Below are 52,423 nucleotides of genomic sequence, written 5' to 3'. Positions count from 1 at the left end.
CCACATAACTGAACCGCAGTGTAATAATTCAAAAGAGACCCCCCCACAGAAGACGATAGGATCTTGTAAAACTCCGGGGAGTAGCCGTCCGGACCAGGGGCCGTGCAAGGCTTCAGTGTTTTGATCGCCTGTAACACTTCCTGAAGCTGTAAAGGAGCACCCAGCCGGGAAATCTGAGCCGCCGACAATTTGGGCATCCCTGCATCCTCCAAATAATCCTGCACATCCGGTCCAGCATATGGACCCGGGGAAGCATAAAAGTTTGCAAAGTAATTCCTAAAACAGGCGGAAATGTCTGCCGCCGATGTTAACACTTTCCCCGAACTCTCTTTTATCATAGCAATATATCGGGATCCCTTCCAACTCTTGGCTATCGATGCTAACAATTTCCCCGCTTTGTTACCATGTTTATAAAATTGATATTTACGAAAAAATAATAATTTCTTTGTCCGCTCATGGATAAGGGAGTTCAGTTCAGCCAGAGCTGCGGTATACTCCTCTCTGACCGCCACTGTGGCGTCACGCAACAACTCCCGCTTCAAAAGTGTGGACTGCCGTTCGAGCTGCACTATACGTTGTGCAATTCTCCGGGTCCTAGAAGCCACATAGGCAATCACTTCCCCACGTAACACCGCTTTCGCAGCCTCCCAAAATAATATAGGTTGAGCCATATGTTGAGCATTATTAGAACAATAATCCTCCCATCTGTCGGACAGAAATTCCTGAAAATGAGAGTCATTATGTAGGTACGAAGGAAATCTCCATCCCATCCCGGTATTCATAGGACCCCCCACCGCCACGTCCAACCAAATCATATGGTGATCAGAGATCTCAAGGGGGCCAATTGTAGCCTCCGAGACCCGAGCAAACATGCTCTCCGAAATTAAAGTATAGTCGATTCTGGAAAAAGATCCATGGGCTCTGGATTGATGAGTATAATCTCTGTCGGTGGGGTGAAGTAACCTCCAAGGGTCCACCAACCCCAGAGCACGACACAGATAGGGGACTCCCTTCGTCTGTCGCACAGTCGTCGGTCCTATCCCCCCCGAACGATCCACCCCAGGGTCCAGTACTTGATTCAGGTCTCCCACCAGTATCAGAGGGTCACCCGAATTCTGCAAACATATGTTAACCAAATTTTGGAAATAAGAATGTGGATACCCATTGGGGCCATACCCCACCAATAATCTGAAGGATCCCCCCGGTCCGAGTACCTTCACTAATAAGTATCGACCAGTGGGATCCCGTCTCAGGACCTGGACAGTACAGGGTAAGCCCTTTCTAATCAATATGGCCACCCCTGCCCTCTTCCCCGTGCTGGATGCATAGTATACGTCCCCCACCCAACCCCTCCTCAGTTTTTGATGTTCTATATCTGTGAGTCTAGTTTCCTGTAAACAAGCGATGTCCGCGGAATGATGTTTCAACTGTGATAATATTTTTGTACGCTTGGCAGGTGATGTGATACCCGATACATTCCAGGAAATTATACGGAACTGTCTATCACCCATGGCTTACCCCACTCTTCATGATGTAGAAAAGATACCAGCCAGTAAAGGGAGGTCCCAGGGTGCCCAGCCTCACCCCTAGACCATGCAAGCACACTCCAGTCACACAATGTACAAGAGCCCAAACAATACCTGAACCAAAGTTAGAAAAATAAAATAAACATAATGTGCCCCCAAAATACCACTGCTGCCACCCAGAAACATCCCCCCCCCCTAATTCCCCAACTTTCCCAACTGCCCCCATCATGTGGGAGAAAACGGGTCACAAAAGACGCCCCCTCCAGGGCCACCCCTACTAGCAAACAGATACATAGCAAACGTAATGGAAACCAGGGTTTCCTCACATAGTGAAACCAGCAGCCATAACAGTGAAGGTGCAGAAACAGCCCAGTAACATGAACTCAGATATCCGGGTCAAGCCTGTCCTGGAGTGGAGGTTTCCAACTTTTTAATAAAGTCAGTGGCTGCTTCAGGTGATTGAAAGGACTGCCAGACTCCATTACTGTAGATACGCAACAGAGCCGGATAGTTGAATTGAAATCTCAGGTGAAGGTCAGAGAGTTGTGTACAAAGTGGATAGAAAGGCCGCCTCCGTTCTTGCAGTGCCTGAGAAAAGTCCTGGCTGATGCGAATTAGGTTTCCATCATATTTCAAAGCATCCCTTTTCTTACGATAGAGTTGTAACAGTTCCACTTTGTGCCTGAAATTGAGGAGCTTCAGGATGACCACACGTGGTCGTGTCTCCCGATCATGGCGGCGGCCCAGGCGATGAGCACGTTCAATGTGCATAGGCCCCAACGAGGGCGGGAGCGGTAATTCATCTCGCAGCCAGGTCTCCAGGACCCCCAATAAATCGCGGTCGGAGACCGTCTCGGGCATACCCAGCAAGCGCAGGTTCGAGCGTCTGGAGCGATTCTCCAAATCGTCCAGTTTCTCTGCCTGCGCCCGAACCTGCGCCCGCAACTCACTAAGCTCTGCTCCCCGAGACGTGGATGTATCCTCCAACTCGGAGACTCGTTGTTCCACCTCGGTCGTGCGTGTCGTCGCCGCCGCCAGCAGAGTTTCAATATTTAACATTCGCTCCGTAAGAATTTCCAGCTTGGGACCTAGTACCTGGGCCAGCGCCTCCCTTATGTCACTCAGGGCGGTCTCAGTTAGGTTCGAGACCGCCGCCGCGGGACTTGCCGCCATTTTCCTCTCCCCCGGCCTCACTCGGTCTCGATCTTTACGGGCAGATTTCGGGTGCATGAACTCCTTCGATCTGGTTAGATATCTGTCCATGCACCCAGAGCGATCTAATACCCTGTGAAATCGCCACAAATTCAGTAGCAGAGTAGGCAATTATTGATCGGTGTATAGGGCAGCCCCGGAGCTAGCAAGGAAGCGTCCTCACAGGCTCATGGCATCACGTGACCTCCGATCCCATCCACGTTTAAGGATTTAACATTCAATTGCACCATATAACAAAACAGTTACAAGCAGGAAAAGCAATAATGAAACCATAACAGAGAGTGGTAGAGGCCGTCCCAGCCATTGCCTCCACCAGCTCACAATATGTAGTGGCACTGCGCCCTGAAGCAAAAGAAAACCCAGCAGTCGGAAACACATACGTCCACACACACTCCTCATACACACCCCCCTCATACACACCCCCCGCGAACCCCCAGATACACCATCATGCAAACCCCCAGACACGCTCCCCTACCCCACCCTCCCTGAACCCTCCCGATCCCGAAATCCAGCACAGAAAACCATGCAATACCCTAAAGATGTGATAAGAACAAACGAACAACTCCGGGCCATGCCCGAGCAATTACAAAACAGTAGAAAGTGCACTGATAACAAGTTCCATACTGTGGTGTTCAGGGCCTCTAGAGGAGAAAGCAGCACCCCGTCGGCACCACACCGCACCGGATAGCATGAAAGAGCACCCCACCTCCAATGTTCAAGAACGATGAGCGGGAGGATGCGAAGTGCCAAGGGTACCTGCTGTGCCAGCATCCCAATAGCGCACAGATCTCATGGCACCCACTGCAATGCAACCGGCAGCATCGCAGGACTCAATGCCCGGCCCTCCCAATAAATAGGATAGAAAGGGGCTTCCGAGTCCCTGCCATGCAACTAGCAGGACCCTCAAGGAAAACTATCTGAGACTTCAGGCACCAGGTCAATAGTCAACTGCAAAGCCAAGTGCCCCCACATGCAGCGGTACTCCAACCGAGCCTCAAGCAGTAGAAACAGTGGAGACCTTCACCTGAGGGGGAGACACGTGAAACAGGCATAAACTGTGGAGGACAAAGTCCAAAGAAAAGAAACAGCTTCACGTTTCCTGCGGGTCTTCAGACTCAAGCTACACTGCAGGCAACACACACGGAGTCCAAGGGGCACCAAATGCATCAAGAATCAGGCAGTCCCCGGTTCCGCGCGCAGGGGCGCCGGCAGGTCCTGAATAAAGCGCTCCAAATCACGTGGTGTCTCAAAATAATGAATCTTGTTAAATGAAACATGAGCTCTGGCAGGATATAACAAGGACACCCTGATGTTTCACGGTAAAGGGTGTTACAATGGGGTGCCATGGCCCAGCGACGTGAAGACACTTGGGGAGAAAAGTCTTGGAAGACTAAGATCTTATGCCCCTCATAGTCTAAGCCAGACCCCCGCCGAAAACAAGCAAGGACACGCTCCTTCATAGCAAAGTTTAGAAATCGGGCAAGGACTGGCCGGGGCCGCTGATCTCCTTCTCTCCTGCTTCCCACGCGGTGCGCGCGCTCAATCAGCACCCGCTCCCCTGAGTCACTGAGCTCCAGAATTCCCGGGAGCCATGACTCCAGTCAGGCCCGCAGATCAACATCCCGGATAGAACCGGGTAACCCTATAAACCGTAAATTATTCCGTCGGGTCCAGTTTTCATGGTCGTCCAAGCGGTCTAAGCAGGCTGTCTTAGCGGTCTCCAGGACCCGTAGGCACTCCTCAAAGTTAGCGGCGCGATCTTCCTGTTGAGCCACTCGGTTCTCAACCCTCTGCAATCTGTCCGCATGAGTCTCCAGCGTCTCCCGGAAATCTTCCATGAAGGTTTGGATCTTTGCTAGTTTGTCCTCCATGACAAGGGTGAGGGATTTGGTGAGCTCTTGAATGGCCGCTTCTTGGATGGTAAACATGGGTACCTCGTGGCTCTCCGCCATCTTGAGATCATTCGGCCTCACCTTCCCTCGGGTATCACACTGCGATCTCGCGGTCATACCAGGCACAAAAACCTTCCAGAAAGACACTCCGCGCGTACCCAACAACCCCGGGAGATCTCCGGAATAGGAAGCAGAGGGTCCCGATAGTGCTTAGTAATTGAATTCAAGGAAGCATGGCCCGGAGCTGTGCAGAGTCAGTTACGCGGTATCACGTGACCCCCCCAATATTTTCTTATTAATAATAATTTTATTCTTGTTTACTGCCAAAGCCATAATAGTTTGAGGCGGCTTACACTAAGAAGTACTGGACAATCAGTGAAAAAAATACAATACAAATCATCAGAAATACATACTGTACAAAATAAAAATTTAAAACAGTGAATCATTAGGTTACAGAAAGATGAAACAACTGTGTTTTTACTAATTTTCTTAAAATAAAATAAGATGGAGCACACATAATAATATTACCCAGCCAGTCATTCATTTTTCCGGCCCGAAATGCAAGAGTTCTGTCCTGAAATCTTTTAAAATGACAACAAGCGTTTACTGTTGGGTAAGCAAACATATGGATTCTGCATGTAGGCCTGTTAAAACGGTCTAGAAAAAAGTGAGAGACCGGCAGCCTCTTTTACAAAGTCGCGCTAGCAGCTGCACTGCGCTAATGGCCCCGAAGCCCATAGAGATTTAAAGGGCTTCAGGGCTGTTGCTATGCGGCTTTGTAAAAGAGGCCACAGGTATGCAGGAGCCATACCAAATATTGATTTAAAACAGATACAGGAAAATTTAAAGAAAACTCTTGCCTCCATCGGTAACCAATGTAGTTTTTGATAACAGGGAGTAACATGTTCCCATTTTTTTCAAACCAAAAATCAGCCGAATTGCTGAATTTTGAATAACTCGAAGTCTTTTCAAGGTTTTCTTGTATGTTTCCAAATAAATAATATTGCAATAGTCACGCATACTTAAGATGGAAGACTGAACTAGCAGACAAAATTATACTACCTCCAAATTTTTTTTAATGGTTCGAAGTTTCCATAAGACCGAGAAACATTTTCTGACTAACAAATCCATATGTTCTTCTAAGGTCCAATGTCACTCCCAAACTTTTTATGGAATAGTCTATAGGAAAATCCTAACCATTCAAAAATATTGACGTATGTTTAAGTTTGTCATTAGGGCTCGCCAGAAAGAATTCAGTTTTTTTTTCAGGATTAAGTTTCAATTAGAGAATGACACGGTGAAAAAATCTGTCCCCGTCACTGCACTGTCCCCGGCCCACCATCCTCTGCACCGCCCCGTCACCGCCATCCCTTTCACCGCCACTGCCATCCCATTCACTGCCCCGTCACCGTCCCCGCAGCATCCATATAAGCCTCAGTACTGCGAAACACCATGAAGACAGAAGAGAGTTCTGCCACTACTACTACTGCACTGAGAATCTGTTTCAGTGCCTCTGCCCTGTAGTAAAAACCAAACATAAAATAATAAATCAATTAACTTGTCCTCCCTTTCAATGACGTGTCCCCCATGTTCACCTATAGCTCGAATCAGGTCAATTGTGCACACTAAAAATGCAGGAGGATCTGGAACGTGAGCGCAGGCAGGCAGTGATACAAAAACAGCAGACACCCGACCGACTGCAGTGTTCCACCATCTCCCTCCCTCCATCTCACCTTAGATGTAGAGTATGCCGGCTTTCTTTTTCGCCCAGCCGTATGTGCGGGTGCTCATTTGTTCAATATTCTCCTCTGACGCAACCGGAAACAGGAATTTGCAAGAGAGGAGAAGATTGATCAACGTGAGCGTGGCTTGGCAAAAAAGAAAGCCGGCATACTCTACATCAGTGGTTTTCAACCTTTTTACACCCGTGGACTGGCAGAAATAAAATAATTATTTTGTGGACCGGCAAACTACTAGGACTAAAATTTTAAAACCCTGTTTCCGCCCCATCTCTGCAAGCTCAGTCACCTCAGTAACTATAGAAAAATAGACAAATATAATGCAAAATATAGACAGCAGATATAAATTCTCAAAACTGACCTACATTTTGATCACTAAATTGAAAATAAAATCATTTTCCTACCTTTGCTGTCTGGTGATTGATTTCATGAGTCTCTGGTTGCATTTCCTTCTGTCTGTATATCCTTTCTTTCATTTCTTTCTTTCTGCACTCAGGCCCAAGAATTGTCCCTTTCTATTCCCTACCTCTTTCCTTCCTATGTCCTTAGTGCCCCCGGTGCCTCCTTCCCATGTCTTTAGTGCCCCCGGTGCCTCCTTCCCATGTCCTTAGTGCCCTTTCCTGTCTTTAGTGCCCCCAGTGCCACCTTCCCATGTCCCTCTCACTGCCTCCCACTTTGTCCCACCCCCACCCCCGAAGCCTGCCTGCCTGTGCCTGTCTACCTTTCTCCCTCCCTAGCCAAAGCCAGCCTGCTGCCTCCCTGCCGCTCAAAAAAAAAAGCCTCCGTCCTTTTCCCCTTCTCTTACCGCCATGCTGCAGCTGCTAAAACCGGAAGTCTTCTTTCCGACTCAATTCTGAAGTCGGAGAGGACGTTCTGGGCCAGCCAGGCAGCGATTGGCTGGCCCAGAACGTCCTCTCCGACGTCAGAATTGACGTCGGATAGACTTCCTGTCGGCTTTAGTAGCTGCAGCATGGCGGTAGGAGCAGGAGAAAAGGAGAGGCTTTTTTTTTTCTTCGCGCGGACCGGCAGAAATTCAACCGGCGGTGCTCTTCCAATTCAAAGGTGAGGTGGAGGGAGGGAGATGGCGGGGACTGCGCGATCTTGATTGTCTCACTGCGGGGACAAGTCCATTCACCGCTCCACGGGGCGGTGAATGGCCTTGTCCCCGTCCCGCAGAGGCCACTATTTTTTGTTCTCCGTTTCGGCGGGTTACCCGCGGCTAAACGCAGCTAGCCGCGGGTAACCGCCACCGTGTCATTCTCTAGTTTCAATTTAAATTCAGTCATCCACAATTCAATCTGGTTTAAAATAAAGAATAAATGATTTTTTATCTCAGGAGTCAGGTTAACAACACATAATGGTTTACCACAAAATTAAACTACACAAAGCACACTGTATGCTTCTCAACATTCATTCCTACCAGAACACAGATAACCCCTATGCAAATACAGGACCAAAAAATAAAAGTACTAATATATACAAACCAAACCCTAAGATTCAAGACTCTGCTTGCAGTACAACCCCCAGAGAAATAGAAATAGTGCAAAATATAGACACGATTCAATCACTAAATTGAAAATAAAATAATTTCCCCTACCTTTGTTGCCTGGTGATTTGGGTTTTCAAACCATCTTTCCCAGTCTCTGGCTGCACTTCCTTCTGTCTGTGCTCTTAACTGTGTATCCAGGGCCACCTTATCCATTTGCTGTTTTTCTCTCCTTCACTTTCTGCCATACATCCATCTTTTAGAAATCACAGGGATAATACTATGTCTGCATGCCTGTGTAGAAGTTATCCATTCCACATTTTCTCTCTGTGTCTGCCCTGTACTTCACTGGGCTCCCTAGCTCTACCTACAGTTTAATACCCAAGCACTGACAGTCACCAAATAAATGTGAAGTGAAGACACCCGAGATATGGAAGCAAAGAAAGCAGTGTTCTGCTCAAATATAACATGAAAATATCAATGGCAAACAGCCAACAAATGCCAGAAAGAAGCTCTGAAACTAATCATGCAGAAAAAGGCAACATATATACAGAATTCCCCCCAGCCCACAAAGGCTGACAGGTATCCAAGAAAGAATTTGGAGAAGCATAAACAGACTAAGACAGTAAGCAGGCACAGGAAGAACTGGGCGGGAATCTAGAATAGCTCACCTATCTACTGAAAAAGAGCTTACATAATCTCCTTTTCCAGTGCAATAGGCGAGACATTCTAGACCAGGGGTGGACAAAAGGTCGATCACAATCGACCAGTAGATCACAAGGCCAACGCGAGTCGACCGCGGAGCCCAATAGACTCATGTTGCCTTTGCGTTCTCCCTGCTTCCTGAACGCCACAAAAGCCAGGCCTGCTCCTGGCCCACAAGCCTCCCCCCCACCGATGTCAATTCTGATATCAGAGAGGAAGCTCCAGGCTGGCCCATAACTTCCTCTCCAACACGGGAGGATAGGCTTGTGGGTCCGGCATGAGCCTGGCTTTTGTGGTGTCAGGGAAGCAGGGAAAATTTGGCGGCGGTGGCTTGGGGGGCAGGGAGAGAGAAAGACAGAAATGTTGGGCAGGGAGATAGAAAGGGTGGGCAGGGAGAAAAAAAGAAAGGGTGGGCAGGGAGAGAGAAAGACAGAAAGAAAGGAGGGGTAGGGAAAGAGAAAGAAAGGAGGGGCAGGGAGAGAGAAAGAAAGGAGGGGCAGAAAGAAAGGAAGGGCAGGGAGAGAAAGACAGAAAGAAAGGAAGGGCAGGGAAAGAGAAAGAAAGGATGAGCAGGGAGAGAGAAAGACAGAAAGAAAGGAGGGGCTGGGAAAGAGAAAGAAAGGAGGGGCAGGGAGAGAGAAAGACAGAAAGAAAGGGGGTAGTGAGAGAAAGAAAGACAGAAAGAAGGGGGCAGGGAGAGATAGAAAGAGAAAGAAAGAAAAGGGGAGAGCAGGGAGAGAGAGACAGAAAGGGGGCAGGGAGAGAGAAAGAAAGACAGAAAGAAGCGGGGCTGGGAGAGAGATAGAGAAAGAAAGGGGGGAGCAGGGAGAGAGAGGAAGAAAAAGTTGGACTCATGGAGGGACAGAAAGAGATGTTGGTTGGGGAATGGAATGAGGTTTGGAGGATAGGAAGCATGCAGGAGGAAGAAAGAAAGAAAAAGAAATAAATATTGGATGCACAGTCAGAGGAAATGCAACCAGAGACTCAAGAAATCACCAAAGGTAGGAAAAATGATTTTATTTTCAATTTAGTGATTAAAATGTTTCCATTTTGAGAATTTATGTCTGCAGTCTAAATTTTGCACTATGGCCCCTTTTATTAAACTGCAATAGCGGATTTTAGCGCAGGAAGCCTATGAGTATCAGGTGCAGCGCAGGGCATTCAGCACAGCTCCCTATACTAAAAAGCAGTTTCGCAGTTTAGTAAAAGGGGAGGAGGTATAGTTGACTTTTTTATAGTTGTTACTGAGGTGACATTGCATATTTTAAAGTCATCTGCCTGGAAGCCAAGATGGCCGCGAGTGGCTGAATTTCGGAAGCGTTCATCAGAAGCTCGGTGAAATCGAATTTACCTTTAGTTTCTGCTTGGCTGAGTGACTGTTCTTCATGCTGAAAAGGAGGGGGAGAAGTGCTGCAGGAGCCTCGTGGCGCTCTGGAAATCCCCCGACTATCACTATCGAGCAAATGCTGAATCGGCTTCAGAGGGAGACAACGGCATCAGGGAGTCGCCCGTTGGAACCGGCGACACAGAGTGATGTCGCTAGAGGGATCCCTGGGCTGGAGGTTACGCTCAGCCCTAATGCAAGAGATACTCCTCCCCAGCCACAGCGCACCAGCTCACCACGGGAACCAGACTTGTCCGGAGAGATAGGGTCTGCTATCCGGGAGGCTCTTTCATCGGTGAGTCTGGAGACAGATATCCCCCCAGGACTTTTTGAGTCTAGGGAGAGATACAGAAGCGCTGGGAACACCGGAGAAGAGAGAGGAAAAACAAGACAAACAAACTACATCTTTGGAAGGTGAGAATGGTTCCTTTATGGTAAAAAAAACCCACTGAAATTACTATGGAGTCTCTATGGGACTTAGTAATAAAACTGGGGAATACTTTGACTCCACAAATTAAAGAAATGGGAAAGACAATTTACAAACAAGAACAAGAACTAAATAAAATACAAGCAGATATGACTAACTAAAACAAAGTTGGAAAAAAATGAACTTGAAATAACGGAGGTTAAACAAGTGCAAGAAACAGTGGTTAAAGATTGTGTGAATATTAGGCGGAAACTGGAAATGATTGAAAATGGCCAGCGAGCCAATAATTTAAGGTTCCTAAATTTCCCTAGGGTCTTATCTATGACACCTAGAGAAATGTTAAAGAAATACTTTTTGGAAGTCTTTTCAGTTTCTGAGGAATTAATTCCGCCCTTTTCCCAAGTATATTATTTGCCTGTCAGAAAAATGGAACAGCAACTGGGTAATCAAGATCAGCAGGAACCACAAATGGATATATCCACTTTATTGGAATCTTCTACAAAGGACTTGGTTACACCAGCAACACTGTTAGTTACTGTTGCTTTAGCACCAGATAAGAACTGGATTATGAAAATGTTCTTTAAAAATAGAACTAAAGAGTTCCTAGGACAAAAAGTACAGATTTTTCCAGATGTCACCAAAGAGACTCAAAAACGGAGAAGGCAGTTCCTATTGTTAAAACCAGGAGTGATTTCAGTGGGGGGAAAGTTTTTTCTTAGATTTCCCTGCAAATGCATTGTTCTTCATGGTGTAGATAAATATGTTTTCTTTGATCCAATGCACCTAACAAATTTTGTGGCTTTGAAACGTCTTGAGAAAGAAAGAACTGGAATAATAACTGACTCATGATTAGGAAACTCCCTCCGATTTCAGCCACCTTGATTTGCTTATTATTGTTATTTTCTTTTTAATTTATAAGTCACTCTATTTTGAAAATCTTGGATTCAAAAATTGGGGACTACAGATTGCTTAAGAGTTATATGTATTCTTCTTATTATTGTACTTTGGATACAATCTTACTGTACAAGATATAATGCTTGATAATTTTTTGTGTAAAATGATAAATAAATTAAAAAAAAAAAAGTCATCTGCCTTGACCTCTATGAAAAAAAAAGCCGAATATAAATGATAATTAACATTTTCTCTGCGTACGGTATGCTTTGTTTTTTTTTAATTTTATTGTTGGTAGATCATTTTGACTTGGTCATTTAAAAGTAGCTCGCAAGCCAAAAAAGTGTGGGCACCCCTGTTCTGGAATACCCCTTTGCCAGTCAGGTTTTCAGAATATTCATAATGAATATCCATGAAAGAAATTTGCATATAATGGAAGACCCAAAGGCAAAGTCCTGTCTCGCCGCCATATCCACTCTGTAGACCTTGGTAGACATGTGAAGAGAGGACCACGTTGCTACCGTGCAGAGCTCCTCAGGGGGAGACAGCTCTAGCTTTGGCCCACAAAGAAGCCATACTTCCAGTAGAATGTGCCTTGACAGAAATGGGAGACTGTTTCCCGGAAAGAATGTTTGTTAAAGAAATCACTCTACGGATCCATTGGCCAACATCCAAAGATCACTCAGATCAGGAGCAGACAGAGCTAGAACAGCGGCGGACTGAGAGAAATAAGTGCCCTTAAAGGCAATGCTGTTTAGAGACAGAACAGCTGCGGACAGGGACTGCGCAGGAAATAACACCTGCAGCAAAACTCATTCCACAGACATGCCATAAAGTCTGAGGTCTCAGACTCCTGAAGTGTAAAGTCACCCAGAAATGACTGAAAAATTTGTTCTTGAGGCTGCAGAGGGTCTGCAGCCTTTCACACTGAAACAGCAGCCTTGCCGGGAAAACCAAATAGGCCATCCTGCCAGGCTAGCTGAGCGTATAATTACCTGCTTAATTAGGGGAGAGCTTTGCGCTGCTGCTACTCCCAGCTGTACCATGTGGTGCAAAAACACTCCAAATGCACCCAATTTGTGCAATCCTGGAATTAATTCACATTAGAAGAGCACAAGGACTCCATTACAACAAGTTCTGAGACAAAACCTGCAGTTTTGGAGAAGCAGGGAGCTTTTGAAAAGAAGATAGCTAAAAATCCAAGATGGCCACCACTAAGAAATTTGCGCCAAAATCACAATATTTTTCACAGATAGAAAAGTTTAAAAACTGTAATTTTAGGATTTTTCAGGTGGGGAAATACAAGGGAGTATGCAGAAACCCTCAAAACATGGATTTTTAAACCTCCCCAATTCACCTCATAGGCTGTGACAACCTGTGTACTCACTGTGACCTGTGCTGGGAAAGTGCTATAGCCTGCCTCAGCTCTCTTACAGTAGCTGGATCAGTGTTTTGGTGCCCTTGTTGGGAATGCCTCTTTGAAGGTGATCTTTGGGCTCCCAGTTAGGCCATGTGCCCGACTGCAACTTTACCCCTGCGGACAGATGGACGTGCTCAGGGATGGGCGTAGGTGAAAAGATGGAGCCAGCAACCTGTGAAACCGAACTCTGTGTGATCTCAATGTAGGCAGAGCTGAAGAATTGCTCCAAGCTCCAAAAATCCTGAAGAGAGGACAAAAAAAATACATCGAATAAAATTGGGAACAAAGAACACAACACTCCTGGAGGCACATGTGCAGAAGAAAAAACTGTAAGTGGAGCTAGGGAGTCAGTGAAGTACAGGAGACACACAGAAAGAAAATCCAGAGTGGATTTCTTCTGCACAGGCATGCAGTCATAGAAATATAACCCAACTGTCTAGAATAATAATAATAATAATAACTTTATTTTTGTATACCGCAAGTACCACAAGCAGTTCAGAGCAGTTTACAGAGGAAGAGAATGTACACAGACAGCGATGTTACAGAAAATATTTTCTAATTACATTGGCAAGTCGAGAGAGGTTAGGTATATCCAGAAGTATATCAGGAATACAAGTATTTCAGAGGTACGACAAGAAGGGAAGAAGTCAGAGAAATTTATCAAAGAGATAGATTTTAATTGATTTCCTAAAGGATTGGTAGGAAGATGTATTTGAAATGAGGGTGGTTAGGCATTTATTCCATTTGCCTGCTTGGAATGACAGTGTTCTATCGAGGAATCTCTTGTAGATACAGCCCTTCAGGGAGGGGAAGGTAAATAGATAGGCATTGCATGTGCGAGTGGTGCTTGGGAATACAAAGTGGTGTGACATGTAGATTGTGTATAAGCCCGTTATGGTTTTGAAGCAAAGGCAGGCAAACTTGAAGATGACCCTTGCCTCCATTGGCAACCAGTGAAGTTTTCTGTAGAACGGGCTTACATGATCTGACTTTTTGAGGCCATAAATGAGGCAGATGGCAGTATTCTGGATGATTCTCAGGCATTTCATGGTCTTCTTAAAGGATCCCAGGTATATGATATTGCAGTAATCTAAGGTGCTTAAGACTAGAGACTGAACCAGCAAGCGAAAGAAGAGGAAGTCGAAATAGTGTTTGATGGTACGGAGTTTCCAGAGGGTCCTAAAGCATTTTTTAACCTGAGCATTGGTGTGGTCTTCAAAAGTCAGGCATCGGTCCAGGATGACACCAAGGATTTTGATGGAAGGATTGATTGGGTAAATTAGCCCGTTTAATTTCAGAGAGATATTCGTTAGCTTGTGGTTAGGGCTTGCCAGGAAGAGCTTGTTTTTTTCAGGGTTCAATTTTAGTTTGAATTGTGAGGTCCATTGCTCAACCCTAGTGAGAACAGATGAGGTGAATTGTTCAGTTTCTTGTGTCAGTGAGGTTATGGGGATAATTGTATTGTCATCTGCATATATGAATGATTTCAGTTTTAAGTCAGATAACATGTGTCCCAATGATGCCATGTAGATGTTGAATAGAGAAGGAGAGAGAGGGGAGCCCTGTGGAACTCCGCTGGGATTGCACCAAGATTGGGAGAAGGTTCCGTCGCTATGGACCTGTTAGGTGCGGTTTTTAAAAAAACTGTGAACCAGGTTAGTACCTGTCCAGAAATGCCAATAGAATCGAGGCATCTGAGCAGAATGTCATGGTTGACTAGGTCAAAGGCACTGCTTAAGTCAAACTGGAGAATTAATGTGCTTTGTCCAAGAGAGAACAGGTGGAAGAGGTGATCGGTCAGTGACACTATGACGGTTTCCGTACTGTAGTTTGTGCAAAATCCTGACTGAGAGTAGTGTAGAATGTTGAACTTCTCTAAATATTTCATGAGATCAAGATTAATTAGACCTTCCATTAGTTTAAGGAAAAGAGGTATGTTGGCGATGGATCTGTAATTGGAAACCGAAGAGACTGATTCCTTGGAGTTTTTGAAAATAGGAGTCACAAGAATGTGGCTGAGTTCCGACGGGAAGTAGCCAGTGGACAGGCAAAGAGAGACCCAGGTAAAGAGTTCAGGTTTGAATGGGAAGGGGGCTGTTTTCATGATAATCAGAGGACAGTTGTCTAGTAGGCAGTTGGATTTTGCATATTTAGAGTAAACTCCACTGGCTCCCAATACTCACCAGGGTTCATTTTAAATGCTCCTGCCTAGCTTTTAAAATCCTACACAGCATCCTCCCTCCTCTAATCCCTTTATCTTGGAACTCCCCGAGTCCCGACAATACCAGGCCCACCCAAAAACTTTCCTTCCCCTCACTAAAAGGTATCCTCTATGCGGGAAAATCTCTCTTCTTCAGAATTGCAGGGCTTTGGAAAAACCTTACTACCCCACTGCAAACTCAGGTCTCCTTCCAACTATTCCGTAAGCACCTGAAAACCAGTCTTTTCACAAAAATGTAACGCTCTCCTCCCCCCCTATTCTCAATCCACCAAACTCAATGTGCTATTCTCTTCCTTTATTAAGCTCTTGTAAACCGTGCCGAGCTCTATATTCATGGAGAGGATGCAGTATATAAACTTAAGGTTTAGTTTAGTTTAGAGCTTGAGGAATTGGTTCCAGTCTGGGTTTTCAAAATGATTCCAGATCATGTCAGCAGTTGAGTCTGCATTTCCTAGAGCAAGTAGATTGATTGATAGGTCTGTTCTAGTATCTACAAGAGACGTTTTCAAGTTACGAATTTTTGTGGCGAAGTGGTCGGCAAGGTTTGCTGTAGGGGTGGGAATTCTTTGTGAGAGCGTTTATGAAGGTTAATATCAAATAAGGAATTGACTATTCTGAAGAGTTCTTTGCTATTCAGCGAAGGAGAATGTCATACCTATTGCACTGGAAATGGTATTTAAATTAGAAGACCCTTTTTTTTTTTTTTAATATGTAGATCAAATTGTTTATTAAAGCAAATAAAACCCCAACTCACTATTCATAGGCAGAAGACTGGTTAACAAAAACAATGAAAATTTTAAAAAATACAAATAAATCATTTTGTTTCTTTATCTTCGTTTCTGGAATATGTTGCCACGTCCCATTCCACGACCTCTTCCTCTTGCGGCCACTTGAGCTTTAAGGATAGTGGCTTTGCCTCGCCCAGCCCCAGAGCCCTGGTTTTTGTTCTTCATGCTCTTTAACATTGGTGCATTTTTCAACATGTCCGGTAAAATAAGAAAGCGTATTTTGCTGCCTCTGATGTACACCTGCTCCAGTTGTGCCACTCGACCGTCTCTGTATGTCACCGTAATGTTAGACATCTGGCAGTTCATGTTATCTTCAGCTTCAATAAGCTTGCCCCGATACACCTCCCCTGTATTGGTCTCACATGTTACAATATGACCTTCTGCCTCATGCAGAACTTTGATAGGCACTCCAATAGACATAGCTGTAAGTGTGCAGACAAGTTTCTAAACCTTCTTCCCGCGTATCCACTAACTCGAGCCGCCTTTCCCTCTCGCTCGTGTTTCCGGCGCGTGCCTCCAGCTCACCGTCCCAAAGACGTCCTCCCTATCCCCTTCTAATGTCTGGACTGAACCTGGGGACTCCCAACTTCCTCTATGCCACAGTTCTTCAACCGCCGGTCCGCAGAACAGTGCCAGTCCGCAGAAAATTCCTGCCGGTCCACACAGGACCGGCGAGATGGACGCCGTTAAATTTCCTGCCCCAGTGGTGTTCGCAGAAATCTTCTGTTCTTCCCAGCCTCGGCCGATCAAGACAGGCTGCCGACGTCAGCCATTCCCTCTGTGAGACTCGCCTATGCGGAAACAGGAAGTTGAAACAAAATAGGCGGGACTCAGAGAGGGAAGGTCCCGACGTTGGCAGCCTGTCTTGATCGCTGCCTCTGCCGAGTCGCTGAAGAGGGCCGCGGGGAAAGTGCAGGCAGAAAGGAGATGATCAGCGTGCGCGGGGAGGTCAGCGTGTCGATTGGGGCCATCAGCAGCGTTTGTGCTGAGAGTCTGCCCACGTGCAGGATGCGGCGGGTAGGGGCCTCCGGTTCGTCTTGGGCGGCAGGGCCTGCGGTGCAAAGCTGTTTTTGCCGGCTTGGGGGGGGGGGTCGCGAATGTGCAGGGTACAGCAGGAGTAAGATCATGGGGAGCCTTCAACAGTGGCTGTCTCCTCTCCTAGCAGCTCTGTACTTACCAGGGCAGTGATTCACTTTGGCAACTTCCCCTTTCCTCAGAGGCGGCAACGGACCCAAGGCTGCCTAAGTAAATCACTGCTGCAGGCAAGTACTGAGAGCTGCTGGAAGGAGAGGAAGCCACTGTTGGAGGCTGGGAAGCTGCTGGATAAAGGGAGAGCTGCTACTGGACCTGGAGGGAGGTAGAAGGAGAGATACTACTGGGAGGGGAGGAGGGAAAGGGATAGGAAGAGAGTTAATGTTGGATAGGGGGAAGGAGGGAAGGGAGAAGGGAAAAAGGAAAGAAACAGCTGGCAGGGAGATTACAGTAGGGGAAGGGGGTCAGGGTGGAATGGAGAGATCAGATGAGGGAAAGGGGAGAGACAGAGGAATGAGAAAGTAGAGAGAGATTGATGCTGGAAAGGGGGTCAGCAGAGAAATGAGAGAGGGATAAAGATGCTAGATCTGGTGTAGGAGAGATAAAAATGAAGAAAGCAGTGAAGCTGGAATGAATGATGTAAAAAGGAGAGAGGAGGCACAGGCTGGATGGAAAGGGGAGAGGGGGATGGAAAGAAGTCAGATACATATGGAAGGGGGAGAGGCCAGACAGTGGATGGAACGGGCAGACGCTGGAAGGAAGAATGGAAAGAAGATGAAAGCAGAGACCACAAAAGGTAAAAAAAAATCATTTTATTTCTATTTTGTCATTACAATATATCAGATTTGAAATATATATCCTGCTAGAGACATAACTGGGGACTGCAAAGCCAAACACTATTCCTATCATGTGTGACTGCAGTATTCTGTTAGCATGATATTTCTGTGTAGCATTCTGTAATAATTTGGCTTGTTCAGTTTTCTTGATAGTAGAGGGGATATATGTGAAGGGGAGGGGAGACAGGGGTTTTGTTGGTCCTTGCTCTGAATATTTATATTTATAAAATGACAATTGTACAGAATATTGTTTCTTTTTATACTTTAATAAAATACGCTCAATATAAAATCATAACTGAGGCTTGTGCAGATGGGATCAGATGGTTTGTGGGGACCGAGCTTGCGGAAATGGGGCGAAAATGTGTTTTTTTATTTCGGTCTTAGAAGTTTGCCGGTCCACAAAATAATTATTTTATTTCTGCCGGTCCACGGGTGTAAAAAGGTTGAAGAACACTGCTCTATGCCAACAAAAATAGTACTGGACACCAACTGAAGGGCCAGTAAAAGGAAGAAAACACAATTTTCCAAACTAATATACACAGCTGTCACCCTGTTTTAGGCGAGAAACCAACAAAGTTAAGGTAAACCCTGAACATTTGTCCCCTGGAATAAACCCCAAATCACAGAGTGCATACTTTATCAGGATGGTAATACATTTCATCTGGCAAGGCCTATTCGCTAGTTCAAATCTTGTTTTCTCTGAATTGGAACACATCCATTACTCCAAAGATGTTTAGGTAGGTGGCAGCTTGTTGGCAGCCATTACAGATGTGGAGGAAGGTGGTAGCTTTGTTTCTAGAGTGAAGCTTTTATTACACGTGGTACATATATATGTACATGTGTGAATCACTTGGTGTCTTTTTAGATACGAGCCCAGTGAATCTTTTATTACACTCAGTACATGTATATGGTTGTCCCCTGTGTGAGTCACTTGGTGACTTTTTAAATGTGAAAGCTGAGTGAAACTTTTATTACACTCAGTACATGTATATGGTTTGTCTCCTGTGTGGATCATTTTGTGACTTTTTAGATTTGAAAGGTCATTGAAGCTTTTATTACACTCAGTACATGTATATGGTTTGTGCCCTGTGTGAATCACTTGGTGTCTTTTTAGATTTGAGCCCAGTGAATCTTTAATTACACTCAGTACATGTATATGGTTGTGTCCTGTGTGGGTCACTTGGTGACTTTTTAAATGTGAAAGCTGAGTAAAACTTTTATTACATTCAGTACATGTATATGGTTTGTCTCCTGTGTGGATCAATTTGTGACTTTTTAGATTTGAAAGGTCATTGAAACTTTTATTACACTCAGTACATGTATATGGTTTGTATTCCGTGTGGATCTTTTTGTGTCTATTTAGATGTGAAAGCTGAGCGAAGCTTTTCTTACACTCAGTACATGCATAAGGTTTGTGCCCTGTGTGGGTCACTTGGTGATTTTTTAAATGTAAAAGCAGAGTAAAGCTTTTATTACACTCAGTACATGTAAATGGGTTGTTCCCTTTGTGAATCACTTGGTGTTTTTTTAGATAGGAAAGCCGAGTGAATGTTTTATTACACTTAGTACATCTATATGGTTTGTCTCCTGTGTGGATCATTTTGTGAACTTTTAGATTTGAAAGGTCATTGAAGCTTTTATTACACTCAGTACATGTATATGGTTTGTATCCCGTGTGGATCATTTTGTGTCTATTTAGATGTGAAAGCTGAGTGAAGCTTTTCTTACACTCAGTACATGTATATGGTTTGTACCCTGTGTGGGTCACTTGGTGACTTTTTAATTGTGAAAGCTGAGTGAAACTTTTATTACACTCAGTACATGTATATGGTTTGTCTCCTGTGTGGATCATTTTGTGACTTTTTAGATTTGAAAGGTCACTGAAGCTTTTATTACACTCAGTACATGGATATGGTCTGTTTTCCATGTGGATCTTTTTGTGTCTATTTAGATGTGAAAGCTGAGTGAAGCTTTTATTACACTCAGTACATGTAAATGGTTTGTGCCCTGTGTGGATCATTCTGTGTCTGTTTAGAGTTGAAAGCTGAGTGAATCTTTTATTACACTCAATACATGTATACGGTTTGTGCCCTGTGTGGATCACTTGGTGACTTTTTAAATGTGAAAGCCAAGTGAAGCTTTTATTACACTTAGCACATGTATATGGATTGTTCTCTGTGTGGATCATTTTGTGTCTGTTTAGCTCTGAAAGCAGAACGAAGCTTCTCTTACACTCAGTACATGTATATGGTTTGTGCCCTGTGTGGGTCATTTTGTGTCTTTTTAGAGCTGAAAGACAAGAAAACCTTTTCTTACACTCAGTACATTTATATCGTCTGTACCCTGTGTGGATCATTTGGTGGTTATTGAGAGCTGAAAGCCGAGTGAAGCTTTTATTGCACTCAGTACATGCATGTGGTTTGTACCCTGAATGGATTATTTTGTGTCTTTTAAGATTTGAAAGCTGAGTTAAGTTTTTATTACACTCAGTAGAGGTAGAAGGTTTCACATTTGTATGATCTCTTATGTGCAGTTGAAGTTCTTTCCTCTTACCATGGTGGAATTTAGAAGTCACTTTATCACTGTTTTTAATTTGGAAGGGTCCCTCTGCTAGATGTCTCTGGTCCTCAGGGATGTAACTCAGATCCCTGTCATTTCTCTCACACTTCCTGACTCCTTCCCTTGAGACCGCTGTAGAGTCTCTCTGGTTCTTTGATTCCTGCTTATAATTATTTGTATTAATCTTCTCAGTTCCCTGGGAAATATTCTCACAGACATTTTCTGACTGTGTTTGGATTTGTTCCATTTCAACTGGATCTTCTTCTTCATTCTTTTCTCTCTTCCATTCATGCTGGATCTGATGATCTGCTGGATAAAAACAGAAAGTATTTCTCATGAGTTAGAAAACAGCAGTGGCTTCTAAGATAGAACTTATCTTTAATGAGAGGAACGCTAGGAATTTCCATGTGTGGCTTGAGAATTGGTCAGTTTCCTATTTGCAAAGCATTTTTTCAAGCATTTATCTCTAGACAGTGCCAGTTTGTGAGCTGGTCCTTGAAAATGGCATCGTGTAGAGTTAAGGGAGTCAATTCTCTCAAGGGCGCCAAAAGTCTGAATGATCTGACCGTAATCTATAGGTTTTGCGCGTAGGTATAGGAATCGCCTGTAGCCAACTCGTGCCCTCCCTATTTGCACACCATCCCCTCGTACTTACATGCAATAGCTAGCTCTTAGGTGCTATTCTCTAAGATAATGCCCAAATGCATTTATGAGCACTGCTGCCATGTCACCTCTGTTGTGGCACATAACTGCTGTTTTAGTTTTAGCATGAAAGTTACATACCAAAGGGGGACTTAACATTTGGGAAGAGCTCTGAAGAATGAGAATATATTATAATCTGTGCTTATTGGGGAATTTCTTCTACAATCATGAACTAATGACCCCTGATCCAGAGTCCTGTTGAAACATGGTCACTGTTGGGTCATTTTTGTCTCTACTTTGACTTACAGATGGGAAAACAGCCTGTGGATGGAGTGTGGACACAAATGACTATTCTATATGGTTCAGGAAAAGCACACCTTAAATCTAAATCAAGATACAAAATAAAAGGACGCACCACCCAGAAATCGAACTCAACCCCTCATACGTGGCGAGGATGCACAAAGAACCACATTTTCTATGTGGACAAAAAGATCTCAATATAAACGCTCGCTCGGTTAAATGAGCTAGTCATAAAAATCTCCATGTTACAAAACACACTCAGGTGACGCTTTTAACTTATACAAACATGTCAGTTATATTAAATGCTAAACCAACACTTGTCTTTGAGTAATCTGGACAATGAATATCAATCAGAGTCAATACTAAGGAACGTTGAGGCAATGTTTAAATGGCAGCACTTTAAAAGGTGAAAAAAAATGTTGATTCTTTTACATAACCTGAACCTGTTTCCTCACAGACTCAGGGATTGTAACAAATGCTCTCCTTGCTATAGGTCACATATTATTCAGCAAAGGTTAGCCAAACTACCAGAAGCCTCCTCTTCTGAACAGTCTCTCTCCCAATTCCACAATTTCCCAGGGCTCCCATCAATCTATAACTAGAGAAGTTTCTTGTGGACGCCTCTTCCACAGGAACCTCTCTGAATGATTCTACTTTGTGGCATATAAACGCCTGACTCCGGAGGTTTGACTTGTTAAGCTGGCTTAATACTGAGCTATAGAACCCAGTGCATTCAGTGTAGTCCGCTCAGTCTTGGGATAGCGGCCTCTGCTGTCTGGAGGCAGAATGGTAGCATTAGTGAAAGAGAATCCCTTACTCTTTCACACCAAGCTACTCTGGGTTCACACTGTCCAACATGCTAGCCCTAACTCGCTATCTCTACCATCCTCAAAGTACACAAATCATCTAAAGTACTAGGTGTCAAACTAGATCCTACACTTTCGTATACGCCACCAATCTCCAAACTCTGGAAGAAGACACTCTACAGCATGAAACGACAGATTAATCAGACCTTTGTGTGACGAATGTCATTTTGCTCTTATGGTAAAAATGCTCATTTTATCCCAGTTTGACTACTGCAACTCCTTGTATACGAATCTGCTAGAGAATGACACGGGGACAGGATCCCATGACAAACTGCAGTAAGTCCGCCAGAACGGGAAAAATTGTTGCCTGTTTACCACAGGAACAGGAGCAAGGTCTTTTACCACGTTTCCAAGTTTATTCATCACTTGATATACCTAAATTGTTTACAATAGTATAATATGCTTAAAAGAGAAAAAACAAAAACATACAATATCATTAAAAAGAAAAAAAAAATTTTTTAGAAGGGGGACATGTAACGACAGAGACTGACTGGAACAGAGGGGAGGAGGTGGAGAGGAAAGGGAAAAGAAAGGGGGGAGAGAGCACTGTAGGGAGCGGCAAACAAAATAATTGCACCAAGATCAGACTCAGGCACAGTGATAGCGTTAGCAGCAGAGGCAAAACCCCCACAGAACAGCATCTCCTCCCCAGCTCCCCTCGTGTCTACATTATTTGAACCAGTCAGCTGCCATACGTTGAAAATCTTCCAGGGAGCGTTCCGAAGCCTTCCTTCTGACGATGAGCCCCTCCTTGATGTAACATCCGGTTTCACAAAATGGAAAGTTACATCAAGGAGGGACTCGTCGGAAGAAGGAAGGTCTTGGGAACAGGGTTCTGAAAAGTTTTCATCGTGGTGCAGTTTTACCTGAAGGAACCAGTTGCCCTTCAATTCAGCTCCAGCTGTAGAGCCAGCAAACATCCCCCCACCCTCTGATACAGCGATAGTGACAGCGGCAACCCCCCTCCATCATGGGGTGTAAGTAACATCAAGGAGGGGCTCGAAAGCAGAAGGAAGGTCTCAGAACAGGCCTCTGAAGATTTTTCATTGTGGTGCAGCTGGCTCCTTCAGGTAACATCGGCACAAGGGAAGATAGGGAGGAAATGTTAACCTGGGGGGGGGGGGGTTGCCACTGCTATCATGTACCTGTGGTGGTGGGGGGGTTGTTGGAATCATGGGAGGGTGCTGGCAGGCTCCGGAGCTGGAGCTGAAGTGAAGGGCGGTTGGCTCCTTTAGGTAAAACTGCGCCATGATGGATGGATCTGGGCTGGGGGAAGAGAAATTTGGGACCCATGGGGGGGATGAGGCTGGAAGAAAGTTACAGATAAACAGAAAGGAACCTGGATCTTTCCTCTCCTCCGCCTCTCCAGAGCTAAGACTGTGTGGCCCATAGGTTAAGCCTTCATCTACAAAGGGATAGCATCCCCAACAGTTCCCCTACAGAAGGTGTTTACCCCAGTCCCTCTTATTACTGCACTCACCTGAGCAGCTGCTTTTCCCAGATTCTCTTTCCTCTGAATCAGGCTCACCCCTGATGTACGGCTCTTCCCCTCGTTTGATGTAGGATATAATTTTAGGAGTGAAGGTCGGAGAATCTGTTGCTAGAGTAAGAAAATTGCATTAAGTTTATTAAAAATTTTATACCTCAGAAAAGTAACATAAGCCTACAGTTACCAGACATCTGTGAAAACCCAGACATGTCTTCTTTTTTGAGGATGTCCAGGATGGTTTTTTGAAGATGAGGGAGTCTGGTGTCACTCCTGACTTCCCCTCCTCTTCCCTGGGCTAGCCGTTGTAATCTTATCTTTGGGCAGCTGGCAGTAGCAGCAAGGTGAGCTTGCTACTGCTGATCTGCCCCAGAAGCCATCTCTGTACAAGTCCCGCCTATGCGAGAACATGAAGTAGCTTCAGAAAGGCGGCTTCTGAGGCAGGTGGGCAGCAACAAGCTCTCTTTGTTGCTGCTGCCGGCTGCCCGAAGATACGATTACAGCAGCCGGCCCAGGAAAGAAGGAGAGTCAGGAATGACAGACACCCTCATCTTAAAAAAAACCCAAAAAACTATCTTGGACAGTTCTCAAAAAAGTTGGGAGTTAGACAGCAGAGAGGGCAGGGGGCTGGGGAAATGGAATAGAGCAGGGATCTCAAAGTCCCTCCTTGAGGGCCGCAATCCAGATGGGTTTTCAGGATTTCCCCAATGAATATGCATTGAAAGCAGTGCATGCACATAGATCTCTTGCATATTCATTGGGGAAATCCTAAAAACTCAACTGGATTGCGGCTCCCAAGGAGGCACTCTGAGACCCCTGGAATAGAGGGACTCCTGAGAAACAGCATGAATGAAGAGAGGGAGGGAGGGAAATGGGCTGGAGAAACAGCATGAAGGGAGGGAGGGCTGGAGAAGCATTATGGAAAGGAGGTAGTGCTAGACAAAGGAGCATGGAGTAGGGTAGTGCTGGATGTGAGGGGAGAGACAGAAATAGGAGGAGAGGAGGTTGGAAATAGAGCGAAAGAGGAGGAGGGTTGGAAGAAGGGACAGAAAGAAAGAAGCGCTAAAAAGGTACAGAGGATGGCAAGAGGGACCAAGGAAATGGGTGGAGTGTGGGTGGAGTCACGTGTCCTCTTTTTTGTCTTCATAAACCCTCCTTACTCATCTTTATAGTCAAATTCTGACTCTAAATAATGAATTATCACCCTCATTTCAATATATGCAAACTTCTTCATCCCTGGAATAAGGTAAAACAATCACACTGAGCATGCTCAGACTGATGGGAGCTTGGAAAAAGGGCAGGAAGCCAAAATCATTTTCCCACATCCCTCTCCAGAGAAAACTTTCCAGCAAAGAATTTCAGAGATTCTTTCTTTACAGTCTCAATTAGATTTGATCGTATAGCACCAGAGCACTTTGGATTTATTTGGCACCAGCACTGATACTGCTTTACTTTTAAATTTTATCCAGTTTGTTTTTAACGTTATTTTAAAGTATACCTACTTAATCTTTTATTTTCCAGGTGTAGCCTCGTTCCGATCCGCTGCCGCGTAGCAGTGGCGTCACTGACTGCCCCTCCTCTTCAGCCCGGTACATGCTGTATTTAAAGCAGCTTCTTGCGGCGCAAGAGCATGAGATTTGATCGTACAGCACTAGAGCACTTTGGATTTATTTGGCACCAGCACTGATACTGCCTTAGACTTACTTTTAAATTTTATCCAGTTTGTTTTTAACGTTATTTTAAAGTATACCTACTTAATCTTTTATTTTCCAGGTGTAGCCTTGTTCCGATCCGCTGCCGCATAGCGGTGGCGTCACTGACTGCCCCTCATCTTCAGCCCGGTACATGCTGTATTTAAAGCAGCTTCTTGCGGCGTGCACCAAAGGAGCGCGCTTAAGGAGCATGCCATGCTCCTTAGTTCGCTCCTTTGTGCGCGACCTAAATGGGTACTTAAAAAGACCTTTTCATTAGGTTTTGAGAGTAAGTCTTCTTTGATATTTTCCCTATTATTAACCTGTTTCTTTACAATGAGTCAGCCAATACAAACGGCTGAAAGACAGGCTATAGGGGCAAATATTCCTGTTCACTGGAGCCACCGACCTGCCAACTCACACAGGTATGTTTCAGAGCAATTTAAAAATCAATATAATATTCAAACTTCTTCCCTAACTATGACTATTATTTACACAATCATCTTAGAATTAGTCTTATAAACGCAAGATCTTTAAAAAGTAAAAGTTATATAATTAAAGACTTAATTACCCGAAAGTCGATTGATCTATTATGTTTCACAGAGACCTGGCTGTTAGACGGTGATTAAGCATATCTTAACTATGCCTGCCCACCAAACTTTACTTATCAATTTAATCATCATTCAGGAAAGAAGGGTGGGGGCATCGCAGTTATCTATAAGCAGCAAATGGCCAAAGAATTTGAAAAAAATCACCACCCAGGTCACCTATTGAATATCTTCAATTTAAAACCACAGCTAATCCACAGCTCGACATTCTCCTCTTATACATGCCACCTCCTGTTACCAGAGATTTGGTTACACATTTACAGTCCTTACTTATGGATTTTAGTATAACATCACAAAACGTAATAATACTAGGCAACGTCAACATTCACTTCGATAACACAGGAAATCCCTTTACATCTGACTTGATTACCTTGGTATCCAATATCGACCTAATTTCAAGTCTCCCAACCAACACATATTGCAGGACATACTATAGATCTAGTTTTTGTCGCTAATCACCTTAGTTCAGTCTTTTCATCTCCAATAATTGAGCCTGTCCCATGGTCAGATCATAGTCTAATCACTTTTAACTATGAACACACTCATACTATCAATGACCTTCAGGGAGATAAAAAAATTTACAGCTATCGTGATTATAGTAAGCTAGACGAACCTAAATTGATCGCAACAATTGACCTATCCATAGAAGACTTTAAAAAATTATCAAGCAGTGAGCAAATAAATCAGTGGGAGAATCTTTGCGAGACATTACGCAATAAACTCGTTCCAAAAGTAACAAAAACAATGTCAATAAAAAAACCCTTGGTATACGCCAGAACTATCGTTTATCAAAAAACAAATGCATTCCTTGGAAAAAAAATGGCACAAAGTAAAAACATCTGCCAATCAAGTCAGATATCTAAGTCAAGCACAGAATTATAAAAACAAAAGCAATGAGACAAAAAAAAAATACTATACTTTACGCATTAGAACAGCAAACAATTCTGCTACATTATTTTCCATTCTAAAATCCTTAACTACGTTTAAAACACGGTCAGCACAGGGTACAGCTAGCACCCTGACCGCTCAAGAGCTAGCTAATCATTTTGTAGAGAAGATCCAAGGGTTAAGGAAAACTTTCGGAACCAACCCAGACCCAGATATGGATTATTCAACTTCAGATTCCTGCATTCCAATGTCAAAGTGTTCTCATTTCACACTACCCTCAAAACTAGACCTGAAAAGTTTATTTACCTCATTAAATACAAAGGGGAATAAAGAAGACTTACTCCCTCCACTTATTATGAAAAAATTTTTCAACATCTTTGGCAAATACATTCACCAATTAATCTGTTCTTCAATTATCCATCCAATTCCCAAAGATGTAAAAGGAAATCGGAATGATCCCAACAATTTTAGGCCAATAGCAAATATCCCATTCTTAGCAAAAATGACAGAAAAAAATAGTTTTTAATCAAGTCTCAGAATTCATAGAGAAAACTGGAGCATTACATCCTCATCAAACAGGATTCCGTCAATTTTATTCAACCGAGCACTCTTTAATAGGCCTGACATCTTCTGTATTATATTTTTGGGATCAGCATCAATCAGTCCTCCTTATATCTTTAGACTTATCAGCTTTCGACACCATTGATCATCATCTTCTCTTACGCAGACTAAAATCTACAGGAATATCAGAAGTAGTTCTCCAGTGGTTTCAATCTTATTTTCACAAACGCTCATCCAAGGTTACATTCAATAATTCTTCGGCAAAGATAACTTCTACAAATTTTGGGATTTCGCAAGGCTCAATCCTATCTCCGTTACTATTTAACATATTCTTGGCACCATTACTAACACTCTGTCAGTCAATTGGGTTTATCCCATTTGCATACGCAGATGACGTTCAATTGCTATACCCTATAGACGCCAACGTTAACGGAGATATTACAGTTATCAATGAAAAACTTTCTAAAATATCAAAATGGTTGCACGATAACAAATTGGCCCTTAACGCATTCAAAACAGAAGCCATGCTGTTTCCGTGTAGGGAGGGTCAGAAATTAGGAGCCAATATAATCATAAACACAACCAAACTCAAAGTAGTTACTAAGGTAAAAATTATTGGGGCCATACTGGACCAAAAGCTCAGCTACCATGACCAAATTAGTTCATTGGTAAGAACATGTTTCTATAGGTAAGATTAATTAGATCTCTTTCTGCATTCCTCGATAAACCTTCACTAAATATTTTAATACATTCTCTGGTCATCTCTAAAATCGATTTTTGTAATGCCCTATACAAAGGAATTACCTTAAAAGAAACGATTACAAATTCTCCAAAACACCGCAATAAAAATTATTATGAACAGGAAAAAATTCGATCACGTAACCCCACTGTTGAAGGAAAATCTTGGTTACCAGTAAACCATAGAATTACTTATAAATTAGCTTTACTGACACATAAGATATTAGTAAATAAAGCCCCAGCATTTTTAGAAAGATTCTTAAAATCTGTAAAATCTCTCAGATCAGAAGAAAAATCCTTGCTGGTAACTCCCTCACCAAAAATTATTTACTCAAGGAGGGATATGATCTTTTCTGTCACAGCTCCACAAATTTGGAACTCTCTTCCTCTCAATATAAGAGAAGAAAAATTACTTACTAAATTCAAAGGCTTACTAAAAAGCTGGCTGTTTAGGGATACCTTTAACTGATCTTTCTTAATCACATTACTTCTTTCCTTGAACTTATCTGGACAAGGAACACTGTTTAGTAGAAATTAATTGGGTACCGTCCCCTAAACCTTCTGTTTCCTTACCCACCCTTTCATTTATTTTTAAATTGTATTTAATCCATTTTTTTTTCTCCCTCATTTTCTGTAGAGTTTTTACATCATAATTGTTTTTAATGCCCTATTTGCTGTAAATTTTTTATTTTTAATTTACCTACTTTTAATTTTGTAAATCACATTGGATTTGGATACTGCGATTATATCAAATATTATAATAAACTTGAATCTTTTTGCAGCCTGTTTCCTATCACCAGTATTGCAGATCAGGTCATCAGGTCCAAAGTAAACAATTATCACCGATCGGAACCCGAGATGCGAATCGTCTGCTGGTGGGGAAAATACCAATATCTGCTGTGTCTTTGTCCTGTGTTGGCCGGGCCTGTTGTTGGTCGGTCGGGAGAAGCGCCACAATGGTAAGGGGACCTGACCGGCTGTGCACACTCCCCCCCCCCCTTTTGGTATGCCACTGCCTTTTCCCTACCTGCCCTGCCGCACACAGCCAATCGGAAGTCTTCCCCGATGTCAGCGCTGACATCGGGAAGACTTCCAGTCGGCTTAAGCAAAGCCCTCCCTTCCTCCGACGTCTGCGCTGACATCGGGAAGACTTCCAGTCGGCTGTGTGCGGCAGGGCAGGTAGGGAAAAGGCAGTGGCGTACCAAAGTGGGGGAGCGGTCCACCCCGGGTGCAGCTATTTGGGGGGGGAGTGTGCACAGCCGGTCAGGTTCCCTTACCTTTGTGGCGCTTCTCCCGACCGACCAACAACAGGCCCGGTCGACAAACCTCCCTGCCCTGTAGCCGCAAATCTAAATTACCTTTTTACAGCAGCTTCAATACTCCAGCTGCTGTAAGAAGGTAATTTAGATTCGCGGCTACAGGGCAGGGAGGTTTGTCGGACCGAGCCTGTTCTGTTGTCGGTCGGGTAGGGAAGCGCCACAAAGGTAAGGGGCAGGGAGGGAGACAGGGAGGAAAGATGGAGTGGAGAAGAAAAGACGCTTAAGGGAAATGGGTAAAACTGAGGGGGGAGAAGGACGCTGAAAGCACTGGGGAAGACAAAGGGGTGGAGAAGGATGCTGAAAGGACATGAGGAAGATAAGAGGGGGGGGAGAAGGACGCTGAAAGGACATGGGGAAGACAGAGGGGGGAGAAGGACACTGAAAGCACATGTGGAAGACAGAGGGGGGAGAAGGATGCTGACAGGACATGGGGAGAAGGATGTTGAAAGGAAATGGGGAAGACAGAGGGGGGAGAAGGACACTGAAAGCACTTGGGGAAGACAGAGGGGGGGAGAAGGACACTGAAAGCACATGTGGAAGACAGAGGGGGGAGAAGGACACTGAAAGCACATGTGGAAGACAGAGGGGGGAGAAGAACGCTGAAAGGAAATGGGGAAGAAAGAGTGGGGAGAAGACGCTGGCAGGGAAGAAGGCAGGGATGCCAGAGTATGGGGGGAGCGGAGGGTGAAGATGGGTGCCAGACCAATTTGGAAGGGGGGAAAAAAGGGAGAGGCACAGTAACAGAGAAATTGGAAGACGCAGAGAGAAGAGAGACAGTGGATGGAAGGAATTGAATGAGAACATAAGGAAAGCAGAAAACCAGGCAACAAAGGTAGGAAAAAAATTCTTTTTTTTTTTTTTTTTGCTTCAGGATAAAGTAGTATATTAGTTGTGTTGATAAAAATTTATAAACATTAGAGGCTCTGGTAGAAACCCGTTTACAAAGTATGTATTCTTCCCAATAAATATTTCCAAATTAATAAAGTCTTTTTGCTTATTTTTAAATGGGTTTCTACCAGAGCCTTTAATTCAGTAGCATAATTAACTGAAATAACTATTTCTGAAGTTTATAGGGACGGGCTGGGACATAGGAGATTCCTCGCGGGGACGGGTGGGAACGGAGGGATTCCTCGCAGGGACCGGTGGGAGTCCTCACAGGTATGGGTGGGACTTTGGTGGGGACGGGTGGGATTTCTGTCCCCGCACAACTCTCTATTACAGACTCAAGACGGGAGCCCAGGCAGGCAGAAAATAGAAGACGAGCCTTGCAGCAGGGCAGGTAGGAAAATCAGATGAGCCTCGCATTGAACCCCGCGGGATACCCGAGAGCACGAGGGGCATCCCCACGGGATCCCTGCGACCCTAGGGGGCGTCCCCACGGGATCCCCGTGACCCGAAGGGGAAACCCGCGGGATTCGCGTTGTCCCCGTTCCCGTACAGCTCTCTAGTCTGTAACCTGAGGATGCTTCAGGGATTTTTAATAGCCAAGGTATCTATGTTCTCCAAAGAGTCTGCAATAAAGGTGGGAGAAGCCGATGTCTGAGTGTCTAAAGCTGAGTCTTCGGTTACTAAGTTAGACTCAAGAGATGTGATCGCGACAAGGACTTGGTGGAGTTCAAACAAAAGTCTGGAAGTTTTGGAAAATCAATTAAGATTTAGGAACCTGGAGATTCTTAACTTTTACCTATGGAACTGATTAAGAAATATGTTCTTGAAATCTTCAAGTTTTATTTAAATTTGATGAATCGCTTATTACATACTAAGCGAGTAACAGTAAAATGTAAAATAGATCTAGAGTTCAATGTACAGCATTAAAAGGGGTTAAAAACAGACTGACAAAACAGACAGACTCGGATACATAGGGGAAAAGAAGAAAGAAAGGGAGACAGTTACAAAATTAATATTTTTCATAATTAAAAAGAAAGGAAAAAGCCAAAAAAGGAAAGAACATGAGGAGCGGGATTAAGATTATTAAAAATGGATTATTTAAAGATTAAATACATCTCTAAAAAGAAAAGTTTTTAAATTATTTTTGAATCTGCTGAGATCTTTAGCTTCTCTTATATATAAAGGCAGGGCGTTCCAGGTTTGAGGGGCCATCACTGAATATATATCGTGACGTCTGATTCCAATAATTTTCAAAGAAGGAACCATTAGCAACCCCTGAGTTGTGGATCGGAGAGAACTTATCGTATTATATGGGATTAGCAACCGATCTATAAATTGAAGTTCATTGGTAGATAGTGTTTTAAATACTAAAAGTAAAATTTTATAGGTTATACGTTGATTAATGGGAAGCCAATGTGAGTCAATCAAAAAGGCAGTTACATGATCAAATTTTTTTCCATTATGAATAATTTTAACTGCAGTATTTTGAATTATTTGTAAACGTTTCTTTTCCTTTTGAGTGATGTTTAACAATAGCGAATTACAATAATCAAACTTAGCAATGACAAGTGAATGTATTAATATGTTTAAAGATTTGGGTTCCAGAAACTTAGACATGGAACGAATCAAACGTAAACGGTAAAAACAACATTTAACAACATTGCTGATGTGATCATGGTAAGAAAGTTTGTCATCGATGATAACCCCAAGAATCTTCAATGATGATACTAGATTTATGATTATGTTATCAATTAAAAATGGAGCCACTAGTTTTAACCCCTGTTTCGTTGGAAAGAGTAGTGCTTTAGTTTTTGTTATATTTAGAGCTAGTCTGTTTTGGATAAGCCAATTTTTAATTTTTTCTAATTTTTGATTGATTAGGAGTATTTCGTTAGTATTTTCAGGATTGAAGGGGTGAGTCAATTGAATATCGTCTGCATAAGCATAAGTAGTAAAGCTTATTGATTGACTTAGACTTAGTAAAGGGGAAAGAAAGATATTAAAAAGTAGAGGAGACAAAATTGAGCCCTGAGGAATACCGTAGTTGTGTGAGAAAGGATTAGAGATTGTATTATTAAAGTGTACCATAGATGACCGATTAGATAGAAAAGAAGTAAACCACTGTAAGGTTAAATCACAGACGCCTATGATTTTTAATCTATCTAGGAGTAGAGAATGATCGATAGCATCAAATGCAGCTGAAAGGTCGAGGGAAAAGAGTATGACAGAGTTATGATGGTCTAAATGATAAATGATATTAGTGGTAAGGCCTATTAATGAGTATTCGGTGTTATGATTTTTCCTAAAGCTGGTTTGGTTAGGATGTAATACGTTAGTGGATTCTACAAAATCAGACAGTTGATTGAATACTACTCTTTCGGTTATTTTTGCCAAAAATGGGATATTGGCAATGGGACGGTAATTCGCGGAGTCCTCTAAACTTGCTTTGCTATCCTTTATTATGGGAAAGATTGTAGCGGTTTTCCATAATGGAGGCAAAATGCCAGTATTAAGACTTTTTAATATAAAGGAATGTATGAAGGGGCCAAAACAGGAAAAGTATTTCTTTAGAATTAAAGGAGGAATAATCTCTGATGGAGAGCCTTTTAAATTTACTTTTTGAATAATGTGTTCAATATCTGTCAAGGTAGGGAGGTTAAAGGTGGAGCATTTGGCAAAAGGAAGTTGATAATTATTTGATGTATCTGAAGGATCGTTAAATGAGATAGGATCAAAGTTCTTTCGTATATTTTTAATTTTTTCACAGAAAGAGTTAGCCAAATTTTGAGCTGTTAAATCGATTTTGCTGACTTCCTTTTGTGGATTGGGAGTGAAAGATTTTAAAATGGAGTAGAATATGGAGGGGTTTTTAGCTTTTATAATTTTGTTAGAATAATAGGATCTTTTGGCGTAGTTAATTTTTGATTTATAAAAGAGTGATTGTTCTTTAAAAAATTTCAAATTTTCGACTGATTTATTTTTACGTCATTTCCTTTCAAGGGACCTAAGTTGTCTTTTAATTAAAGAGAGCTCTTGTGAGTACCAGGGATTTTGAGTATTTCGAATGGAGATAGTTTTATTAATGATTGGTGCTTCGCTATCCAGCAAAAGTTGGATAGCTGAATTCCAAGTAATAAGTTGATCTTCTAGGGAATCAGTTTCTGAAGTTAAGGAGTTTGAATTAAGGAAAGAGGAGATGGAAGATGGCTCTAATTTTGTATAGTCCCGATAGGTAATTGTTTTAGGTGAGGGAGTAAATGCTTGTTTATTTTTTAGAAGTAATCTAATGGTGATAAGATGATGATCTGACCAGGGAACTGATGTGTTATGAAGATTGGCGTATGTATCTACTCGAGAGCGATCAGAATTTGGGATTAAAATCATATCCAAAATATGTCCAGCCAAATGTGTCGAATCTTGGATTAAAGGTTGTAGATTTAAGGCATTGATGCAAGTTGTGAATTCACTGGCGATAGGGTTTATAAGTTCGTCAAAATGTATGTTAAAATCTCCTAAGATGAAAGGATGGTCTGATGAGGAACAAAAATCGAAGATCAAATTTTGAAGAAGAGATAAATTATTCTGAGTTATGGGCAGAAGGATGTAAAGTAATAAAATATCTATTTTTGGATTAATAGTAAGTTTGATTTGAAGGAATTCAATTGTTACATTTCCAGTAGAATGGTCAACAGATTTGATAATGTTGTCAAAATAGATGATAGCTAGGCCACCTCCTTTGCGTTTATGACGATGGTTAAATACAAAAGAATAATTGGGAGGACAGCAGTAGGAAAGATAGGCTTCTTCGCCTTCTGTCAACCAAGATTCTGTTAAACAAAGAATATGAAAACCTTGTGAAATAATCATTTCTTTAATAAGATGATATTTTCCTTTAATGGATCTTGTGTTAATAAGTCCTCATTTTAAATGTATTTGTTTTTGAGTATTGGAAATAGGGGAAACTAATGAAGATGTGGTTTGAAGAGTGTTATTAGAATTGGTGAGAGGGGAAGTTTGAAAAATGATAGGTGTAATCATCGTTTGACGTGAAGTGTAGGATTTATTCTTTGGGGGACGGAAACCCCAATGTATTGGTATATTTAAAGGTAAATTTGAAGAGGGAGATGGTTGGCATGAAGCTTGTAGGGACATAGTTAGTAAATGTAAGAAACCCAATAAAAATAGGTAATTTAAGTAAAAACACCAAAATGAGAGTTGCTTGTTGATTGTAATTTTAGTAGTAGGAGTAATGGTAGTAAAAGCGCCCTCAGGTTGCGCACTAAGGAGCATTACTGCTCCCTAGTGTGCTCCAGCGGCGGCGGCGATTCAAGGAGAGAAGAAATCTAAAAAGGTACAACAATTAAAACAAAAATAAGCAAGCATATTGTGAGCTTGCCGGTGCCGGGTTTTGCAACAGGCCACCGGCCAATGCTCACCCAACGCCGAACTCGCCGTGCCTTCAAAGGATGTTGAAGGTCCTGCTGGTTCTCATCAAAATAGAAAAGACAAACGTCAGGAACAATAAAGACTTAACTGAACTTGTGTCCAACTTTATTTCTAGAGTAGCAACGGCTACAGTTTTAGTCTTTAAATTTCAAACAAATCCAAAGAAAAATCCGGGCTTGCAAAACAAAGCCCACACACACCTTTCTGGCAGGTACGTTTAAAATGGTACTATAGTAGCCTTGCCCTCACAATCTTACAGTCCAAAAAAAATAGGGCGCAAAGTAATACGGCTACCGGAACACCCAGTGTTTCCGCTGGTTATTCCCAAGGTCTTTCAAACTCTGATGAATGTGTTGCCTAAGCCTGGCTTAACAGGCCTTCCCCAGCCAACCTAACAAACAGTTGGTGGGGGAGGGGAGTAGCTGAATCCACTTTAGCACAAAGCTTGCCAAAAAAATTGGCCCCACGATCCCTCCCTGAGGATATTATGTGGATTCTCCCCACTACTTCCTTTTCCATACATTCATTCACAAAAATAGGCAAAAAAAAACAAAACAAAAAAAACAAAAGGGAAAAATGTACAAAAACTCAACACTTTCCTCTCTGTCACCAGCCTAAGGTACAGCTGCAGCAGTTAGCTCAGCCCTGCTCATGCTGTCAGGACTTGACTGGAGCTTCCAAACAAACTCAGAGAAAACAAGATTCCAAAAGCAAACAATCATCAAGGTAATTCAACTTAGCTTTGGTCCATCTGTGTTTCATCTGGTTCTTGTGTAGTATCCATAGGTTCCACGGCTTCCTGGCAAGTTGGCTGGTTCATTCCAGGGACAATGGATACCCCTGCCATTTCAACGTCCTTATTCAGTGGAAAGTCAGGAGCCCAGTCCCTCGAGACTGCTTCCTGGGCTGACCCAGGGAAGACTGATATGTTCTTCCTAAGCACAGCCTCTAATGCTCTGAGTTGTCCACGCCCTGACCTGAAAGGGGGAGGGCCAACCTGCTGCTTCTGCTGGCCTCTCAGTTTAGTCTTAATTGGCCCCAGCAGAGGCTCATTAGTTGCTCTCTGAGACTGACTCTTAGGCTGTCCTTTTGAATAAGTCCCCTCCCTCTGCAACAGGCTATTCTCCCACTCCTCTTCTACTCCCTGGGATTCTGTAGACTGATGTTTCAAAGGAAACAGAGACCCTGTTTGTCTATCAGAGTTCAACCTGCTGCAGTGATCAGCCCTTTTCAAGCTAAGGGAAGGATTTGGAGGAGATTTGACTGTCACAAGCCTAGCCTTAAGGCTAGGGCTGTGACAATATAAAATAAACAAGTAAAATATAAATTAAACTAAAAGGTGACTTCCGTGCGCTAGTGCAGTTCAAGGTGGTGTGAGGCGTGCGCCGCAAATGGCCAAGTTTTATGGAGCATGGGCAGACCTGGAAGGTGGGAGGAGTCCAGTGGGTCGCCGCTTGGGGTTTTCAGATACTGCAATTTCCTAACTTTATTAGTGGCCTGATAGGAAGATTGTAAGGGATGCTGAGGGGGAAGGTCGGGATGTTTAAAATCTCCCGATCCACGGGACCCTCTGCTTTCTTGCAATCTTCATCTGATAATATTCCTACAGCTTAGCTCTTGTGGTTTAGCTGGAGGAGCAACAACCTTCCTTAAATTCCCACTATTGTTCTTGTTAGGTGCTCGAGTCCTAACAACTTGATAAATTGTGGATCTAAAAAGAAAATCTGGGATCACGTGATGCCTTGAGCCGCGGCAGACGCTGACTGCCTGAGCTCCCGGGCCCCGAGCCCCGAATCGCACTGTTGCCGACCATCGGAGGAGCGCCGGAAGACAGCGCTTTGCAGCGCATCGGGCACACACTACATGGACAGATTTCTGTCCTCGCCCGCGCCGCAGATGTCAACCCGCACCCAGAAAAAAGATCGGGAACGCCAGCAGCCCGGCGTGGACAAAATGGCGCCGGTAACCTCCGCTGCACCGCTCCAACAAATAGCGCTGGAGGCGCTGACAGCCATCACACAGGCAGTGACAGTGGCAATGCAGCCTAGTATTACCAAACTATCGGACCAACTTTCCAAGCTTGAAAATCTGTTGCTGGACACTACCAGCCGGACTACAGCTCTAGAGACCCGAGTATCCAGCCTTGATGACACGCAGCGGGCCCATGACACCACGTTGCAGGAACTGCAGGCCCTAACCCAAAAGCAGGCAGACAGACTGGAAGATCTGGAAAACAGATCCAGGAGATCGAATCTACGCTTCTTAGGAATTCCAGAAACTGTGCCCGGACCTAAACTACTACAGGTACTGGAGGCCTGGCTGACTAGCACCTTTACATTGAAAGAGGGCTTGGGGCCCATCCGCCTGGAGAGGGCACACCAGCTGGGAAGGGAGCAGGCACGAGAGATGAGGCCTCGCATGGTGATAGCCAAACTTTTAAATTACAATCACAAGGAGATCACGTGACGCCATGCTGCGGGACAGACGCTAGTCTGTGTCTCTCCCGCGGCCCTCCGCAGATTCCCCTCCCCCTTCGGGCACTCTTCGGATGTTGAGGCGCCGGCCCGGACCCTCCGATACCTCCCCTCCTCCGGACGCGGTGGGCGAGTTTCGGGCCGATTTCGTCGGGGCGTGTAGCCGAAATCGGCCCGCAAAGCAACGGACCGCGGTAAGCAGGGGGAGGTCAAGATGGCGGCGCTGCCGTGCCCTGGAACAGCTAGGGAATCCTGTCTGCGACTGGCTGTAAGGCAGCATGTCCGTCCCTGAACCGAGGGGAACGACTGAATGAAACCAAATGACTTACGTTAAGTGCTGCAGCACAATGCAAGGCTGATGCTGAAAGCATTAAAAAATTAAAATAAGTCACTGCACACCAGCATGAGCCCAATAATCCAGTCCAGCTTATGCAGCTGTTAGAACTCTGGCAATAACAAGCTCCACGAACACATCCAGCTTTACTGAAACGAAAATACCAGGAGCCACGTGGAGAGGGGTGCTGCACTGGGGTTGGACTCGCTGGTAAGGATTTCTCTGCACTGCTGAGAGAGATCGTGCTTGGTCACTGAGAGCTAGGATCACAGACTTTAATCACCTATCCATTGAGCAGTCTTGGATCCGTGAAGTTGTGCAGCGAGGCGGACGTTAGTTTGTGTCTCTCTCTCCCGCGGCCCTACGCAGCTTCCCCTCCCCTTTTGGGCATTCTACGGCTCTTGAGCCTTTGGACCGGACCCTCCGATATCTCCCCCCCTCCGGACTCTGTGAGTGAGTCTCGGGCCGCTTCTGCGGTGGTATGTCGCTGAAGTCGGCCCGCAGAGAAAAGGACCGCGGCAAGCAAGGGGAACTCAAGATGGCGGCGCCGCCGAGTCCTGGCGCAGTTACGGGGGGTCCGGCTTGGATAGCTGAAATCACGGCCGGAGTTACGGCGGCGATGGAGCTCGTGTTGGAACAAAAGCTCCTGCCGTTGGATCACAAGCTGGCGGTGGTCCAGGCGTCGCTGGATGCTATGGGCCAGGAGACGGCGGCGTTCCGACAGCGGGTGAGCGATGTGGAGGATAGCCTGCAGCACGTGGAGGATGTCCAGACAACCCAGCAGCGCCTTATTTCTGCTCTCGAGGATCGTATTGAGGACCTGGAAAATAGATCACGCCGGTCCAATTTGCGTTTTATCGGATTTCCAGAGGCTGTGGCGGAGCGGGACTTGAGAGGCACGCTGGAAGCTTGGTTAGCTGCCTCTGTTACCTTTCCTGCGGATCTCGGCCCGCTTCGTATCGAGAGGGCGCATCGCCTGGGTCTCAGTTCAGCTCATCAGGCCCGGCCACGGGTGGTAATAGCAAAGATCTTGAACTATGCTCACAAACAGTCTATTCTTCAGGCGGCTCGGGGCGAGCGCGTTCTCACCTATCAAAACGGCAGGGTGCTCTGTTTTCAGGACTATTCTACGAAAGTGGCTCAGCAACGGCGGGCATTTGCTCCGGTGTGCTCTACGCTGGCGGCTCGCCATGTTCGCTTCGCCCTCCTCTACCCGGCGAGGTTGAGGGTCCATCACAATGGCACTACTCAGTTTTGTTCTACCGTAGCGGAGGCGCAGAGCATGTTGGATGCGTGGAATGTGGACCTGCCTTCTACTAGTGCCGCTGGTGTGATCTCCTCTACTGCTGGTCCGGCTTGATGGCTGCTGGTCTTCAGAGACGCTCTTTCTTCTGGAATTGGTGCAACTCTAGTCTTCTTCTTGGATCTTTGTCAGGTCCTTGGATGGCCCTGTGCGGCTATGCCTTTGATGGTGGCGTCGCTCGGATTTTGTGCTTCCAGATGCCACGGTGTCCCTGGACTATTGCTGGATTTCTCTCTTCGGAGCTCCTCATTCACCTGGCTCGACTATAACTTGGGACTCCTTCTTGGATTTGGCTGGGACCTTGGTTGGACTTCGGTCTTTGACTGGGGCGCTGCTCAGCTTCTGTGCTTTTGACTTTCAGCGGTCTTCAGGCCCTTGGATGTGTGGGGCTTTCTTGTTTATTACGGGTGGCCGGGGCCTCTCTCTACCCCTGCGCGGCCCAGGCTGTGTTGGGAGGACGGTGGCCTGGATTCCTGTTTTGGAGCGGGTGTTGTTGAGCTTGTTGATTGGGGTGAGGGGCGTGCATGGGGACGAGTGGTTGGCGGCGTGTCTGATGCGATGGGTGCGGAGGGGGGGAGGAGAGTTTGAGTGGGGGTTTTGGGGTTCCTGTTGAGTATGAGTTTTGGGGTTCTTGGTTTTCATTCTCAAGGGATATTAGGGGGTGGATAGGGCTGGGATTAGGTTCCTTTGGGTCGGGGGCCCTTCCTGGGACACTGAGGCATTATATGAGGCTGTCTTGAAATTGGGAGATGGGTTCTAATTCTGCAAGGTTGCTCTTGGGGGTTTGTCCAGTTCTCTTCGCTATTTTGGGGGGGGTTTCTGTGGAGGGGGCGTCTGTAGTGATTGGGTTCCTGTGGGGACCAGAAGGGTTGGGGTGGATGGGATGGGAGGAGTTTAGTGGGGTAGGATTGGTCTGGTTGGGTTTGGGGGTTGGGTTGGGGTGGGTGGTGGGTGGGGGTGGGTTGGTGTTGGGGGGGAGGGGAGGGTGGGGTGGGGAGGGTTGTTGTTCTTGTTACATGGTGACCGCAGGCACTGGCTTCCGCAGGACTGTGGCCTTAGGAGGGGGGCTTGCTGGGACGCCTCTTCCTAGGCTTTTGAATTTTTTGATTCCTTGTTGGGTATTTTTGTTTCATTTTTATGTCCCTTAAGTTATTATCTTGGAATGTGGGGGGCATTCATTCCCCAATAAAGCGACAGAAGGTGCTTCGACAGCTGCGGAGGAGCCGGGCGGACGTGGCCTTTTTGCAGGAGACGCATTTGACAGCTGCGGAGCATGCCAAATTGCGAACCTGGTGGGTGGGGGATGTCCTGGATTCCCCGGCGTTGGGTAAGAGGGCTGGAGTGGCTATTTTGGTGGGTAAACATCTTCATTTGGAGGTACTGACTGTCCTTAGGGACCCGGAGGGTAGGTATGTGATAGCCTCGGTTAGTTTGAACTCTAAACCTTACATTCTCTGCAACCTTTATGCTCCCAATAGCCCGGGCGTGGGTTTTTTTCATCATTTAGCAGATCTTTTGTCGGTCTATGGAGATGTTCCTCTGTTGGTGGGGGGGGATTTCAATGAGGTGGCGGATCCTCTTTGGGATAGATCGTCGGGGGTGGGGAGGGAATCTCGGAAATCTGCTACTGGAATTGAGATTCTTTGTGCTTCTCTTGACTTGGTGGACGCCTGGAGGGTCTTGCATCCCTTGGAGAAGGATTTCACTCACGTTTCTCGGGCCCATGCTTCCTTATCTCGTATAGACTATATTCTCTGTTCCCGCTCTGTGTTTGCAGAGATCGTAGAGTCTACGCTGGGGCCCATTGAGGTATCGGACCATGCTTGGGTGGCGTTGGTATGGCAGCTATCTCGGACGCCGGGGACCCCTCGGGGTTGGCGCTTTCCTTGCCACCTTTATCGTGATAGTAAATTTCACGAACATCTGGTAGCCCGGTGGCGCTCTTTTCAGGATACCAATGCAGCTCATTTTGGTACTCCTTCGTTGGCTTGGGAGACGGCAAAGGCGGTCCTTCGGGGTGAGATTATTTCCTATGCTAGTTTTCAGCGGAAAGCGCGCACGCGAGAGCTGCTTCGGCTGGAGAGACTGGTTTCTTCTCTCCGTCGACGCTACGGCACCACTCGGGCACTCCCGGATAGGGCTAGATTGCTGGAGGCTCAGTGTTCGCTTAACTCTCTGTTACACCAACACGCTCGTCGGTCTATGGAGCATTATAGGTATCATCTTTATCGCTTTGCGAATAAGAGTAGTACGTTTCTTGCAAAGCTAGTTCGGCAGCAGCGGGGTAGTTCGCGTATTGCTTCTCTGCAGACGCGGACCTCGGAGATAGTGCATACTGATGGAGACATCAACAGGGAGTTGCGGGATTTCTTTGAGAACTTGTATGCTGCTCCCTCTGACCCTCTGCTAGATGGGGAGGTATATTTGGCTGGTCGGGATCTCCCGACTCTTTCAGCTTCCTCTCGGGAGCAGTTGGAGGCGGAGGTTACTGCAGGGGAGATTGAGCGGGAGATCCAGGCTAGCGCTTTGGGTAAGTCTCCTGGCCCGGATGGGCTGCGTAGCGAGTTTTATAAGATATTGCGAGCTGAGGTGGCGCCTTTGTTGGCTTCGGTGTTTAACGAGGCGGTCGGCCTGGGGGAGCTCCCTCGCCACTTGAATGTGGCACAGATTATTGTTCTGTTGAAACCTGGGAAGGATTCGACAAGACCCGAGTCGTACAGACCGATCTCCTTATTGAATTTTGAGGCTAAGCTTTTTGCTAAAGTTTTGGCCACCCGTCTTGCCTTGGTACTCCCGAGTCTTATTTCTGATCAGCAAGTGGGTTTTGTGAAGGGCCGTGCGATTGCTAAAAATGTCCGCCGTATATTGGCGGCTTTGGAGCGGACTGCACAGGATCAGGTGCCTTCTTTGATGATCAGCTTTGACGCCGAGAAGGCCTTTGACCAGGTAGATTGGGGCTTTATGTTTGAGGTCCTGCGAGTGTACGGTCTCGGCCCCTGGTTCATTCAGGCGGTGCGGACTCTTTATGAAAACCCGGTGGCCCGTGTGTGGGCCAATGATACCCTTTCGGATCCTTTTCCAATTTGTAGGGGTACTCGCCAGGGATGCCCCCTTTCCCCTTTGTTGTTTGTCCTGACTCTGGATCCTCTCATTCGGGATGTGCAGGGTAACCCGGACATTATGGGAATGGTCGTGGGGGCTCATCATTTTAAACTGGCGGCTTTTGCCGATGACCTCTTGGTTTATTTGACGGATCCTCGGGCCTCCCTCCCTGCTCTTTTGGAATGTTTTCGTGAATATGGGGATTTTTCTGGTTTCCGTTTAAATAAGCAGAAGTCGGAGGCTATGGCGTCTCCGGAATCTTTGCGGGTGGAATGGGGGCCGGACTTTCCGTTACGCTGGGCGGGATCCTCTTTTCGATACCTTGGTATTTTGTTGTCTATGGATGTCTCCGCGCTTTACCGTTTGAATGTTGATCATTTGTTGCAGGGAACTAAGGGGCTTTTACGGCGCTGGTTGAATCTCCCTCTTTCCTTGATGGGCCGTGTTCATCTTTTTCGCATGATTATCTTCCCGAAATGGTTATTTGTCCTGCAAACGCTTCCATTCTTTCTTTTGGAAAAAGATATCTTGGGTCTTCAGAGACTGGTGATTTCATTTTGCTGGGGGGGTAAGAAAGGTAAAATGCATCGTTCTTTCCTTCAGGGGTCCTGGGCACAGGGAGGATTGGGTCTTCCCTCGATTCGTTTATATAATTTGGCATGCTTGCTTCGGCATGTCCGGGATTGGCTTTTTCTTGGCTCTCAGCATACTGATCGGGAGTTGGAGGTTGATTATTTTTTTCCGTGGGCTCTGCCTTATCTGTTACAGTGGGACGGGAAGGTGCGATTGGGGCCGGGGGCCCGTAGCTGCTTGGTGGAGCCGCTTCGTCGGGCTTGGAGATGTGTTTCGCGGATGTGGGGTCACTCGCCTTTTAGTTCTGTTCTGCTGCCCATAGTGGGCAATGCGGCCTTCAGTCCGGGTCAGGACAATGTTGTTTTCAAACGGTGGGCGAGGAAGGGACTCCGAACTTTGGAGCAGTTTCTACAGATGGATGGTAGCGTTGTTCCCTTTTTGACTCTCCAGGCGTCCTGGTCTTTGGGGGCGGCGGATCGGTTTGCTTATATGCAGCTCTCCCATTATGCAGCCTCCTTGCCCAGGGACTCATTGACCCAGTCTTTTGCTATCACTGTACGCGACTTTTTCTTTGATGCTCAGTGGGATTGGCTCTCTATCTCTCAATATCATCGCAGATTGGTGGCTCTGCAGCCTCGGCGGGATTATAAGCGGCTTTTGGCATCTTGGGCCCGGGACCTGGGATGTCGCCCGCGGGTGGCGTCCTTGGCTCCTCTGGTGCGCCGGATACCTCGGGTGGTGCAGAGCGCCGAGCTCCGGGAATGTCACTTTCGGGTTTTACATCGGGGATATGTCTCTCAGCAGCGGGCCTTTTATTTCGGATGTGCCCCTACGGCTCTTTGTCTGAAATGTCACCGGGTTGATAATTCTTTGGCACATGGGGTGTGGCTGTGTACTTCAATTTCTGCCTTTTGGATGGAGGTCCGCTGTTATTTGGAATCTTTGGTAGGTTATCGGCTCCCCTCATCGGTGGAAGGGACTATTTTTTTGGCGGAGGGCTATTTAGGCGGCCTTTCTGCAGGGGATAGCCAGCTCATTCGTAAGGGATATATTGTGGGAATGAAATGTATTCTTACTCATTGGCTTCAGGACTCCCCGCCCACCATCTGGTATTGGCGCAATAAATTGCATCTTTTAATGGTCTGGGAGTCCCTGTCCGCTCGGTTCTCTGGATCTCGGAGCAAGCTTTTTCTGTCTGTCTGGGCTTCTTATTTGGATACTCTGCCCCCTGTGATAAAGAGCCAGGTGGTCAATCGCTTGCGGAAGCCAGTTGCTCCTGTTTTGCCAGTGGGTTGAGGGTGGGGTTTTGGGGGTGGGGGGGGGTTGGGATGGAGCGGTTGGGGGGTTGTGACTAGTAGGGATTTGGAGGGCTCCAGGCTATAAGAGTACAGGCCTGGACTCTCGCTGATATCTGAGATTTCTAGTTGGGTGTTCCCATGTTACTCTGTATTGTGGCATTGTACTGAGAAAATAATTGTGTTCTCTCTACTCTGTGTATATCTTTCATGTTGGTGAATAAAAAAGTTTATACTAAATTACAATCACAAAGTGGAAATATTGCGCAAATATAAACAACTCCGAGAGACTTTAGCATTTGAGGACTCAGAGGTGCGCATCTTTCAAGATTATTCAGCAGCACTGACTGAGCGCAGGAAGCAGTTCTATCCCATCTGTTCCTCTTTGGCTGAAAAAAAAGTACGTTTTCTCTTTTTGTACCCGGCCACTTTGAAAATTCACCACCAGGGACAATGGCAAGTTTTCGAGGCAGCAGCGGAGGCAGCTCTCTTCGTAAATACCCAGGTGCTACCCCAGTCGGACCCAATCTGACAGAGCACGTGGTGCGAGCCAGCCTCGGCTTGTTACCTCTTCGGTGACTTTGGAATTGCAGCTGATGGACTCCGGGTTCTTCTGATTCGGGGGAAAGGCTGCATTCCATGGTTTCGGCTGTAATGTTGCACTAAGATTCCAGTTTGTTTGCATTCTAATGTTCTTTTGATCTAGTTCCGGGACTGGTATATATAATGTGGTTGGGGATTTTCTCAATGTGTTTTATTCTTTAGGCTAACAATGTGTAAACTGTTTTCTAATTGTATGGGGGACTCGGGACCCGGAGTGGCATAGTATTGTGATCCCTCACACCTTTGGGACCGCCTTTGGACGGCCCTAGGGCTGTGACTACAACCATGCGAACAGGGGGTAGGTGGGGAAGGGAGGGGAGGGAGGGTGGGGGTTCAAGGGGGGGGAGTCCTGTGCCACTATGGATGTTGTTGACATTTGTTGAGCTATGGGAGAGGATGGGTTCTGCAACGGCAGTGAGACTACAGTTAATTGCATTTTCTATGGTACCACTGACGCTCGGGCAGGTCCTGGGCGCCACATGGCTACCCTGGGTGTGGCTGGGAGCCCGGGGTGGATCCTATTTACACATTCTATCTTCTCTATTTACACTTGCCTTCCTGATGCCCGATGGCTAGCAGCTTGAGACTGGTATCTTGGAATGTTTCGGGTATTACCTCCCCAATTAAAAGAACGAAAATTTTAACACAGCTCAAACGTCATAAGGTTGACATAGCCTGTCTCCAGGAAACCTGATTGACGGAGCTAGAACATCAGAAGTTGAGGAGGTCTTGGGTGGACATGGTGTATGCGGCTTCCTCCACGCTTAAGCATGCAGGGGTAGCGGTATTAATTAGTAAGACCTTACCATATACAGCAAAAGTGATAGCCTCTGACCCGAAGGGCAGATATATATTGTTGCAACTGACTGTAGGCACATATTCTTTTTATCTCATGAATATATACGCACCCAATACCTATGACCATTCTTTTTTTGAGGGCATTACAGCACTGCTTCTTGGGAGAGTTACTGAACCGATATATGTAGCAGGAGATTACAATCAGGTTCTTGACCCGACCTGTGATCGCTCTCAGCCGGGGCCCAGCACCAATTCCTCCCAAACCAGAGGCATCCCTTATTTATGCGCCACTCTGGATTTAGTTGACCCATGGAGAATTCTCCATACCTCAGAACGGGATTACACTCATCGCTCCAGGGCCCATAACACCCAATCTAGAATAGATTATATTCTTACCACGCGTAGGGCCTTCCTAAATGTGGATGCAGCGGTCATAGGCCCGGCTGTGATCTCCGACCACGCGATGATTTGGATTGATGTGAATGTGGGCTTTGGCTTGCGGGGACCTGCACGCTGGCGCTTCCCTAGTTATTTGTTCTCTGATGAACATTTCAAAACATTCTTAACATCTAAGTGGGAGGACTTCCTAGACTTTAATGGTCAGCATTGCAATGATCCACAGTTGTTTTGGAGCACTGTCAAGGCAGTGCTCAGAGGAGATTGCATAGCCTACATAATAGAGCGCAACCGCCGTCTATCACGGGGAATACTTCGGTTAGAAAAGGAACTTGCCCTAGCTAAACGTCGTTATACCCACAACCCGACCCGAACCTCTAGAGAACACTTGATCTCGGTGGAAACGACCCTTAATTCCTACATACATGAGCGCACGGTGAAAATGCTTTTGTACCAAAAATATCGCTATCATCGCTATGGTAATCGCGCAGGGAAGTTATTAGCCTGATTGACCTCCCAAGCTAGGGGTCATCGCTATGTGTTGGGGTTGCGGGATAGCCTGGGTTGTCTCCAACATTCTACAGGCCAAATTGCACAGCTTTTCATGTCCCACTTTTGGGGGATATACGGTTGCCAGGACTCGGGGGCAGAACCCCTTATTAGGGATTATTTAGTGGATTCTGGATTACAGCCGCTTTCTGATTTGGATGTCGAGTTTCTTAACGCACCCATCACCCCTAAAGAATTGCATAAAGCTATCCAGAACCAACGAAACTTTTCGGCCCCAGGGCCGGATGGTTTCACGGCAGAATTCTATAAATTATTATCAGGGCAGCTGAGTCCCTATTTACGGGACTATTATTCGCAGGTAATTCATGATGAACAATTTCCTGTAGGCTCCAATGAGGCACTAATTACGTTGATTTTGAAAACCGGCAAAGACAGTACTGCTCCCGAGTCCTATCGCCCAATTTCTCTGCTAAATGTGGATATTAAAATACTATCTAAAATATTAGCTGATAGACTAGCGACCCTTCTCCCCAACATTATAGCATCAACACAGGTGGGATTTGTAAAGGGTCGTCAAGCGGTACACAATGTACGTAAAGCACTGTTGGCCTTAGCTCACACCCAAGTTAATAACATTCCGATGCTCTTGCTTAGTTTAGATGCGGCACAGGCATTTGACCAGGTCAATTGGAAGTATCTCTTTGAGGTGTTGAATTATATGGGTATATCTGGATGGTTTGCCGCGGCGCTACGCACATTATATTCGACACCTACAGCAAGATTACTTGTCAATGACATTATTACTGACCCAATTTCTATAGAGCGAGGCACTCGACAGGGATGCCCCCTGTCGCCTCTACTATTTTTGTTGTACTTGGAACCATTTCTTCGTACAGTGTCTTTGGACCCTGACATTGTGGGTGTGAACATTGGGAACCACGTGCTCAAAGTGTTAGCCTTCGCAGACATCTCCTTTTTTTGCTCACGGATCCCCATCATTCTGTCACGCATTTATTGCAAGCGCTTGATGAATTTAAATTCTATTCGGGTTTTACGCTGAATTACCAGAAATCTTTGGCTTTGGCCAGCCCACTGACGCTGCAGCAGACATGGAGCAGCCACTTTCCATTTGCATGGGCCGTGAGCTCGATCCGTTATCTGGGGGTGTGGATTCCTAGAGACCTTACGACCCTATACGACAGCAATATCACCCCACTGCTTCGTGACACCACACTACATCTGCAGAATTGGTCCACATTCCCCTTATCGGTGGCAGGACGGGTAGCTCTCTTTAATATGGTGCTTTTTCCCAAATGGTTGTACCGCTTTCAGGTCCTGCCTCTGCTCCTATCTTACGCCCATAACACACGATTAGCGAAAAACTTACAACATTTCCTCTGGGGCGGTAAGCGACCCCGTATGACATTCCTTCGGATGTGTCTGCCTAGGGATAGGGGGGGTTATGGTTTATTAAACATACGTTGGTATGCTATGGCTTGTCAGATGCGTCATATTAATGATTGGTTTAGAGGGACCTCTGATTTCTCTGCTACACCTCTGGAGCTATCTCTATTGGCTCCGTTTCATGTGAGCTATTTCTTGCATGTGGCGGATCCAGGGATCCGTCCTTTGGTGTCGCCCTATCCGATCTTTGGGCCAGCTCGGCGAACCTGGAAGTGGGTCTGTAAAACTGCTAAACTGCCTGCTGGGGTGTCATTATATTTACCTATACAGGGCAATGGAGCTTTTCGGCCAGGAATGCAGAATGCCGCCTTTCCTAGGTGGAGGGAAAAGGGTCTTCAATATCTTTTTCATCTGTTCTCGGAGGAGGGGAACTTGGCAACATTTGCGGAGCTACAACACACCTTTGACTTACCGCCTACTGATCTGTTTGCTTATTACCAGATTCGACATTATATCCAGTCTTTACCAGTGACTGTTCTCACAGAAGACAGCAGGGATGCACTTTCCGAACTCTTTAGTCTCTCAGCCCAACAGCGGATCCCACTGCGGTTTCACGTGGTGGGGATCCGGGACTGTCAATCGGGCACCAATCTGGACATTTTGGCAACGGCGTGGGCCAAGGACCTGCAGTGTACATTAACAGCCCAGCAGCTACAGCGGGTTTTGAAGAACATTCAAAGGGTGTCTCCTAACATAACCCACTGGGAAATGCAATTGAAGATTGTTCTGAGACTTTATATTCCACCGGAACGTGCTGCCCGGATGGGAATTACGGCTTCTCATTCCTGCCCGAAATGCAGCCAGGCTCACGCTTCTTTGAGCCATATGTTTTGGACATGCCCCAAAATTCAACAGTTCTGGAGTCACCTGGGACGCTATGTTACGTTGCTTTGGGGAAGGTGTTGGCTCCCACAACCGAGAGCGCTATTTGGTTTTTATAACATAGCCACGCCTAAACCCAGGGGAATGTCAGCTTTTATCACCAGAGTGCTTTTACTGGGGAAGAAAACTATCCTTATTAACTAGCTTTCGCCGGATCCTCCGACCTATGCACAATGGAGATCCATGATGATAATTCATGCCACGCTGGAGCGGAGACTGGTGGGTGACTTGGAACATGGCCCGGGTCGTAGATTTTGTCAGACTTGGGAATGCTTTTAGCAGGACCTTACACCCCGAGCTCGCAGTAGACTTTTGAACATTTAAGGTTATCTCTCAACTTTTGGCATGGCTTTGGACTCCCGGGATGGGGAGGGGTGGGGGGGGGAGGGGGGACATGTTTGTACTGTTACTTCTGATTGATGCTCTTTCTTGTTCTTGCCTGTTATACTTGAAATAATAAAAAAAGCATTTGAACATAAAAAGAAAATCTGTTTTGTGCTAGTCTGGAAAGGTCCTCCAGCGTCATCCCCATGGTCGTTCTCAACGTGTCCAGCCATCTGACTACTCGCCTGGTTCCTTCGATTTTCCCAAACACGATGGCTTTCTCCAGTCCTTCTCTCTTCTGGTGCTGTGACCAAAATAAGACAATCGTAACTTCATCATTTGGGCTCCAAGTGACATCGCCGGTTTGATCTCTTCCAGAATCAATTTGTTAGTTTTTCTGGCAGTCCACGGCACGCTTAAAATCCTTCTCCAGCACCAAAGCTCTTGTTTCCGCAGTGTCCAGCTTTCACATCCGTAATTGAGCACTGAGAAAATGAGTGTGTGGACAAGTCTGATCTTCATTTGGAGTGTTAACTCATTGCCTTTGAATACTTTGTCATGAGCCTGCACTGAAGAGCGACCAAGTGCTATTCTGCGGAGTATTTCTTCCCTGCTAGTTGCTTTTTTGTTTACAAAAGAGCCCAGGAGATTTCAGTCTCTTTTAAAAACTAATAGAATTAGCACATGCTAAATATTGAGTGTCGTATTTTATGCCTAAGGGCCACGTGGCATTTAGTTGATGCTAAGATTTATTAAAAAGGCCTCTAAGTTACTAATACAATTCAAACACCCCCCAACCAATCTTCTAAACCCTCTCGCAATACACCTTTAACTTCTGTTGCAATACTCCAACATGGCAGACTGTGGCACTCTACAGCCCACCCCCCTATTCTAGTCACTGGCAATCCAGCTTGTGTATAGAAATCTACTGGGCAGTGCTGTTTCTTCTACTGTCCAGATGTACGACTTCAAAGTGTTTGACCTTCTCCCCCTCTCCCCCAGCCTTCTGTTAAATATTCAATAGAAGAAACCAAACTGCAACATAAATTTAACTTTCCTTTTCCCTTCACCTGTTTCCACTCCTCATACAATCCCCATCATTTCTTATCCTTATACAAAGTCTGTTGCCTCATGGCTGCAACTTTAGCCATCCATGAGATCTCCTCCCGTTTCCTCAACGCTCCCTCCTGAACAGGTAACGCACCCCCTCTCCAGTGTCTCTCCAGCTCGCTTCTAGCTGCCACAAGATAATAATCTACAATATTTAGTTGATCATCTCGGTTTGTGCCTCGCTTCCCACCCAATAGACAAATCACACGTCCAACTCCAGATCTTCACCCACTATTTCTTGTACCTGTTGAACTACCACTGACCAGTACTTGCAGGCCTTAGTAAACATCCACCACAAATGGTAAAAATTCCCATTTGCTCTGCAGCCCCTCCAACATCTTCTATCTCCCCTTTGATGCCACTTATGAAGCTTAAGTCCATTTCTTGATTCCTTTGTCCCGTCTTCCCTTTCCCATTAATTCCTCAAATTTAATGGCTTCCTGCACATATCCCTCTTCACGTCTCAATCTGTATATAACTATTCACTTGTAAAAAGAGGATAAAACCAGCAGCTTCCAGATCATAATGTTCCAAATTCCCCTCGGCATTCAGCGTTCTGTAGTCACTTGACTCCTTTGCTTCCTTCCTGTGAAATTCCCTAAACATAATCCCAAGCACAAATTCTGGATTATGTCCAATGGACATCAGCACAGTAATTGTCATCTAACAGTGTTTCCCTCACTATGTCCCAGATATCCAGTTTTAATTGAGTGATTGGGTTTCTACTTACACTCCTCTGTATGGGCCAAGCAGCTCACAACCTACCCTCTGTCCTAACATTTATAATTTTTTTCCAGAACTTTTTCTCACTTTCCATGCGACATGCTACGAATGCCTGGAGTGGAGCTGCCCAGTTATAGCCCTCCATGTGCCAGATAGAGAATGACATAGGGACAAATTCCCCATCCCCACAGAATCTATCTCCATCCCCATCCAGTGCCCACAAATTCTGTCCCTGTCCTGTCCCTGCAAGCTCTATCCTCATCTTCAAAAGCCTTGAACACTTATGATTTTAAAGTGTTCAAGGCTGTGCAGATGAGGACAGAATTTGCAGGGATGGGGATGGGACAAATTTGTCCCCATGTCATTCTCTAGTGCAAGACAGTAAGACCCTCATGGTCTCATCTGTGTTCATCACACGAGACAAACATAATCAAAATTATCTTTATAACGATGGTCCACTACTGCTAATAGACATGCAAATGTATCCATTACCCAGTGAGAGCAGGGTCTGATAGTTCTCCTCCATCACCTCCCTGTAGAGCTCCTTCTGCTCTTCATTTAAATACTCCCACTCCTCCTGGGAGAAAGAGATAGCGATGTCCTCAAACTTCACCTGCATCTGAAATAGAAACCACAAACACACTCAGCCTCTTCCAGCACTTCCAGAAAGAGGCCTCCCAGGATTGATGCTCATTGGGATGGAGGGAAATGTACTGGATGTACCTAATTTACATTCCCAGAGCAGTTCTGTTTCAGAAGAGCTGCCAGTGCTGGGGCTGAGTGAGGCTGATGTTTCTGGGTTTAAATAGTTCACAGCCACCTAACACACAATCCCAGAGTATCTCTCAAGGGCAGATGTACAGAATTGACCTTCACATAACCCACAGTCCCAGGGTAGTTGTGTTTGAGAAGAGCTGCCAGTGCTGGGGCTGAGTGAGGCTGATGTTTCTGGGTTTAAATAGTTCACAGCCACCTAACACACAATCCCAGAGTATCTCTCAAGGGCAGATGTACAGAATTGACCTTCACATAACCCACAGTCCCAGGGTAGTTGTGTTTGAGAAGAGCTGCCAGTGCTGGGGCTGAGTGAGGCAGAGGGAGATGCTTTGGGGTGGATAGAGAGTATTTCAATCCCAGAGGAGGGTTCTGGGCACTGAAGGGTTTCTGGGTTGGTCCCAGCCCAAATCTCTCTCCTTTCAACAAGACCCACCTGGGCAGAAGCTCCTGCAGCCATTTCCCAGGATCAGGCTTTGCCTCTTGCAGTGATCGGGAACCGGAAGTTTCGGCTCAATTGCAGGAAGAAGACAAGACTCGATTGCCGTTGGGCGCAGGATGACATCACAAAAGGGGGCGGTGATTGAAGCAGGGGTTTTTCTTGGCTCTTCCCCTTTCAGAGCTGATTGGTCAGACAGTTGCTGGGGTGGAAGGTTCCTCCCACTAGCTATTTGAGGGTAAGAGGGTGGAGGATTTTCAGCTCCCGGCACTCATTGGTCAGAATGATCCTGGGGCGGGGACAGGAGTTGAAGCGGAGACGAGAAGAGTCATTGCAGGGCTTTGCCTTCTTCAGGTAGGAAACGGACCCCTGCAGCCATTCTCCTGCCTTGGCACCTCCCTCCCCGCACAGCCTCCTGTGGATCTCAGCTCCGCCCTCCCCTTTGTGACGTCTCGATCTTTGTCCTATTAAAAGCATCCAGTGCTGGCTCCTCCCTTCCTGCACAGCGTCCTGTGGATCTCAGCTGTGTCTAAGCTCCGCCCTCCCCTTTGTGATGTCTCGGTCTTTGTCCTATTAAAAGCCTCCGGTGCTGGCTCCTCCCTTTCTGCCCTTCTCTCTCCTTTCCCTCATCCCTGCAAGAGAGAAACCCTGGAGCCAGGGAAAGATCCCGATTCATTTCTAGATCCTGCCCAGAGGGAAAGGCTTCTGCTCAGGCAGGACATTTACTCCCACATCCTCATTCCCTGATGAATTGTCTCCACCTGGTTC

The 52,423-nt window shown here is 45.5% G+C and overlaps 2 protein-coding genes across 5 annotated transcripts; both read right to left on the bottom strand.

Annotated features, from left to right (window-relative positions):
- Positions 1-15,595: 15,595 nt before the first annotated feature.
- On the bottom strand, positions 15,596-16,388 carry LOC117354630 (small nuclear ribonucleoprotein Sm D3-like). Its single transcript, XM_033932446.1, has one exon. The coding sequence runs from the start codon at positions 16,109-16,111 to the stop codon at positions 15,731-15,733; it is 381 nt and encodes a 126-aa protein (XP_033788337.1). The 5' UTR covers positions 16,112-16,388; the 3' UTR covers positions 15,596-15,730.
- A 1,509-nt stretch (positions 16,389-17,897) lies between these two features.
- LOC117354628 (oocyte zinc finger protein XlCOF6-like) lies at positions 17,898-52,085 on the bottom strand. Of its 4 annotated transcripts, none has more exons than XM_033932435.1 (4): positions 51,653-52,085; positions 50,935-51,061; positions 23,407-23,526; positions 17,898-20,427 (listed from the first exon to the last, which is right to left on the bottom strand). In XM_033932435.1, the coding sequence occupies exons 1-4, from the start codon at positions 51,674-51,676 to the stop codon at positions 18,293-18,295; spliced, it is 2,406 nt and encodes an 801-aa protein (XP_033788326.1). In that variant the 5' UTR covers positions 51,677-52,085; the 3' UTR covers positions 17,898-18,292. The 4 variants fall into 4 exon arrangements, with proteins under 4 accessions (XP_033788326.1, XP_033788327.1, XP_033788328.1 ...); XM_033932436.1 differs by having other exon boundaries at positions 17,898-20,424; XM_033932437.1 differs by lacking the exon at positions 23,407-23,526.
- Positions 52,086-52,423: the final 338 nt, after the last annotated feature.

Source organism: Geotrypetes seraphini, chromosome 2, assembly GCF_902459505.1.
Source record: "Geotrypetes seraphini chromosome 2, aGeoSer1.1, whole genome shotgun sequence".
NCBI lineage: Eukaryota > Metazoa > Chordata > Amphibia > Gymnophiona > Dermophiidae > Geotrypetes > Geotrypetes seraphini.
The sequence above is the reverse complement of the archived record's forward strand: the minus strand, read 5'-3'. Positions and strand labels throughout refer to the sequence as shown.

What these genes read in the sequence shown, in the direction of transcription:
- LOC117354630 (XM_033932446.1), bottom strand. Translation starts at nt 16,111, where the DNA reads ATGTCTATTGGAGTGCCTATCAAAGTTCTGCATGAGGCAGAAGGTCAT.
- LOC117354628 (XM_033932435.1), bottom strand. Translation starts at nt 51,676, where the DNA reads ATGGCTGCAGGAGCTTCTGCCCAG. An exon ending in CTGCAGGAGCTTCTGCCCAG is followed by an intron (nt 51,062 to 51,652) that starts GTGGGTCTTGTT and finishes TTTCTATTTCAG; the next exon opens with ATGCAGGTGAAGTTTGAGGA. An exon ending in TCAGACCCTGCTCTCACTGG is followed by an intron (nt 23,527 to 50,934) that starts GTAATGGATACA and finishes TTCTTACTCTAG; the next exon opens with CAACAGATTCTCCGACCTTC.